Source organism: Phoenix dactylifera, chromosome 11, assembly GCF_009389715.1.
Source record: "Phoenix dactylifera cultivar Barhee BC4 chromosome 11, palm_55x_up_171113_PBpolish2nd_filt_p, whole genome shotgun sequence".
In the NCBI taxonomy this organism is placed as follows: Eukaryota; Viridiplantae; Streptophyta; class Magnoliopsida; order Arecales; family Arecaceae; genus Phoenix; species Phoenix dactylifera.
Window position 1 is genome coordinate 14,726,545 of NC_052402.1, and position 61,243 is coordinate 14,787,787.

The 61,243-nt window shown below is 39.2% G+C and overlaps 6 protein-coding genes and 1 long non-coding RNA gene across 9 annotated transcripts; 5 read left to right on the plus strand and 2 right to left on the minus strand.

The window, feature by feature from the left end:
• Window positions 1-454: 454 nt before the first annotated feature.
• Window positions 455-2,812, minus strand: LOC103716833 (threonine synthase, chloroplastic-like). Its single transcript, XM_008805013.4, has one exon. It carries the CDS (start codon window positions 2,443-2,445, stop codon window positions 811-813), a length of 1,635 nt encoding a protein of 544 aa, XP_008803235.1. The 5' UTR covers window positions 2,446-2,812; the 3' UTR covers window positions 455-810.
• A 1,895-nt stretch (window positions 2,813-4,707) lies between these two features.
• Window positions 4,708-12,711, plus strand: LOC103716843. Its single transcript, XM_039131720.1, has 9 exons — window positions 4,708-4,896; window positions 5,781-9,198; window positions 9,290-9,370; window positions 10,335-10,487; window positions 10,691-10,854; window positions 10,938-11,085; window positions 11,210-11,332; window positions 11,602-11,689; window positions 12,215-12,711. The coding sequence occupies exons 2-9, from the start codon at window positions 6,142-6,144 to the stop codon at window positions 12,388-12,390; spliced, it is 3,990 nt and encodes a 1,329-aa protein (XP_038987648.1). The 5' UTR covers window positions 4,708-4,896; window positions 5,781-6,141; the 3' UTR covers window positions 12,391-12,711.
• Window positions 12,712-21,914: 9,203 nt separating this feature from the next.
• Window positions 21,915-24,252, plus strand: LOC103716853. Its single transcript, XR_605610.4, has 2 exons — window positions 21,915-22,343; window positions 22,493-24,252. It is a non-coding gene; the product is annotated as an uncharacterized LOC103716853 (long non-coding RNA).
• A 1,170-nt stretch (window positions 24,253-25,422) lies between these two features.
• Window positions 25,423-33,165, minus strand: LOC103716860 (peroxisome biogenesis protein 3-1-like). Its single transcript, XM_008805040.3, has 7 exons — window positions 32,802-33,165; window positions 32,530-32,691; window positions 32,235-32,434; window positions 31,858-31,988; window positions 30,877-31,004; window positions 30,230-30,460; window positions 25,423-25,967 (listed from the first exon to the last, which is right to left on the minus strand). Exons 1-7 carry the CDS (start codon window positions 32,813-32,815, stop codon window positions 25,709-25,711), a joined length of 1,125 nt encoding a protein of 374 aa, XP_008803262.2. The 5' UTR covers window positions 32,816-33,165; the 3' UTR covers window positions 25,423-25,708.
• Window positions 33,166-36,213: 3,048 nt separating this feature from the next.
• LOC103716866 (guanine nucleotide-binding protein subunit beta-like protein A) lies at window positions 36,214-42,656 on the plus strand. The gene is made up of 2 exons (XM_008805049.4): window positions 36,214-37,182; window positions 42,358-42,656. Exons 1-2 carry the CDS (start codon window positions 36,313-36,315, stop codon window positions 42,457-42,459), a joined length of 972 nt encoding a protein of 323 aa, XP_008803271.1. The 5' UTR covers window positions 36,214-36,312; the 3' UTR covers window positions 42,460-42,656.
• Window positions 42,657-44,667: 2,011 nt separating this feature from the next.
• Window positions 44,668-50,155, plus strand: LOC120104025 (protein FAR1-RELATED SEQUENCE 5-like). 3 transcript variants are annotated; one of them, XR_005514011.1, is made up of 8 exons: window positions 44,668-44,877; window positions 45,955-48,267; window positions 48,352-48,500; window positions 48,595-48,807; window positions 48,917-48,980; window positions 49,058-49,220; window positions 49,410-49,779; window positions 49,883-50,155. XR_005514011.1 is itself a non-coding variant. In XM_039131721.1 (6 exons), exons 2-6 carry the CDS (start codon window positions 45,957-45,959, stop codon window positions 49,063-49,065), a joined length of 2,745 nt encoding a protein of 914 aa, XP_038987649.1. In that variant the 5' UTR covers window positions 44,668-44,877; window positions 45,955-45,956; the 3' UTR covers window positions 49,066-50,106. The 3 variants fall into 3 exon arrangements, 1 of the variants encoding a protein (XP_038987649.1); XR_005514009.1 differs by having other exon boundaries at window positions 49,410-50,106; XM_039131721.1 differs by having other exon boundaries at window positions 49,058-50,106.
• A 1,114-nt stretch (window positions 50,156-51,269) lies between these two features.
• On the plus strand, window positions 51,270-57,386 carry LOC103704857 (beta-glucuronosyltransferase GlcAT14A). The gene is made up of 4 exons (XM_008788332.4): window positions 51,270-51,998; window positions 56,025-56,100; window positions 56,199-56,314; window positions 56,409-57,386. Exons 1-4 carry the CDS (start codon window positions 51,500-51,502, stop codon window positions 56,921-56,923), a joined length of 1,206 nt encoding a protein of 401 aa, XP_008786554.1. The 5' UTR covers window positions 51,270-51,499; the 3' UTR covers window positions 56,924-57,386.
• Window positions 57,387-61,243: the final 3,857 nt, after the last annotated feature.

Below are 61,243 nucleotides of genomic sequence, written 5' to 3' on the forward strand. Positions count from 1 at the left end.
GTAATTCACCAGATTATAATCCTGATCTTTAAACTAAACTTATTAAAAACGAATTAAATTTAACACTTCTAAAAGATGCTTCTGACAAGTAACCTTGAATTACATATCACATGCTTTAACACTCCATATCGATGCTTCCCTAGAAAGCCACACTTCCATTATGCAAGATTAGATCTTCCACTTCTCTTTTTAGACTATGTGACAAAAGTCCAAGCACTATACATATTGCAGATGGATAATACATGATATCTTTGTAGTAACATCTAATCTGCATTTTAAAATACCACATTTGATGTTTAGTCCGAATTCTACTTCATTTTGAATCATTGCCGACAGTATTTGAAAATTTTCTCGTAACTGTATTCACTGTAACTAATGAATTGTTAATCTACAAGAGAAATAACCATAAGTTGGGGCAAACTCGTCGGTTTTCTAGAGAAGCAGCAGATGAAACTGGAAAAGGAAATAGAAATACTTTAATTCAAAATGCACGCTTCATTACATGGTTACTGATACAAAATTGATGCATAATGACTAAAACCAAGATTGATGCACATGAGGGAGATTGCAATATAGCATTTCACAAATCATAACCAAAGCCATAACATGCCAGAGAAGCAAGGAAGAAATGTATCACTAGAACAGATGGGCACGAGTATAAATAGTTCCTCTCCGCTTAATCCTACATCCGATGATGTAATTTCTCGTCCTACCAACTACAAAAGATGGGATGATCCGACAGAGTCAAATGCATAAATTTCACTTCTGACAGAAAGACAAAGAGGACTCATGGTGCAACTGACCCGATGATCAGGCTTTCAGCTTCACATCAAGCTTCTTCTTCAAGACATCCATCACTGCACCAAAATTTGCCTTCACGCTTACAGGTGGGTTCGCATACCTGCAGGCCATGTCGGCTATCTCTTTGGAGTGGTAGTCGATCTTGGATTGAGTGAATTTGAGCCCATGCGCAGTGCTCACGACCACTGTCCGGTCTGTTGCCTTGATGACCCTCCTATCCCTCAGCTTCGTGAGGGCAGCAAGGGCGACTCCCGTGTGGGGGCATGCAAACATGCCCGTGCGGTCGGCGAGCGACATCGCGTCCATCAGCTCCTCTTCAGTGGCCTCCTCGACAATTCCATCGGTGGCACGGACGGCAAAGACCGCGCGGTCGATGGACACAGGGTCTCCAATCTGGATGGCGGAGGCGAAGGTCGGGGCAGCAGTGACAGGCTTGAAGTCACCCCATCCGGCCTTGTAGTGGAGGTAGAGGGGATTGGCATTGGCGGCCTGGGCACACACAAGGCGGGGCATACGGTCGACAAGGCCGAGCTCGCGGCACATTTCGAAGCCTTTGTAGAAGGCGTAGATGTTGCCAAGGTTGCCACCGGGAACAATGACCCAGTCGGGGACCTCCCAGTCGAACTGCTGGAGGATCTCGATGGCGGCTGTCTTCTGGCCCTCGAGGCGGAGGGAATTGAGCGAGTTGGCGAGATAGATGGGGAGCTCGGCGGTGACCTCGCGGATGAGACGCATGCAGCCGTCGAAGTCGGTGTCGAGGGAGAGGACGGTGGCGCCGTTGGCGATGGGCTGGACGAGCTGGGCGAGGGAGATGCGGTCTGCGGGGAGGAAGACGATGGCGGGGATGCCGGCGGCGGCGCAGTAGGCGGAGAGGGCGGCGGAGGTGTCGCCGGTGGAGGCGCAGCCGACGCCGGCGATGGGGCGGTTGAGGGGGTGGCGGCGGAGGCGGTTGACCTGGCTAACGAGGACGGTCATGCCGAGGTCCTTGAAGGAGCCGGTGTGGGAGATGCCGCAGTGCTTGACCCAGAGATCGGGCATGCCGCCGAGGTGCTCACGGCCGAGGCGCTCGGCCCAGAAGAGGTTGGAGTTGCCTTCGAACAGGGAGACGATGTGGTCGGCGTCGATCTCCGGGAGGACCCACTCCTTCTTGCTCCAGACGCCGGATCCGTAAGGCCAGGTGGTGCGGCCGACGCGGGAGTCGAAGAGGGCGCGCCAGTAGGAGCCCGGGAACTTCTTGAGGGCCTCCATGTCGTGCCGGACGTCGAGGAGGCCGCCGGAACGGCTCCGGTAGACGATCTCGTCGAGGGAGTAGCGCTCGCCAAAGGGGCCGTCGTCGGCGGGAGCGCCGAAAGGGACGTACCAGGCGGAGAAGCCGTCGGCGGGGGCGGCTAGCTCGCGGCGCGCCGCCTCCTCGCGGATGTTCTCGTCCGCCGGGCGGCGGTTCTTCGACGGCTGGGCCTCCGCGTCCGGCGGGGCGGCGGAGCAGGATATCCGAAGGCGGCGGCGGCTGCTAGGGTTCCGGAGGAGAAGATGTTTGGAAGGCGGCGCCTTTAATGTCATGAGACGGGTAGCAGGAGATATGGAGTGGCGGCGGCGGTGAGATACAGCGAAGGATAAAGAGGAGGAAGCGGCCGCGGTGGCCATGGTGGACTGGAGAGAAAGGGAGGAGGAGGAGAATTAATCGGCGCGGCTGGGATTAGCGAAGAGACGAAGCCCAAGAACCAGCCGGTTTAGATTTATACAGTCCGGCTATAGCCGAACATGTATCGTGCGGCACGATTCTAATTTTTTTTGCCTTTTTGGTCGCAGAATACTGCTTTTAGATAAAACAGTTCAAATATATTGAGGGCAAATATATACGAGAAGGTCGTAAAATAGCCTATTGGTAGCCAGTGGTACAATAAAAAACCATATAAGATATTGTTTAGTGAAACAGTAGATCTGTTCATCTGATGGGTCAGGCTGATTCAGCCCAAGGTATATTAAAATTAGGCAGAGAGAAAGAAGGAGGAAAAAAAGATAGTGGAGGAGGACGAAGGAGAAGAACCGCGGGGAAAGAATGGAAGAGGAGCCCAACGGAAAAGGAGGAGGAGGAAAGATGAAGAGGAGGATGAAGGAGGACGGAGGATTGGACTTGAGCCGAGCTCGGGTTGGACAAATCAAGTCCGGTTTATTAAATATGCAGATTAATATTTCAGGCCCAGTTCGATGCACTGGGCTTAAAATCCGAAATGTTCATGAATAGGTCTAGTAAGTAGAATTATTCTCTTCTTTAAACATATGAGATACATGAAGATGAATCAACAGATGAGACACCCATCAAATATCAAGAACTAGAGGGTGAACACCTGTGTGAGATTGGTGCAGCTTGTTGCTTTAGATAAATCACTATCCGAGAATCATCTTCAAGCCATGTATGTCTTGCATGAAGATGGGCAGCTAAATATACTAGCAATGTAAGTTCAGCCATGGGAATGTTAGATAATACTAGTATGGTTGGTCTCTAGTAACAAATACTGCTCCTCCACATGTATAGTTTTCTAATATGCAACCATCAAAAATTATCTTAAGAGTTTCCTGGAGTCAGGTTTCCCAGGTGAAATTAATCAACAAAGGAGGAAGGATAGTATGAAACCCCTGTTTCCCATGGCTCTTGAAGATATATTGGGCGGCATGGATCTTAGCCCAGCCAACATTGGGATGGTGAAGGAGTGAAATAGCCCTTGAATATCCTCTCACTCCTAGCCCACCAAATCTGATAAGCAATATGGGCTTATAAGCTCCATATACCTAGGATGAAAAATAATCTTGAATTCCTTTCATGATGTTCCAAAAAGAAGTAGCTTGTAATAACACCTCGGAATTCAGAAAGCAACGAAAGCTAGTTGTCATTTGTTCGCACGCTCGAGCTTTACATATATATTATTATAAATTACAAATATTTATAAATTGTAGATCTAATGAGAGTAAATTTTTTATTGGCTCTACTGGATAAAGAGACGCATTATAGACATAGAAGTATCTCAGGACTGTTTGATTGATAGATTTAATTAAAATAAACTTTATTAATTTATATAAATGGTTATTTGGTTGCCTGGCATAAAATTAGTTCTGTCAAAATTGATAAGTCTTAAACAAATGTTTGATGGTTCTAATAATGTAAAAGATACAGGAATCGATTTTGCAATCGAACAGTAATTTGGAGGAAATTTATCGTATAGAATGCTAATAACTAATTCAACCAATCCAATTATAAATTAGACTAGACAGAGGTACAATTTACTAGCTAGTTTGATTCATCGATCTTATTTATGTTTGAAGACCATGCATAATTGTCGCTAAAAGATAAATATACTATCACTATAAAGAAAGGAAGTCTAGTTGTGATGCAATTGCGACCATCACTAATTATAAACTTTTAACATTGGTTGCACAAATTTGTCACTAATTTATCACTAATATATTTAGAAGCTGGACTATATGTGATAATCCGCACTAAAAACTTTAACAATGATTTTTGGGGAATTTAGTAACAAACTTTTCCATATCTAAAAGTACCTTTTCTTACAGTGCATATAAGAAAAATCTATGATTCAACCAATTTTGTCACAATGATTCAATGACTCGATCAATTTCTAAAGAGCTGGCTTTTTTTTCTGCACTAAAAATATTGTTGGATCCCAAAAGATTTTTTTTTATATAATTGAGTAATCCAAGAAGCCGCTGAAATCTCTCCGACTTGGTTTCCTCCGATCTCTACACTACGCTAAAAGCTGTTCCTCTTTCCAAGCTAATGAGCCGAATGGTGGTTTTCGTCATCTAAACCAGGGTTCCGAAAGACGGTTTTAACCTCACATCGAAATACTTTTATATTTCCCTGCGAGGGCATTATAATAAATCACAATTCCCACAAGAAGTATAAGTAAAATAAACCCTGAAATCCCTAATCCCTCCCGATCTTTCCCCGATCGCTTTTCTGCTCTCCTTCTTCCTCTCCGCGGTCATTCCAACCCTCATCCTCTTCCGGCGAGCGATGGCGTCATCGACGACGGATTAGGACGCCTGCCGGCCGAGCCCCTGCTCTCGGCCTCGGCGGTAATCTCTCTCTCTCTCTCTCTCTCTGTGTGTGACGCAATCAATTTTGGACGCCGTCTCCAATTACATCTCCGTCAACCTTTGGTTCACTCAACCCCGTTGCAAATGGGGCAGCGACCGGCTTAATTATTTTTTTAAGATTTCTTTTGGAAAAAAATTAGAAGAATGTTCATTCTTTACTAATTTAATCAGGGATCAGCTCTGTCTTAGAATGTTTGTTCTACTCGTTTGATTGAAAATTAGATTTGTTCTGATCAATTGTTTGATAATGAATTTGCTGTGGAAATTTCTAAACATATTTTAGATTGCTTGAATTTCATTGAATCTGCTTTACTTTCTGCTAATGTTTGATATTTTGGTACTTCGGCGTTCTACTTGATGAACCATTAATCATCAATAAATTCTGCATCTATGTTTTTTAGCATTATATCTAAGATTTCTATGATTATTTTAATTTGTTTTAATGTGATTTTTATGTAGCCATAACTGAATAAGGCTAACCGGATCCCCGGGCCAGCAAGTTGGAAAGTGTTTGCTAGAATGCGTTTGACAATGTTGATCTATAAACAATACATTGAAACATCATAAAAATTATGCATGTGATTTCAATATAGAGTTGCTATCATACCCTCCTCCACAACTACCGTTGTTATTCTGAATGTCTTGATTGCCAGTGGGAATAATGCTGAGATGTCTAACTTCGTCATGGACCTCTGTGTTAATACCAGTGTGGTTTTTAATATCTGTTGTTTTTACCATTTAACTGGAAAGATTGATCTGTTTACTCTTAACCATCTCTGATATGTACTAGATCTTTATCTATTCCGAATTTATCGAGCATATTATTTCATAGGAGGTTCATAAGCTTTTTCTCCTTTGTGCAGTGTGCTCTTAAATTCTGCTAAACTTGGCTGGCTGTGTTCTTGCTTCATCAATACTGCATCGCAAAGCTATTTGCCCTGTCCGATTTGCTCTATTCCGTTTATGGGATCTTTTTTGTTACATTTGCTCAACAACTGCTGAAACCACAACTCTGCAGGAGCTTATTTCCTGTTTTGTGGTCCCTGTGCAAGGAACAAATCCCAGGTTGCTCAGCAATATCAGAATGCCCTGTTAGTATGGGAAATCATTTTTCATGGTCTTGATTTGGGGACTCTTCCATTTTGAGATATAGGTAAAATGGAGAGAAACCAATAAGAGTTGGTGGACTGTTTGAAAGACTCCAAACAGTTGCACTGTGATTCAATGGAATCTGGAAAAGGAGGAGTTGGCCACGTGAGCCAATGGTTTATGCAGGGTTCATCAGGGTCTACTAACACCAATGCCAGGCCTCCAGAGTTTAGTATATCAGGTGGTGCTAGGCCTGTCCTAAATTACTCAATTCAGACAGGTGAAGAGTTTGCACTTGAATTTATGCGAGAACGGGTGATGTCCAAGAAGCCCTCTGTGCCAAATACATCTGGAGATCAAAATGTTGCCACTGGTTACATGGACTTGAGGGGCATGCTAGGGATTTCTCACACAGGTTCTGAAAGTGGATCAGATGTTTCGATGCTTGTGACCGGAGATAATCGACAGTCAAAACAGAAGGAGAAAACAAGCTCGTCCGAAACAGAAAAAAGAGGCCAGTATGCATCATCAAGGTCAGTGCCACGAGGCTCATCTGGTGAAGGGAGTAGTCGAGGAATTTCTCGGGGGTATACTTCTTCAGAGTCTTCTGATATGTCATCAAAAAAGAAGAAATTCCTCTGCAGCTTTGGTGGTAAGATTTTGCATCGACCAAGTGATGGAAAACTCAGGTATGTTGGAGGCGATACTCGCATTATTCGAATAAACAGGAACATTTCCTGGCAAGGACTCATTCAAAAGACAACAGCAATATATAGCCAACCTCACACAATTAAGTATCAACTACCAGGGGAGGACCTTGATGCTTTGGTGTCAGTTTCCTGTGATGAAGATCTGCAAAATATGATGGAGGAATGCAGTATCTTAGAAGGTGGTGAGGGATCACAGAAACCTAGGATGTTTCTATTTTCTTCAGGTGATTTTGATGACACACATTTTAGCCTGGGCAGTATGGAGGGGGACTCTGAAATCCAGTATGTTGTTGCTGTCAATGGTATGGATGTAGGAGCTGGAAAGAATTCAAGTGGACATGGCCTGGCAAGCACATCAGAAAATGACTTGGATCGATTGCTCAATTTTAGCATGGAAGCTGACACAGTTGGTGCAACCAGAGTTGCTACTGAACCTCTAGTGCCTGCCACAACTCTATCTATGCCAACACAGGCTAGTTTGTTTGGCGACTACGACACCCATTTGCATTCTTATCAGGACCATGGCATGCATTACGAGGAAGGTGACCATTATGCGTGCACTGACAGCCAGCCTTCCGACAGATTTCGCCATGCAGATTGCAGGATTTCAATCCCTATGTCAACGCCATCTGATTATGAATATAATTCTCAGTGCATGGACATTACAGGAACTTCTGGTCTAAGGCCAGTCCATGATTTTCCATCTCTCCATCAAGGCATGACAGAAGGGCTATACAGTGGCATCGGTTTACATGATCAAGCAGCATCAATTAAAGAGGCAAAGTTGACGGTCGACAATTTGTCTCAGAAAAATAATGAAGGTGAGAATCTCCAATCTCTGGAAAATAAATTTACCACAACCATGCAGCAACATGATGTTTCAGTTTCCAAGTATATGCAAGCCGAACTGCCCTATGTTGCTTCTGCACCAGAGCATTTAACATCTGGGCCACTTACAAAACATAATGGGAAGCACCTGGAGCCTGCACCAATTTCATCATCAGCTGATGCTGTGAGTGCTGGTCAGAGTTCTGAGGTCAATGAAGATGAGCACTGCTCATCTGGGGGAGCTTTTAATTCTGGATTTTCTGACTATGAGGCTGATATGACTGATCTAAGCTACAATGATCCACCTTCGCGTCCTTTCCGGGTCTATCAATCTGAGAAGATCCCTAGAGAGCAACCAGAGTTCCTGAATCGCTTATCAAAATCGGATGATTCAATTGGTTCTCAATTTCTAATACTTCACTCACGTCCTGGTGTGGCTCAAGAATCCATTGCTGAAGCTCTTGATCCTTCGCATGAAGGAAGTCTAGTTTCTCAGACTGAGGAGTCTTCCTTAGCTGCAAGACCACCACTAGAGGATAGTTTGATGCAATTTGAAAAATATAAAGAGCTGGCAGATACAATTACTCAAAAGAATCAATTTGAACCCATGACTGCTTCTGAAGGATCAGAAACTGAAAAAAATCCTCATCAATCTGTAGATGGTGATGAGCCCTTGACCAGTCGGGATTGGCATGATCCGGAGGTCCATGCCGTGTCTGACCAAAATGAAATCATGAGTAGTGAACAGAGTGATAAAACAGGGAGGAAAATTCAGAAATCCGGATTGCATCATGCGCCTATGGTCTCTGTTGATGATAAAATCACTGTCAATGACGATAAGATCTTGCATGAATCAAATACAGGCAGACTTGTAGAAAAAATTATGACTGTTGGTGAAAAGAATTTGGTCAAAAGCAATTTCAAAGAGCCACCTGTTGATGGTGCCGCCATTAAGCAGCAAGGAATTCCAGCTGTCATTTTGCCTGATATTCTCTGGGAGGATATAACAACGAAGAATGCATACTCAACTGATGCTACGGGGCATGCCTCACCTTTCCCCTGGACAGAGAGCAGCACTGAAGCTGTTTCTCAAGAGGAATCTTCTGTTGCTCGACCAGAGAAGAGAGATATTGTTATTGATGTCAATGATCGATTCCCTTCTGATCTGCTATCTGATATCTTTTCAAAGGCTAGGATTGCTGAGGATTCATCTAGTTTAGGTCGTCTCCACAAAGATGATACTGGTCTCAGCTTGAACATGCAAAACCATGAACCTCAGCGGTGGTCTTTCTTCAGAAATCTGGCCCCAGATGAGTTTGCACATAAAGACATTTCTCTTATGGTTCAAGACCACATTAGTTATCCATCTCTGCTTACAGAGGTTGAAGAGGGGGTTTCTAAGCCATATCAATTTGCACCTTTAGAGAATGAAGGAGTTGATTTAAGTCGCATGGAATCCCAAATTGATTTTGACGAAGAAATGCAACAAGAAGCATCTAGCACGATTATAGGGGATGCTAGTATCTTGAACCAAAGTTTTATATCATCAGAGATTTCTCAGCCTCATTTAATGGACAAGAGTGAAGGTTTGCAAGTTGAGAATCCTTTCTCAAAGTTGGGAGAGAACTTAAGAACAAATGCTTCAGAATATGAGGTATATATTTTTTTTTGCATTGCAGCCTAATTAGCTCATATGTTTTAACTAAATTGATAATGTATAAGGAAGATTCTTTTTTGTTTTTCAGGAATTGAAATTTCAGGGTGAGGAAGTCTCTGGGCCAGTTATAGATACTTGTATGGGCGATTTTGATCTCAGCAATCTGCAGGTTTGATGCTTGGACATATCTGTTAAACTAGAGCATTTTTATATTGCCGATGAGTTTGTAATCTAGTGTTCAGAGCATTTTATTAGGTATTTTACTCTTTTATTTTTTTAAAAAAAAGAGAGAGATTTGTCATGCCCTAGCTTGAAGAAGGCAGTTGTGCTGCTAGATGAGTATTACTTGTATGAGCATTAGATCTTAGCTAATAAAAAATGAATAGGCAGTTAGACATTTGCTCATCTAAATGAGTTGCCTTCATTTACGGAAACTGTCATCCTATCACACAAATTTTCCCCTTTTTTGTTAATATTTGGCCTCTCGGACAATGTTTGCTACTTTTGGTATTCCTCAAGCAACTTGGTTAGCCTCGAGCCTCTCCCAGACTGCATGTTGATGTCCTGTCCTGGCTATCCTTGTGTTGCTATGACCATTGTTAGCAACATAGTAGCTACAGTCATCAAATATCTGTGCTCAGAAGTGGAAACTTTCATAGTTAGCAGGTTAGAGAACCTCATTTGGAGAGGGTAGGAGAGAATAATCTTATATGGCATTTGGATGTTAGACTAAATGCAGAAAGAGTAGAAACAGATGACAAAAAAGCATAAGTTGGTTTCTTAAAAGAGAGAAACAAAAATGTTTTTGGAGGCAAATCACTAACAGAAGGATAATTTAACTTGGAAACAACAATATATCTGATGTAATAATATAGCATCACATTCTGTATGTGTGTTCATATGTATATGTATAGCGTATATACAAGGGGAGTTGGTTGTTATGCCTTGTAGGAAGAATGTAAAAACTAAAATATATACAATCTTTATATGCATGCAGTAGTACTTTGAAGCAGGATAAAATGCACTAATGTAAAACTTATTGAACAAACCCTGCTAATCACCTTATGAGCATTAATATTCTTGGATCTTATTTTTTATGCATTATGAATGTTCTTAAAAAGAGGCGTTGGCAGATCATAAAGAATGAGGATCTTGAAGAACTGAGAGAACTAGGTTCTGGGACATTTGGAACTGTGTATCATGGAAAATGGAGGGGCACTGATGTGGCCATAAAGCGAATAAAGAAGAGCTGCTTTACAGGTCGATCATCTGAGCAAGAGAGACTGGTGAGCTCTCCAATCATATTAGACTAATTAAATTTTTTCATTCTACTATTTCCTAACCTGGGTGTTTAGCCTCAGCAAGAGTTACCATATGGCCCAAATCCCTTCGTAGACAAACTTTTGCTCAACCAATTAACCACCTGACTCTTGAGTTAAGCATTATTGTTTTATTGATATTTTTGAATGATAAACAACACCATTCTCAGACCCTGGAGTTTTGGCGGGAAGCTGAAATTCTTTCGAAGCTTCACCATCCAAATGTGGTGGCCTTTTATGGGGTTGTGCAAGATGGACCGGGAGGTACCTTAGCAACTGTTACAGAATTCATGGTTAATGGTTCTCTTAGGCATGTTTTACTGCGGAAAGACAAGTAAGTATTCTTTACTAACCCCCTTCTGATGCTATTATGTTGCTCTAATTGAACTAACACTTATCTATAAATGGAACTGACAGGTATCTTGATCGTCGAAAACGGCTTATAATCGCAATGGATGCAGCTTTTGGGATGGAATACTTGCATTCTAAAAATATTGTACACTTTGATTTGAAGTGTGACAACTTGCTTGTCAACCTCAAAGACCAATCACGTCCCATTTGCAAGGTAAGTTACTGTTTTCCATTTTGATAATCAGTGATTTAGTTTGCATGAAAATATGTGCTGCATTCAGGATTTTCACCTGGGCGTCATCTCCGAATAAACTAATTACATAATGAACCTCATCTAGGTGGCTGATTTTGGCTTATCTAAAATTAAACGAAATACCTTGGTTTCTGGTGGTGTGAGAGGAACACTACCATGGATGGCTCCAGAATTACTAAATGGAAGAAGCAATAAGGTGTCAGAGAAGGTAAACTCTTGACTTACTGGAGTTCTTTGTATTTATATATTTAGTTTTTTGCTGGACAATAAAGAATGAGTAAGTGTGGTTCTCATGACCTGAAACCCTTCTCGGAATTGAAGATGAAGGTCAACCTTTATTCTTCCATTTTCTATCTGCTTCAATAAATTTGAAGACTTGGGATTGTAGGTTTAAAACTGCATCAACTTGTTTTTCAAAATAAAAGAATATTATGATTCCTAGGGTTAAACGTTCGCTCATACCAAAATACCATGCAGGTCGACGTGTTCTCCTTCGGGATTGTCATGTGGGAAATTCTTACAGGGGAGGAGCCTTATGCCAACATGCATTATGGGGCAATCATAGGTATAGTTGATATACTAAACAATTTTGTTTAAGTACTGTATGGTTCTTTTTAAAAAAAATATATACTGGTGATTTTGAAAGGTGTGCCTCACAATAGTGACCTCACTGATGTTAGATGTGCAAGTTGCTTTAATTAATCATTCTCCAGGATCCCAACATTAGTAGGTGATGATTATAGATGCCAGATGCTGAAAAAACCATAAATTGAAGCCATAGCCTGGATTCCAGTGGTCTTTGCTGCTGTTTCTATATGTTGCGAATTAGCATGGGAGACTTCATTTGCTAGTTTGAAGTAGTGTTTTTATCTTATTTCTGCTATTACACCATCAGGTTTCTCTGCCTGCCTTTCCTAGTAAAACCATTTTCCCTACTAGATCTCTCAAGCGGACAAGAACTGCATATATCTCCTATCTTACCTAGATGTTTCTTGAATGGCTGCTTTTAGCTATCCCTTATTTATGCTAAACCTTGTGTTGCGGAAACTAGATATTTTTGCATCTATGTTTACTTGTGAACCTAATGCAGGAGGTATTGTGAACAATACATTGAGGCCACCTGTGCCAGTCACCTGCGACTCAGAATGGAGAAGGCTTATGGAGCAGTGCTGGGCTCCTGATCCATTTCAACGGCCGTCCTTCACCCAAATTGCCAGTCGATTGCGTGCTATGTCCGTGGCCAGTCAAACAAAACCCGCAAAATGATGGTAAACCAGTACATCAATATATGGTGCCTGTGTTGTTGTTGTTGTTCTCTAGACTATATAAGCTCATAAATACTGGAAGATATGTGTGGGATATATTGTGTTTTGAGGAGAGACAGGGATTGGATCCCACTGTTGAGTGTGCGATTATTATTCTGAATTTGTGTGGATAAGGGATTTTCTTGGAAATAATTTTTTTGTATGGGCTATATGTTTTCGCCAGTTCATGATGTTGAATTGTATTCATATTTTATAGAGTAAAGAAACTCATGTAAGGGTAATGGGTTTATCATTACCGGATAAACCATCAATTATTTTGTCATGATTTCTGTGTATCTGCTTGAACTGCTTTGTGAATGGATCTGATCCTGACCAGAATCCAATCTGATTAACTGGATTTGATATACTTAGATTCCAAAGATTCTAAATAAACAAATTCAAACTCGAAAGAAAATCTTTCTGATTCTTGAAGAATGAGAGAAAAAAGGATTTATATCATTCCGTTCAATCTTTTAGGTCTCTACTTGCCTCCATGGTTGTGCTGCTATTCGGTTAATCCAATTCTGATTTTATCCGAACAACAAATGAATCTATTTACTAGCTTGACCGTTGCTGCATTTGTACCCAGACCAGGTTAGGTTGTATTAGTGTTCTTGAATTATTTATAGATTTAGATGCTTGAACTCATGCTCTTTGATTTGAACATTGTAAGGATATGCTAATTCAAGTCCAATGGGGTAGATCGCATGAATGTTTGTCTTCGAACCAAGCCAAAGTGCTATGCTGTGCCATTAGGATTGCCTATTGGTTGGTGCAACTTCATGAGCCGCATTTTTTTTAAAAGTTGATGGCATCTTGTACCAATGATTCAAGTTATTGGATGTGAAGCGCCCATCTTTAAACCATTTATCAAAAACTATATGATTTAGAAATTTCTAGCTTATATATCAAGTGGGCAAAAATTAGACTATTTAAATGATATAAAATAAGAAATATTTTTTAAAAACTTCATGCGTGGACTAGAGTTTTTAAATTATATGATTTATTATAGATAAGTAATTTATAGGTGGTAGGTCATGTTCTATAGCTCGAATTATTGATATGGGATCTTCATTATCCAATTAAAAAAAAAAAGGTGTAACTCTATAAGAGTTGCGTACTTATAGTAAGTGTAACTTGATCTTCTTTTTTATTTTTTGCACACCGGCTTCTCACACCATACGCATATAAGTGCAGCCAATAAAGTAAAAAAAAAAAGAAACTGGCGAATAGACATAGGAAACTCCTAGAGTGATGCGCCACGATGAAGGCCACCCGGTCGGCTATCGTGTTTGCCCCCAGATAAACATGAATGGCCCTGAAGGAGCCATAGTGCCCCGCCATCCTCCGGATATCATGAAGCAAAAACTGCCTGTTCGTCCCGGCGTGCCACCCTCGAATCTCCTTGATCATAGTAGCTGAGTCTCCCTCCAGGTGGATGTAATCCGCACCCAGAACATGCCTCGCGTAGGAGACGCCGTCCCATGCCACCCTCAGCTCTGCTCTAATGATTGAAGTATCATAGATCCGTCGCTCGCCAACCGCCACAAGCCTGAAGTGGTGGTCTCTGATAACAAAGTTCACTACCCTCCCCACTCACCTCTTTCAGCAGCACTGCCATCAAAATTCACTTTAAGAAAGCTAGGGAGTGGGGGCTCCAAGGAAACAAAGACGAGCCTGGTCGCTAACTCAGCTGAGTGGGAGACGCAAATATCCCTAGCCGTCAAGGGGAATAAGATGGTGTACTGTTAATGACCTTTGATGTATGAAGCAAGGTTTTAGCCGCCATCACTTTCGGATGGAGCCATCTATCCTCGAAGATCTAAGCGTGCCTATCCAGCCAAGTATGGTCGGCGAGGTAGGCATCGGACCCCCCACTCTACCGTGTCTGGCCTCCTTGTAGATGCTCTCAAACGAGCAAAAAAATCCTTCGACCTATACAAATATTATACATATACATATATATGTATATATACATATTTATATATGCATGTATGTATATATAGTATATACACATACGCTGCTTCTCGATGGGTCACATCTTGGACTTGCACGTGCCTCGCATGTGACCTTATTACATAAGCCATTACATTACTAAACAAAACCAAAAGAAAATTATTCCACTAAATATAATTTCTCCCTATTCTCACCAGAACAATTTAACTAAGCAATCCAACTATATGAATTGAGCCTGCAATCTGCAAAAGATCCAGACGACAAGGGGTAATAAATAAGCATTCGCGAGCCGTCCCTTTGCACTAAACCAGGAAATAATTGTGACCAAGTTACCTTCGACCCAGATGCTCGTTGCATTGAGCACCTGGAAGCCATCTTAATTCCTTCCCAAGCGCCCTGTAAAGTTCAGCCATTTGGCACGGAGCACTTAGCAAATTGAAATCCAGTGGCAACCAAGACCTTACAATTACGATCGCTAATGCTATAACTTGCACTTGCTCTGCCCAAATGGACTCCACCATCAAAGTTGACCTCCAAAAAGCCACCATGGGAGGCCAGACAAGTTATGCCAGTCTAGAGTTTGCTTGGAAGGGCTTGAGAATTATTCTGCAAATAGCTTGCCTTTGTCGACAAACAAGATTGATTCCTTCATATCTTGCTTGTTTTATTCGGCCTCTCTGAGGGCCCGAGAAGTAAGTATTAATATATTGGCTGCATCTTTCGGTCGCTTCTTGCATTTGGCCTCCCTAGGTCGGCTTTGTACTTATTTTTAGGCAAGTTGCTCGGCTTTGGAAGATTGAGACTGTGTCAGTAGATTGTCACACCAGTTTTTTTTTTTTTTTTTTTTTTGAGAACAATTGCCAGACTAATTGGACTTCCTCCAAACTCACCACTATTTTTTTTTTCCTGAGACAAACTCTATATATATTTGTTGGAATTATATCTACAAAATTATTGTTTAAATATAAAACTAGTGTGCTACTTGTTTTGTAAATCATTATACACCACGAAGGAAACTCGGAGGCATAACAAATTTATAGTTGTAAAAATAGTTTAGTCCAAAAAATTGTTATTTTTTTGTTAAGAATGCTGGGCTTGATAACAATCCATTTTATTTGCTAAGCTATATTGTATAATAATACTTTATATGAGGACGTGCGTGGGCATATGTTTAGTCCCACATCGGTTATTCGTTAGGTAGATCTTGGGTACTTATACAGGATCAAGGAACCCAAATAATAACTTTCAGCTAATCATTTTGGGTGAAGTCCTGAGTTGTGACATATTGTATCAAAGAGAATCCGACCCAAAACCTATGTAGACTATGGGACATTATGGCATGAATCCATTGAGACCAACCACGAACTAATAACGGTGTTTGTGATTAGATCTAAATGGATTTGAATGCTTAGCCTGACGTTCTCGTCAAAGCATGAATAAGGGAGTATATAAGGACTTGTGTGTTTATATAGAATCAAGGAACTCAAATAATACCTTTCAACTAGCCATTTTATAAAATAAATTTTAGCACACAAAGAGATTTATAAAGGTTCATCATAGTAATTGAAATTACATACAATGGTTTAAGGGCATAGCTGTCGTATTAATGTGTATAAATAATGGCGTAACTGGACAATAATTTTTTCATGTGCTCAAACATACTTTTTGTCCACCGCCAGAGCAATTTTTTGCCCCCTTTCCATCTAAAGCTGCATTGAGGCTTTTAATAAAAATACATGTCTTGGCCTTTAAGCAGATACATAGCTTGTCCAACTTTGTTTGTCTTCATGTTCTTCGAGTACCAAATCAGGTGGTATTGCCTTCATACGTTTGCAGCGAGTGTCTTTACTCATTCATTATCAAAAAAAAAATAAACAGACACATAGCTTTCAGCCAGTCAAGCGGTTGCAGTTCCATAGCCAGCCAAAGGGAGAAAAGTTCTACTCCAACATTTATAAAGTAGTTGATTCAAAGAGTACAGAAAAAATCAGTTAAGGGGAGCTTTCACAAACCTCGCCACCAACCCAACACTGTCCCCTCCAAATTCATTTCTGAAAGCGAATCCTGCAGTAAGCCTCTGGCGGAAAATTAGGCATATTGCATTGCCCAATTCAAACGCCATCGAGTTTTTTACCCTACTTCCCAATTCCGCTGCTGTGTCACCTTTTGCATCACAGCAAATAGACCAGTCTCATGGAAAATTAGATCCACAAAAAGCTCAGCTACCGACTGCTAAGGTTAGATAAGATAGTATACATAATAATGTTCCTATCATATCATAATGTCAAACAGAAAATATATATTATCACGCAAATTTATGGAATATATTATCATATAAAGATATTTCTTCTTGAGAAAATAGAGAGACTAGTTTTAAGGCGTACCATAAGCATGTCGAAGCATATATAAATACTACATAACCAAATCTATCTAGCAGATTATTCAAGAATGGCGTTTAGTTTGTGCTTCATGTTCTGAGATTAGCATGCAAATTAAGATAAAAAATAAAAATTTATTTAAATAATTAGACTGAAAATTTTATTAGATTTATGAGTTGAGTCAGTACAATAAATAAGTAAAATTATAGAATTGTAGACTGGGCTACCCCTAATCTATTAATATTCAAAAATAGTTTTAATTATCACAAAAATTTATGGAATATATTATCATATAGCGATATTCTTCTTAAGAAAATAGAGAGGCTAATTAAGTTATCTTGACGTGATGCTTGCGTGCCCTCCGTAGCTACTAAGCTCGGCCCGCCTTCAAATACTGGTTTTAAGGTGTACCATGAGCATGTCCAAATCTATCTAGCAGATAATTTGAGAATGTCGGCTAGTTTATGCTTTATGTTCTGAGATTAGCATGCAAGTTAAGATTAAAAAAATAAAAAAATATTTGAATAATTAGGCTAAAATTTTTATTAAATTTGTGAGTTGAGTCAGTACAATAAATAAGTAAAATTATAGAATTGTAGACTTGGCTACCCCTATATCCATAAATATTCAGAAATAGTTTTTATTATCACAAAAAATTATGAAATATATTATCATATAGCGATATTTCTTTTTAAGAAAATAGAGAGACTAATTAAGTTATCTTGACGTAATGCTTGCGTGCCCTCCGTAGCTACTAAGCTCGGCCCGCCTTCAAATACTGGTTTTAAGGTGTACTATGAACATGTCCAAATCTATCTAGCAGATAATTTAAGAATGCCGGCCAGTTTATGCTTTATGGTCTGAGATTAGCATGCAAGTTAAGATAAAAAAATAAAAAAAATATTTAAATAATTAGACTGAAAATTTTATTAAATTTATGAGTTGAACCGGTACAATAAATAAATAAAATTATAAAATTGTAGGCTGGACTTTTTGTATTTATAAATATTTAAAAATTGTTTTAAAGCCAGTCAATTCAAATTTTATAAAAAAATATTTATTTTAGAGTGGAAAAAATAACAGATATTTATGAATGCAGGGAATGCTGTAATTTTGGTCGTTGTACTTTGGGGGAAAAAAATTCCTCAGCTCACGGTAAAAAAAAATGAAGGTGGGCCCAGCAGATCAAGAGCAGACAAATACCGGCTGCTCTTCTTCGGAAAACCGTATCTAATCTAGATATCCTGATCCAATCCGACGGCTCGTAACGAGGACCACCAAATGGGCCGTCCGATCAAGCGTACTTGTTGTCGGTCCGTCCAAAGCCGACCGGTCCCACCTGATGGATCGCACGGTACCCGACGAGCTGGCCGAGCCCTTCGTTGACCACTCAACTGACGGTGAGAGGATCTAGCGTCGGATCCGTCCTAAGGATGCGTATCCGCGGACGTCACCGCGAAAGACGAAGAGACCGCGAGCAGACAGCCGCATAAACATTTCTGTAAGAATACCAACTCTTGCGACCATCGCAGGCGTCACGTATGAAGTTTGGACGGTAGATCTGATCCCGCATAATAATTTCTAAGCAGGCGTTTGGTGGAGAGAATTTTCCTCGAGATGCCAATTGGACGGCAATCGCTTTTAGAATTAAATGCGAATTAACAAATAAAAAATTGTTACTTTCTTTTTTTTCTTCTGTCTCCGTCCTGTCGCCATCATTTCCACTTATAACACGCTTCTAAATTTTTCCTCGCTTGAGACCCGACCTTCAAGAGGGCATCATTTTTTTATTTAAAAATTATGGTATTTTTGTGATCTATACTGTATCCAATACGAAGTAATTTTCTTTCTACGATCACTTATTTTTAAAAGAGTACTAGCAGATTGCTTATGAGATTTCTCTTAAGAGAAATGAAACCGACCCAGAGAGAAGACTTGGGCTACAAGAGCTTATCTAATTACTTACGAGTCAGTAAAGGGCCCCACAGATGACTCAATCGTGCCTAAAAAATATTAGAATTCAGATATTTGTTGGCAGTTTGAAAAAAATGTAAATTTAATATATTTCAAAATATTCATTACAGATTTAATCTAAAGAGTATGGATTATGAACATGAAGTTAAAGATAGCCATCTACTAGCAATTGTATTTTTTTGGTGCGAGGGGAAAGTAACGTCGAGAAGGAAGCTTCAATAAGTAAAGAATTGAGAGGGGAAAAATATTGAATTATGAAATCATAAATTTTTTAGTCAAGAAGATTATAAGACTAGATTAATTTTATGCTAGGAAGAGTATGATTAAATACTTGAGCACGAGACTTTATGATTAAAGTCTGAAGCATGAGACTTTAGAATACAAAAGTATAAAAAGGCAATAAAAAATAATATCTTTGAAAATAACATGATTATTGATATGAGATATGTGCAACGGAGAAGTATGGAATTCATATGAGAATTGCTTTTGTTGGAGCCTAGTGGTAAGATTGCAGCCAGTAGTAGCTTTAATAAAGATGCAGCATATTGAATATGCAAAAACAGACAATTTAGTAACATACCTTGGATGGAAACAATTTATAAATAACTTTGATGATAAATATGTAAAATATTTGATGATAATAATGCAATTCAGAGTTAGGATGTGAAAATATGCATAATGCTAGATTAGATTGGAGGATTGTTAGCATCTTCCTTTGGATTTAAAAAGTTGAGGAGCTATTTGTTTGCTCATCATCAGGTAGAGGACCTGCAATCATTTTAAACTCTTGCATTGAACAAAGTAACTTCCAAGGCAACTAAGAAGACTTATAGGAAGTTCTTTTGGGAATAAAAATCCAAAATCAGGTATTCATGTATATACGTATAGCCTCTATAGGTTTGTAGAATCTTATAGGCCAACTAAGACAAAGATGCCTTTATTTGAACACGGTAAATTCCTTTATTTGAGAATATCAAGTTCCACCACGAGTAATTTACGATGATGACATAGTATAAAATAGCTTGCAGCTCAGTAGGAAAGGAACTTTCCAAATGAGATGATGGTTGATGCGACATTAAGCAATCTTTCTCCCAGGAAAAGTATACATTATGCAATCTTTCTCCTAGGAAAAGTATACATTATGCAATCTCTTTCTTGAGATCAGTATCACGAGTCTTTCAAGGCACGACTCATAGTTTTTTTCTTGAAAAAACGACCACGGATTCTCTCGATCGTTGGCTCTTTCCTTGACACCCAAGCATTCGTCCTTGAATTATAGTTTCTTAGTCGAGCATACGACAATATCATAGGTGGAAAAAAATGGCCTAATGTGTCATCATTATGCCTGGGTATCCACCAGGAAAATAAATTACTTCTTGAAGAACCATCGCTAAGGACACCAAAAGCTCGACCGGAAATGTTTTCTTTCAATCACAGTCTAAATATATCGTGATTCTAACAAAAACGAAAAAGTCTAAGCACATTGTCTGACTACAAGTAAGTTGGTGACATCTTCACCAATAATGTATTACAATATTTTTAGTGTAAATAAGTTAAATTATCATAAAAACTAGGATCCAAAAAGAAAGGCAAGATGAGATACTTCTTGTAGCAGCTTTAGATATGTGAGTTCCTAGCGAGCATTAAATATTACAATTATTCTAAACTAAGAAACCTGCCCAACTATTACGTCAAAGAATAGTTATGCCTTGTGTAAGGGGGTAGTGTAAACCAACTGATGAACTCACAGAATAATCGTTTCAAAATAAACCCATAGGCTACTGTTATCAAGAAGAAGAAAAAAAACCCTAGTCTGCGTGTGAAAATACCATCTACTTCTGTCCACAGATATTTTATCTACTTTGTTTTCTTTTGGGCAGCTACAGTGATTGATAGACAGATGGAACAGAAGAGAGGGGCAGGTGGTGGGAAGCCACCAAGACATGTGAAGAGGTCAGAGAGGCATCTATTCAATCCGCTTCTGAAGGCTCTTCAAGATTTGAGCCAGTCATTAAATAAGGATAGAGGGCATGAACGAGCCCTTGCCGACCCCCCACCCTACCCTTCTCACCTTCCTCATAAAACCAAGCCTTCAACTCCTTCCAGCTCGCCGCTGCTGCACTCTGCCCAGCTGCGTCTCTTGATAGCTTCTGGGTATAGGTTTCGACGAGGTCTCGTGTGTTTAGAGCTCTCTTTCTCTTCGTCTCTCTCCCTCTCTATCTCTGTCTCTCCCGGTTGAAGAGTTGTAAGAATTTAAAAAAGCTGGCAACTTCTTGACATTTAGAATCTAGTCTATGGGGGTTAAAGTGTGGTTTTATGGAGTCTGGGGATTCTTGAGTAAGTGGTTTCCGTGGAATGGTGCAACAGTTGCTTTTTCTGGTTCTTTTTTTCGTCTATCAAGCTGTCTCTTCTTATACGATTTCGCTTGACATGGGTGGTGGTTTGAAGGGTTTGGGGGTGGAGCTCCTTCAAGTCCAAAGAAGGGCCTTGGAGGGGTAGATAGAGCTGCCGGTTTATGGATTCCACTGTCCTATTCCATGAATATCTTTCTGCAAATGTCTATTATATTATCGCTGGAATTTAAGATCAGAGATGGAGAGAGATTGATTATTTGGGATAGGCTTGTGGTTTGCATAACCCAGGAGCTGCATTAGCCCTGCCCGTTCCTTGTTTGGATTGAAGGGAGCTCTACACCTTCACCCTGTGCTCCCTTCCCTTCTCTTTTTCTCCCCCCCTCCTTCCTCTTTGTCGGACGAAGAAAGTTTGGGGTGGACGGAGGGGGACCAGGAGATGTCGATTTACCCCTTGAGGGACAACATATTAAGATTTATTTCCTTATTCTGTTATAAAGGAGTAGATCCGATATTATATTTTCATCGAAGTCTTTATATATTTGCTCGGTCGGTAGTTGGGGATCTCTTGCCTGCTATCCCTCACCACTAATGGTTACTGTTCTCGCTGTGATCCTATGTGCAGTGATTCATGGTGTCCATTTTTGGTTATTTGGTTATACGGGTGGTGGTTTTCATGCCTGTTAGATTTTTCTTGGTTGTTATCGCAGGACTTGTTTTTTCTGATGCAATGTAATTCTTTTATATATATATATATATATATATATATATATATATATATATATATATATATATATATATATATATATATATATATATATATATATATATATATATATATTTATATTTATATCCGAGTTTGCTATATTTTCTTGTCCTCCTTCAAGACTGAAGAATTATATGGTAGGCACGTCTTCTTTCCTCCTAAATCTGCTGCAAGATAGAAGAAGAACACCCCATGTATAAAATTGCGATAAGGTGCAAGGATGGTAAGCTCCAGGAAGAATCATTAGCGAAAACCCTTCAGTTATTTTATTATCTCATTTTTCTTCCACTTTTTCCTTCTTTGGCCTTATTAAGCCCCTTGTGCAGGTGGTATCGTCACCTAGTACTGAGAGGAATGCGAGTATGGTATGTATCACCGGCCCGGGCGTTCTCAAGTTTGTACCAGTAAAACTCGATCAGAATAAATTGGATTTTCTCCGCCTATCTTCTCATCTTTTATGCCGATTAGTTTTGTGCGTCCGTGATGGGATGTAAGCCTTTTGTTCCAGTGCTTTTATGTGTTTGTTTGGAATATATATTAAACAACCAAGTCCAGCTTCATGACGACTCCGAGTGTCTGAATTCTTGTTTTTCCTCTTGTTTGTGTGCTCTCAACGAATCTGATGCTCCGACGCGACAGCGCTATAAATTGGTTTTTAGGGACATTTCCAACTCTTGGTAAAACAGGATGAACGAGGAGGATTTAGAAGAATGTGGACTAGATTCTTGCCTTCCATCAAAAGCTATTATTAGAGCAGTAGTAGCTAGCTTTGCAGCCTTGTAGTGTGATGTCATGTCAAGGGAAGAGACGCTTGGCTGTAATCCTTGATTTGTTTGTTAACTTGGTACCAGGTAACCTGGGATTGAGAGCACCTTGATTAGGGTGGCCAGTACGTTGTTTAGCGTTAGAGATCCTCTCCTGAGGGCGCAAATGCAGTCATCTCCTTGGAATTAGTGGATATGAACGAAAGAATTAAAATAACAACCAAATGTCTTGTCTATTTACCAAGGTGGGGAGTGTGGTGGAAAGCAAACCGGATCGTATCTATTTTTTTAAATTGGTGTTTCATACTTTGTTAAAGAAAAATGAATGTGGATTATGGATAGATAACCATCATATCTGTATCATTCTATCTGTAATTTTATTTAGTATTTGTATTTTTTTTATTATCCGTTTTGTATTTATATCAGTTCAGCAATTGTAGATTTTTTTTTTGGGGTGTTTTTTCATCCCATTAATCTGTATGCGTTTAGTTGGGAGAAGATGTTGGACTCTAAACCTATTTATATAACTCTGCAAGTGCTATATACTGATATTTGATTCGGAGCTTCCAAGTGCCTCACTTTTCTCTAGGATGGTTATTTTGTACTAATTTGCAGTTTGATTCGTTACTAATTTAGAAGCATTTCCATGCCAGGGTGACCCATTCTGTAGGCCTTGTAACTAATTTCAGCACGAAATCTTTGGAGACGGGCTGGTATTAGAACTGATTATGGGCAGGGCCTCGGCCCAAATCTCTATTTATTTTATTATGTTTTGTTCTTATTAGACTTTGCTTTGTCTCCAATTCCCTAAGCCCGATTCTCGGCCCACAGCTCCCACAAATTGCATTGGTGCCTGCTTTCGTCTAATCTCTTGTGAACCGTCCCACCTATAGATGGTGTTATGTAGCATGACATAGATCGCAAATCCATGAACAATGTGAATTAAAAAAAAAAACTCTCCGATTCTTGGCATACACAGGCAGGCTGTAAGCTAAAATGTTTGTTTAAACTTTATAGGTATATCATGAGATTGATGGGGATATTCAAGCGAAGTATGTATATCATGAGATTAATGGAGCTATTGATTGGGTGGCTTTTTTTTTGTGTGCTAACTATTTGGAGGGTGGGTGAGATGAAGTTGTCTAATGCTTTTCGAGAAGGTGCTTTGTTTTTTGATTTTTTTGGCTGTATTTGTACATATTTGGCATGATATTTTTATTTTTAGAAAAAAAACTCTTAACTGCAATTTGTATTATAAATTTATTACTTTCAATACAATATTTATATAAAAATAATGTTTGATTTATTTAATTTTGTTTCTAAGAGTACACATTTAGAGTGTACAAACCTTTTAATCTTTCGTTTGGAGATAAAGAATTCCTTGAATTATGGAGACATGAAAAGGACATACCATGTGCTAAGGAGGAGTGTCCCCAAATACTTTGCACCTCGCTAATTATGGATCACATGGGACCACCATCGTCATCATCACTCCCATGGGAAGGCCGCACTGAGAAGACCAAAAGGTTCTCCGAGGGAGGCATCTTTTCTTTCTTTTCTTTCTTTGCTTTATTGTTTGTGCTTCTCGTGTCTGGCATAAAATCCACTATCCGACTAACGGTATAAAAAAAAAAAGATAAATAAGAATTATATCTGATGAGGGAATTCAAGTTCGGATCTGCAAAACGATAGATAATGACGACTTTCCTGTGAGCGAACTGTGCCTCGAACCGCAGCGTCTTTTCATGCACGTTGACCATGCATGGTGATCTTAAATTTCTGTGAGTAGTTCGATTATAATTTTCAAAAGGCTATTATTAAATGAATTTTTGATTATGGATATCGATGTCATCCGTGCTGGATGAAATATTTTCTTCTCTATCATTTGATTGGAAGGATTTGAACATTTTTTATGGTAGATTGCTTTTGATTAGGTCTGGACGGATTAGTCCTGTGCCACCTTGCCTGATCCGCCTGGTTCGGTTCTTGGGCAGGCTTGGCAGGACTCATCTGGTCGGGCTAAGACTCAAAATTGAGGCCTTGTACACTCTCATCCTGCACTTAATAAGAACTTTACTGGCTTGAATAAATGCATCATCACCTAACATTCATATAATATTTGAATAAAACAATGTATAGAATATTACTTTCAACTCAGCATACAAAGTAACCTTTAAGAGTCACAGGTCTAAAGAACTTTGAGGCAGTGGTGAAAGAGGGAAGAAGCCTTCGGCACGTCTATCATGAGTGTCGAGCTCAAAGCCGAGCATCATCTATACAAAGATTTGTGCTGGATACAAATTGTATCCTCCTCAAGGAGGACGAAAACTCAACCATGATGATCGAATGGGTACAGAATCGAAGACACGATGCTGGCAGTAGACCATTGCTCCACGATATCCGATGACTCTTGGGTGAGTGAGATTTTTATTGGGCCATAAAACAAATAATGCTACTAACTAGGTTGCCTCCTTTGCAGCTCACAACTCTGAATGTTTCATCTGAAAAGACTACGTGTCTGCACCTGATCCTTTATACTATATATTTTTTCTTTAATTTTGTTGGATGGATCTACGTTCGTCGAGTGAGCTGCTGTTGTACCAAAAAGGAAAGAAGCTGCTGTTGTACCAAAAAGGAAAGAAGAAGAAGAAGAAGGAGCCCGAGCAAGGACAAAACAGGAACCAAAATTGCATGAACCACAACAAAGTTGCATGTTAAGCATGGGCTGAGATCCTCTTCAAACAAAACCAGGATCATTTTGGAGGAGTCTTCCGCTTACTGGTGGGTGAACAATTTAGACACAGATTTCGGAATCTAGAATGCATTCATGCATGTAAACTAGAAAGCATTCAGAGACAGACTTAATAATGGTAGTGGTACAAGTAAAATCTAAGTAATGATGGAAGCCACAGCTAAAAGAATAAGGTATTACAAAGCTTAACATACACAAGCTTCTGATCAACCTCCCCGCTACCTTTATATTTCTCTTGGGGTATCCACCACCCCACGCTAAAAACCAAGCTCTGTAAATGATGTTCCAGTATTGTATGGATGGCAATGCATAAATTGGTCATATTTCTTCTGGAATAACTCAAGATTGTATGCACATGTTTGCATACAGAAGGGTGTAAAACAGTTCAACATCCGGCAAGCCTCGGATGGTCTGAACGAACTTGTTGCTGCTGGGTTCCTCGAGCAGTGGCAGGCATAGTTGTGTGACTCGCGGCAAGAGCTTAGCCAAGGGAACTCCTGAGGGTGGACTCATCCCTACAAGCTGCGTGCTGATATCGTCGACTAGCATGTCGACCACCTTCTTCAATGATATCTCCACAATATTTCCAAAATCAGGGCTACAAACAAATATTGCTGACATAAGAATTGACAGGGCTATTTTATTAAGATAAACATAAGTTCAAGAGTTTAATAAGCTAAAAACTTAAAGAGAACATAAAGAATTTTTACCAGATATGACCAATGCTTCACAATAGTCTGTTTCAGTCTGATAAATACTTAAAAAGAAGATTTATGACTCATAAGATCTATCCTTCTGACATTCAAGTTGTGTTTCCTTGTCCCTAGCAGAAACAGTGTACCCAGCATGGTGCTAGTCTATGACGCACATTTTGCCAATAACCATCATGTATAAACTCAAATGCACATAGTTAAGGTACTGATGTTTACTACTTGCAACCGACAGCTGGCCTTGTTTTTAAACTCAAAAGAAAAGTATATCCCATAGAGAAAAGCAGAGCTCTCTTCATTTCAGAACTCTCAAGTATTTTCTGAAATAAATTGTAGAACCCAGCAATGTGAAGGGAACAGAATATGTAGGATAGTCAGATACGTTCCACCTCCCTTCTACAAAGATTCCAATCCTCATAGGCCAGAAGCTATGCAGGGCATCTTTTGAAGTGCCACAAATTATTTCCATGAGAGGAAAGTGGCAGACCCAATATAGTGCTGCCAAAGGTAGCACTATGCCCACGTCAGCTGAATCTGGAGTTGCAACCTGCTCGCTCCTTAGAAGGCAGATAATTTGTCAGGCACCAAAAGTTTACATCTAACTGCTTTCAATAATTCCATAATGACGAGAAATATGGTTGGTGCTCTCTCCACCATAAGGTTAAGTTTTTTCCACAGGGTCAACAATGAGAACCAATAACAGTGATCCTGCATAATCTCCTACAAGACTCTAAGTCACAATAAGAGCTTTACACTATATGCGCACGGTCATGTATGGACTCTTCATTGTGACTTGTAAACACTAATCTGTACAAGACTAAAACTTCTTTTTGGACAAAATAATAGGCCATCATCATCAAACTTGAAGTACAGTGATTACGCAACTTCAGTACATTCATCTTGTATACAAGAAATTACAGGTGGAGGCCTACACATACATAATATATACACACACACACAAACACACACACACATATATATATATGTATATATGACAAAATTGCAGATGCTATGTAAGTTTTTCTATTTCCTATGCTGTGCATTAAGGCTTGTTGCTGGTGCAACAGTTGCTAGACAAGATGTCATCTTAGTGTTCATCTTTTAAGCATGTTGTGTACCAGGTCAGGAGAGCAACTCCAAACTAGAAGATTATCATGAGTGTCGCCAATACAAACAATGAATCCAGCATGGGAGGATGTATAGCACTCTCAACTCTATATTTTCATCACAACTTCAACAACATGAGTGAAAAGATAGATGAAGCAGGCAATTCACCATGTCCTGAGGAAAATTAGAACCTTGCATATGGTTCTCTCAACGAAAATCTTTGGGATCTCCACCAGATAGTAATGGCTTTGATAAAACTTATGCTAGCAAGAAGCAAGTATAATATATCAACTGGAATATATTTCCCATTTTTCAATTAAATAACTAAGATAAGCAGAACTTGTTCCATGTAAGTATTGGTGATTACCAGCCTGTATTGCACATCCAAGATCCACATGTACGTGATAGTTCACATAAATGTATTGAAAAACGTTGAGTGACTTTTCTACCAACTTGATTCAAAACAATTAGGCAAGTATAATATATAAGATGTGATGAGCTCTGAAATACATACATGATAAAGTAAAGATAATAAGAAAAAAAAATCTAATGATGAGGCATAAGAGAGAAGAGATGTGTAATCCACCACAGAAGTTATATAAATATTAAATCAAAATTAAAATATAAAATGATGTAAAGTTGTCATCCTACATTCATACACATGAAAGGACACAGAGATAAGTCTAATACAATTTTTCTAGTACTAAAAGGATTCCCACCTACTTTTGCAGTCCTTGACTTCTTTTGAATGGGAAAACTCCAAATCAACTTGAAGCCTGCAACTATTATTGCGTCTTTAAATAGATGTGACTTTGAACTCCAACTTAGGTCATACATTACTAATCTAGAGACCTGTAAGCACGGAACAAATTCTTGGTACTAATACCACTCTCGGTTTGATCTTAGGTCAGTATGGTATTGGGACAGACCAAAATGACCATTAACAACATGAATAAAGAGAAAAAAATTAAAAAGTAATTTTGTCCAAGGACACCAAGCCATCCCAAGTGTTAGGGATACAACCACCTTGGCTAGTACCAATCGAGACAACCGGGACATCCTGGCCCATGAGAGAATTGGCGTCCCAAATGCATCCTAGGTACTGTTCTCCAATTGGAACTTACAATACTGATGGGACATGCTGGATACACTGAGAGCCAAATCCTAGCTTCTAAGATTCAAAATCAACTTATAAAAAATCTAGATTTACAGAATTTAGAAAAAATACCTAAAATACATTTTTATTCCTGTAACACCTGAGCATGTCAATGAGGCCGTATTATTATACATTATTCTACGATTCAATAATGTATGCAGCAACACTCTGAACTACATATATTGTCACTGTCTCCTAAGCATCATATGACTAATATTGGTACATGAAAATACCAACCTGACTTCTAATTGTTTTCTCCATTGTATCTGTAGCAAGAGATTGTAATTTACAATGCTGATGCATCAATTACGCATGCTGGCATAGCCTTGGATGGTTATGCAAATCAACCCCAAGCTAGCTAGGAGGCCCTTACACTATACTGGTGTTGTTTCTGCTATTAAGGATGGATGGTCCACCCTAGTGTCAATGCCGATGCATCGATTACACATGCAATGTGGCATGGACTTGGATGTTTATGCAAATCAACCCCAAGCTAGCTAGAAGGCCCTTACACTATACTGGTGATGCTTCTACTATTAAGGATGGATGGTCCACACCTCACACCTCACACCATCCACCTAGTGTCAAAGATGGTTGTATTATGGTTCCATTGTAATGTTACGTGTGACAAAAGTTTTGAGAATGTACAAATTAAATGCCTCAGCTTACCCCTTGCATAAGCAATGGTAGGCTGAGGTTCGTATATATCAGGTTATATGTATCTTTATATGTAGAAGCAATTGGTAGAAACCAACAATTAGCCACGAACAGAAGTTTTTAGCACAAATGGAGGAATCATGCCACTTTTTTAGCACAAAGTATGAATTTTCACCAACTTCAACTAAGAATTGAAATTAAAGCCTCCAAAAACATGTTACCAGGTGCCCTCTCCAACATTCTATTCCACTACCAATTTCAAAAGTTTTTATTTAACTTCAATTAGCTTCTTAAGTCCTAGGATTACATTGAATGATTACCTTTATCTTTTGTAATGTTAGAACAATGATTCTGTTTATTTTTGAAAGACTTGCATGGTCCATGATCTGAGGCTCAGATAGTTTCGAATCACCATCACTCAAGCTCAAGGGAACGCTGCTAGGAAAAGGTTCATTTTCCTCACATGTTGCATGTACAGAAGGATCACATACATTCTAACAGGCTAGCGACACATGCAGTAGAAGTAGCCATAACCATACCTGGATCAATGACCAGCCCAAGTAAAAAAGGCTAATCCAAAATAAAATGGATAGGCTTGCTCCTTTCTGCTACTTTATGCAAAGCTAAAACGATGAGGCTTGAAGGAGATTTTAAAACCATTATTGACTGCACTAATGGGGAGAGGAAGGCATTATCATCTACAATCCCTTGCTGCCTGATATCTGGTTAATGGTGGAGAGTACAGCTTTTCTAAGCAACCCCAATCAAGTTGCTGATTGGTTAGCTGGCTATGGAGCTTCTCATGCTGTATTTTGTCAGTGTATCTACTGTTTTTTCATCATCGTTGTCTTCATTCCCTAATGTTGACTGTTCAGGATATGTCTACCTAGGAAATGTTCAACGAGGTTTGCATCCTTTTTATTTTTTGAAATTTTTTTATTTAAAAAAAGGGCTTCAGGCTAATGTTGCCTCAAACCATAGGATAAGGCTCATCCAGCAGGCTGTAACATCTTGAGGATCATAGGTAACGCTTAGATTAGGGTGAGAGATATGTATCACATAGAGAGGCTATTGAGGTGCATATCTTACATCATGTGTCACATTATAACAGGAGGTATGTTTGCAATAGGCTTTGGTTACTTCTACAGAAGAAAATCAGATGACAGACTACATCTGTTGTAACCCATATGAGAATCAGTTTTTGCTGTAGGAATGAAACACTGTGCATACCTTGATAGCACCGACCGTGTCTCTGACATTAGCTGCTCAAGTTTGCCGACATCCATAAGATTGAAGGAATCATTGGTAGATGTGACCATCAGTTGCCTGTATGCAATTGCATTCTCAGGTATCAAGTAACTCATCCAGCAATTAGGTCCACCGATGCTCATGAACAACTCCAGTATCTGTATTATTGTTTTACGCAGTTGGACCATGCTAAAAGGATCCCTGAGCTGCTTTCTGCACATTGTGATCAAAATCCACAAAACAAATGCATCAAATTTGTCATCAGCAAAGTAAAATACCAACTTTTTGTACAAATATAAATCAAGAAGAATATAGGAAATCAAGTATGCTACTAAACTATGCCATTCAACACAGTCAGATGCCAAAAACCAAATATACCAATCTAGTATTAGATACATGTATGAATATGGAAGCACGTGCAATGAAATTCCAAATTTTTGGGGCATTTGGGAAAAAAATATTTAGTTCTTTAAAATTGAGGAAAGAGAAGAACTCATAGGTAAGATGTTCTCTCTGTGTGTATAATAGCCTAAGTAAAAGCGGAAAAAAATATTGAGGGCAAGGTAATATTTAGATCACAAATTATGTATGCATTAGCAAAAAGGATGTCAACAGCATTAACTCCTTACTCTTTCAGAACTTCCATAGCAGCTTTCTGCATGTTCATAATCAATGTATCAATGCCATGGGCAGAAAGATAATCAGCAGTTGCTAGAAAGTCTTGCTGTCCGTGCCTGCTAAATGAGTCAGATTCATCCTGCAATTAAACAAAAAAAAGGAGACTCCAATATTCAAAAATTAACTAGATGTCTAAAGGATGCAAGAATAAAGATTTATGGCACTGGACCAACTGTAAAGACCTACCTGTGCGCAGATTTTTAGATTACTAATGCAAAATTCACTTAGAATTATGCTTAAATATACTTTTCTCATCGAGCATGTCATAATCAATAATTATTTATAGGACAACTATAATTGATAGCTGTAAATTTTCCACAAGATATTTTGAATCAACTGTAGCCCACCATCTGTCAGTAATTAACTAGAGCAAGGTACATACAACTGCAAAGAAGCTCCACCCTAGTGTCTTGCCAATGTCTCAAGGCCACCACAAAAGACCCATAAGTAATGCAAAAAAAGCTAAAGTGCATAAAAAGGATGCCTTTGAAGAACAGGAATCGCCATTTCATGAAGCCTTAAGAGCCCTCAAACTAACTTGATGAGGCCTTCAATTTTAGAGCAATAAAAAGGATAAGAAAAAAATAATTTTAAGAACTTTTTTTTTTTTTTTTTTGGGTGGGTGAAGTACATAAGATCATACCTCTCCCAATTAAGGATTGAAAGCACCATAGATTGAAAAGGATTTTTATATGGTGAGGCCGTGAGATTTAATGCAACTCGCACATGATAATGACTAACAACTATGACAACAACAACAACAAAATAAACTTAGGGGTCTATCCTTACTACATGTGCGAGCATGAGTGAATACATATGTGAAGAATGCATGCACATGTATAGAGACATGCATGTATAAGAATAGGAGTATGACACAAGCATATTAAAAGCAGCACAAGCAACTAGTTTGCAAAAGGTGAGAAGATATTTACCAGAAGCTGAGAGCCTTCCGAACCACGAGAAACTTCTAGGTAGAGATGCCTCCCTAAGATGTTGACCTGAACCCTAACATATAGGCAAAGCATTGTCACTGACCACAAGGACGAAGCTGTTCTCGTGAAACCTGTAAAGGCAAAACTCATGACAAACAAAGTCAGCAAGAAAGATCATGCTTTACAAACAACAAAAGCACCAGCATCCTATTTTATCACCAAAAATGCCACCAAAGATACAAATAAAACAAATAAATCAAATCCCAGCTCTAATGCTGCATGTCGATGCACGAAAAATTAACCTTCACTGTAGTTCAAAAAAAACATAAAGGGAACTAGAATCTAAAGTAAATTCAAGTACAGCAATGATGACATACTCAGAACTTTGAGCCTTTCCCAGAGCTCGAGCTTCTCTTTGGATGTAATGGCGTTGGATTGTGCCTTCCCTTGCATTAGCTTCTCAGTCAAATGCGAAAGGTCCAATTCCTCCAATATCCGAGACCGCAGATAGTGCATAGCATACGGCAGCGTCGTCGTATCTGAAATTCTTTGTATGCTCTCAAAATGCTTCTGCAATCTACCAATAAACAAGCGAAGAAAAATTGCATTTTGAGATAAGGATACCAAAATAACAATTAAAATATGGAATTTTTGGTACAGAAGAAGCCATACTGGGCCCTAATGAGTTCATTAACTTGTCTCTCGCCTTCCAGCTGCTTCTCCAAATCAGAAATTCTTCTTCTATGAGCATCGTAGAGCTTATAAATAACATACCCACTCCCAAATACTCCAAGAGCAGCAAATACCTTCCTCCTATGCCTACTCCAAAAACCCCTGCTTCAAAGATCCATAAAATATGTTAAAACAACAACAGAAAAGCTGACCCAGTGGCTAATCGAAACCCCATAGATAAAGATCTGTGAAGAAGGGCAAAGAGGAACCACCTAAAAGAAAGCATCGCTTGTTATCAAAAAATCAAGAAAACCATAGCTAAATCCAAACTTCCAGTAAACATGGTTGAGAACCAATCAAAAAAATGGATCCATGGAGCACAAAGCTTTGGAATTGAATCGAAATCTCCCGATGCCAAAGAAAAGATTTAGAGAGGATTAGTTGATAGAACAAGTTTGGAATGAAGGGAGGAGAGGAAGAGGGATTCTCTCCTCGATTCGAAGCTTTGGGCGGCTTCAGATGACGAGGAGACAGATAGAGAATTGGGGTTCGAGAATGATAAGCTTGGGAAACAGGGGACTTTCCTTTCGCGTTCCAAAACGCCGACCCCTTGATCCGAAAAAGAGGGCTCTAACCGAGGGGCGACCAACGGGGCGACGCGATAGAAGCTGTGGGCCCGGTTTCCGAATTCCGACCGAAACGAAAAGAAGCGACTTTCCGTGGGTTCACGCTCGCACCGCCGGTTCCCGGCAGCACTTTTTAACTGTAGCCTGAACCGGAGATATTCAAATATCTTTGACCAAGACCATGCCCGAACGGAATCCGGTTCGGTTGGGCCAGTCTTTGCCAACGCTGGTAGAGTAGGCTAGTAGCTGCATGTGCTGGTTGTTGCCTCTATGGGAGGGAAAAAAAAAAAATCGGTCATTCGGTCTGCAAATGATTTGTTTTAAATAAATTTAGATTTAACATAAATAATTTTGGATCGTCAACTTATCTAAATTTATTTATTAAATAAGTTAGTTTCAAATTTAAATTTTTAACTTGTTTAGCTCATTTTAATCTATTTAATAATTGAGTTAGGTTATGATCCGACATGTTTAACCTATTTAAAACTTGTTTAAACCGTTTGAAACTTGTTTGACCGGTTCCTGACCTGTTTAACCCGATTCGCTTAGCATGTTTAACCTGTTTAAATCTATTTAATCTGGTAAAAGTCTGTTTAACCTATTTAATAAATAGATTATATTGGTCAGATCAGATTACTTGTTTAATAAAAAATTTGGATTCAGATTTAAAATTTTTATCTGATTAATGAATAGGTAGATTTAGATCGATGAATTTTTGACCCGACTTGCATTCAACTCGACTTGTATCTAATCTGATGTGATCCGATTGCCACCCTTAGGAATAAGACTATACAATAAAATATTTTTTTTATTGGTTCATCTAATAAACCTAATCTTAAGAATTGAGTAATGCTAGAATATGGCACATGCATTGTCTATGTTGGATTTGATGAACAGTGTATATAAATCATTCTAAGGGTGCTTGCACATGAGAATGGGCCAAAGTGCTGCATGCTTGTCAATGATTAGCTCACTTTTGGTATGATAGATTTTCTTATTTTTCTTCTAACATGAAACTCGCAAATGAAAAGTTAATATTTATTAAAATATGAATTTGGTTGTATCCAAGGTGGGTAAGGGTGATGAATATTGAAAGATGTATATAAACTCTTGCCAGCTACATGATAGCATCCAAACCATACCTAAATATTGACCAGCAACCTCACAAGCTATGTTACAATTGCTCCTCCAAATGTGGTTGCTTGCTGTCTTGATGTTATATATATATATATATATATATATATATTGCTAGCTGTTATGAGAAGTCTCGTGTCATAGAGAGTAGTGAGTAGTTTTTTGAATAATATACGAGTACAGTGGAAACATAAGTTTTCATGCAAAAAATTGTTTGATGCTATTATTCTATTTTTTATTTTTTTTAAACCTGACCTTTATTTATAAAGAGTAGAGGTGAAAACTCCTTATTTTTACATATTATGTGGCATCATTTTCACCTCTTTCTAGTTTTAAATATATAAGTCAGGCCGTAGCGTGTCAGGTTTTTGGTAAGGTTACTTAGTCTTATCCGAAAGCGGCACGATTCCGCTGCGATATACCTCATTGTAGTTAAAATAAAATATATTTTTATATTTTTTTAAAAATATAAATATATTTAGTATGGTCAAAATATTTTTAAAAAATGAACATAGAGATGGTGGTGGAGATAGTAATAATTGTGGTGGAGACAATAAAGACGGTTGTGGTGCTAACGGCAAGTTTGGTGGCCATATAGCAGAGATGATGATGATAATAACTGTGGTGTGTTAGAGGCGATAGCGATAATGATAGTAAGGGCATCAACGATGTGATGGAGGCAGCAACAGCAACAATAGCTATGTGGTAGAGGTGGCGACAATGGTGGTAGGAGTGAAAGTTCGACGATATGGTGGGGGTGGTAATGATGCCTAATGTTAACAAGAGTGGTAGTGATGCCCGATATTAACGAGAGTGATAGTGGTGACAACAATAGTAGTAATGTTACTGGTGGTGGTGGAAGTGACGGAAGTGTTAGAGGTAGTATTAATATGATGGTAAAAAAAAATGAGTTTTGTTATTAATAAAAATACTAAAATAAGAATTTGTTACTTTCATGTTTTTATAGAAATAATGAATGATTTTTAAAAAAATAGAAAATAAAAATAACAATACCACCACTATCAATACCATCTTTATGATCATCATTACCACATTTGCCACTACCACGATTATCATCTTCATCTCTGTCATTGCTATCGTGACCAACACACTCACCATATTGCCGTCTTAATCACACCACCATAATCATCACCATGCCAACCAAATGGTTTCATACCCCCACCACTATTATTGCCATTGCTACCATTATCCATGCCTTCACCATATAAGCAACACTTTTGTCACCATCATCACCGCCACTACATTCATCACACTACAATTGCAATCATTATCACCTCCGCTAGTTGGTGGCCCCACCATCACCACGGTTGCCCCCATCATATTGTTATCATCTTCTTCGTACCAATGCTGCTTCTACCACCAACACCATCGATGCTTTCACTATCTTCATCACTACTATCATTACCTTTTCTGTCATTACCATACGTATATTTTTAAAAATAATTAATTATATCAAATATATTTTCTATTTTATTTTTTTTTAAAAATAAAAAAAGAAAGTGATTCCAACTTACACTAAGTTAACCTTTTATAGTATACTTTATCAAGCTCCAACTTATTTATGCTATGCTAGAGTTTACGAAACCCTGAATAAATCCCCCACAAGTGCAGGCTTCAACCTTTACAACATCTCATTTCAATTTAACTCTACAATACAAGATAAAATCCAAATATAAACCTGTCGAATTAAAAATATCGCACAATTTTAACTCGAGTCGCAAGCGATCCAAGTCTCACCAGATACAGGTTGCGTGGGCTGCGAGCCCAGCTCAGCAATTTGGGCCAGTTCCTAAGGCGAGAAAAGCCTTCTTGCAGCCCATCAGGACCTCGCTCCAATCGCAAGCCACAAAACCCTAGCCTTTCCCACTCCTTCCCCTATATAAGCCGTCTTCATCCACTTCCTATTGTTCTCCAGAAACCCTTGCAGTCGGAGGGCCGCCGCGGCGCGCGAACGAGCGAACCACCACCGCCACCACCACCACCTCCTCCTCCACCTTCGGCGATGGCGGACACTTTGGTCCTCCGCGGCACGTTGCGCGGCCACTCAGACATGGTGACGGCGATCGCCGCACCGATCGACAACTCCGATATGATAGTCTCCTCGTCCCGGGACAAGTCCATCCTCGTGTGGAACCTCACCAAGGACGCCCCCCTTTCCGCCGAGGGCGCCGCTGCCTCCTCCTACGGCGTCCCCCGCCGTCGTCTCACCGGCCATTCCCACTTCGTCGAGGACGTGGTCCTCTCCTCCGACGGCCAGTTCGCCCTCTCCGGCGCCTGGGATGGTGAGCTCCGCCTCTGGGACCTTAACACCGGCATCACGACTCGCCGCTTCGTCGGCCACACTAAGGACGTCCTCTCCGTCGCCTTTTCCATTGACAACCGCCAGATAGTCTCCGCCTCCCGCGATCGTACCATCAGGCTCTGGAACACTCTCGGCGAGTGCAAGTACACCATACAGGACGCCGACGCCCACACGAATTGGGTCAGCTGCGTTCGCTTCAGCCCCAATGCCTACCAGCCAACCATCGTCTCCGCCTCCTGGGACCGCACCGTCAAGGTCTGGAACCTCACCAACTGCAAGCTCCGCTGCACCCTCACCGGCCACGGCGGCTACGTCAACGCCGTTGCCGTCAGCCCCGACGGGTCCCTCTGCGCCAGCGGCGGGAAGGACGGGGTCACCCTGCTCTGGGATCTCGCCGAGGGGAAGCGGCTTTACTCGCTGGATGCCGGGGCCATCATCCATTCTCTGTGCTTCAGCCCCAACAGGTACTGGCTCTGCGCCGCCACGCAGGACAGCGTCAAGATCTGGGACCTCGAGAGCAAGTCCATCGTGCAGGATCTCAAGCCCGAGACGCCCATCAGCAAGAACCAGGTATATGGATTGATGAACGTTTGCTCTCTTGTTTTTTGCCTCTCATTTTAGATCTGTTCTTCTTTCCAAGGCGAATGGGTGTTTTTGGTTCTTCTATGACAAGTTTTGGGATTCATAGGTCAAAGAAAGATCAGATCCCTCCCTCTGCATTTTTTATTAGCATGATATGATATTACCTGGGAGTTTTGGTTGTGTTGGATCTACTGATGTAATTATTTGGATCTATTTTGCGGGTATGATATTGCTCGATCATCTTTTAGTTAGGATTTTAGATTCTAAGGAACGATAAAGATTCCCCCCTCTTCCGTTTCTATGAGTACTATATTGTTTATTAGATGTGGATGCAATGAGTTTGTCTGGATCTGGTGTTAGGGTTGCATGGTTAATGTATTAATGTTGGGCACAGATATGTGCACAAATAATGCATGTAGGGATGAGTGGTCTATGGTCGATCACTCATATGCCAGCAGTATTGGGTTGAACCAAGCACTTTAGAGGGGTGGATGGTTACTTTTTATTCTTTTTTGTTTCACATATTTAACATTGTGCAGCTGATATGCCTTTGATTGCATCAGATCATGTGGGGCAGTTAGCTCTATCGAGTTTGTGTTATACATAGCAGGGATAACGTCCTTTTGGTTGTGTTTGTTTTGTGCCTTTTTGATTTTTTGTGTTGACTCGTTTGGAATTTTAGAATGCCGTGGTTTCTTGGTGCTAGATCAAAATGAGTTTTAAAATCAATATCATGTTTGTTCCACTAATTTAGATATAGAAAGTAGGATTTGTGGACCTTGAATTTTCAGTGGCTCTACTGGTCACTAGCAGCTTGCTGTTCTTTGTGCTTGTTAAGTTACTCCACTTTTTTTCCATCTAATTATGCTTATATGACAACATTATTGATTGGATTATGATTTTAATGGTCGATAATCTCTAGAAAATATTTGAAACTGAACATTTTAAGATAATTTGTGGAATGTTTAAGTTTATTCCTGGTACTTTGTATTTATTTAAGGCCTTCTAGATCATTGTTTTGGTTTATATGCTTGTGCGATGATTTGCATTGCCTTTTAATTGTGACGATTCTAATGCATTTTTGGATGCTTTATATGTCAAAGTATGATGCCTAGTATTATAGGGTAAGTTGGATTGGAGATCTAGTTGTACTCTTGCTAAATTCTGCTTCTAGCTAGTTTTTGGGAGCTCGATAGTGTGGCCATTATCAAGTAGCATTTAATGGGTGTTTGCGCCTTACTGTACTCTAAACATGCGCTGTTGACTTTTATTGGTTATGATATATAAAGTTGTCTGAAGTTTGTGTTGGTCTATTGGTGCTTTTACCAAAAGAGTTTGCTAGATTTCTGAATGCCATTCAGATTCTCAAATTCCTTTCAAGTGAATTATTAGTTATCAGGATCGCAAGGCATACTGGTGTTTGTGTTGTATTTATTTTGGGCACGGTGACAATGTGCATGCATTCACATGTATAAATATATGGCTGTTATTGAAATTCAAAATTCATTTTTTGTTGTTTATTTGTAGAAGTACGCCTTCGTAGTACTATTAAGCATATGATCTTTTTTTATGCTTCTTTGATCATTGTTGTATTTCACTGTCTGATAGTTTATAATGGTGAGCACAGAAAGAGCACAAAATTGAAAATATGAAAACAATACATCGGAGAAAAGTTGTTTGAAAATTATTTGGACAGTTGAGCCAAATTTGATTACATGGATTGTGGCTTTAGCTGAGGGATAAAAGAATTTAAAACAAATTTTTTTTGCTGTTTCTATTTATTTCCATGCACTGGATAGAGTAATAGATGATGGTGTCTCCAAGAGTACTACAACTGTGGATGAAGTTAAGATGCACTTAGATTATCAAAAACTTTAGAGCTAAACGAACATTTTAAATGGTTGTTAGGTTGGCTAGAGTTTAGGGCCATAAGAAGGGATCATGAGCATTTTATGAGATCAAGGATGCCTTTTGTTTTGTCATAGAACTAGGCAGACTTGATAACTATAGTAAAGAAAGCTTTGTGACAACAAAAGTCGAGAAGGGAAAGTCTCTCTCTCTCTCTCTCTCTATCCCCGTTCCCTTCCCTCTCCTTTCTCTGTATGTGTGTGTTTGTCCGTCTCTCAGTCAATCGTAAATGACATAACATGTGCAATAATATAGAGCTAGCAAGGGTTTGGTGTGTAAGGGATTTCATATATAGGTCGAAGTATTGGATAAGAGACAAGGTGGAGTCCAGAGATGAAATAAAGTTGGATGCTGGCGCAGATAGAAGCATCTGCAGGAGCTTTTTTATTTGGAGGGCTTGACCTTGAACAATAGGAATGGTGAAGTTAAATTAGAAAAATCAATACCCTAGAAATGGGGTTAAACTTATTGTTCATGACCATGCTCTTGATTATTTAGATAAAAAAGAAATGCTTTTCTTTTAATCACAATGGCTTCACAAACTAATTTAATTCTGAAGTAGTATCAGCTTACAACAAAGTTCTTTAATAATTCTACATTTTGAGCCACTTGTCACTGATATATGATCATTGTCTAAGAAAATTTATAGTCAACCTTATTATAGGCATGTGCATGTTGACCAGTTGCTTTGTATAAGCAAGATTGCTATAAACTAATTTTTCAGCAAGGTTTTGCCATTTGACGTTTCAACATTTTGTTCCTTTTTTTGCATCATCATCACAATCAATGAAAAACCATTATGAATAGTGTCCTTTATCAGAATTACCAGGCAAAATAACTTTTTTTTTTGTTTTTCAAATTCATTCATCTTTACACTCCCAACCCCCTTCTACTTATTTCTCTTATTTCCATTTGTAACATTTATGCGATATTTGCTATTTTCCTCTTGCCAAAATATGGAATGCTTGGATTGATCATCTCAATTTAGAATCTTAATATGATGAATTATGGTTGAAGTTACCATTCAACATCAAAACAGCCTTTGTGTAATGGTAAGCTTGCTCTGTTGCGACCTTAGTGTCATGGCTCGAAACAAGAAAATAGTCTCTGGGGTAAAGCCGTATATATTTGACCTTCCCTAGACCCTATAATAGCAGGAGCCTCGTACACTGGGTTGCCCTTTTATGGTTGAAGCTACCATTAGTTTTAGGTGGTGGGTATTATTGCATTATCTTTTTCGATGACTTGTAGAATATTGTTGAAGGACAACTATTAGTTGCTGTGATATATTGTTCATTGAAGTCCATTTTGGCTCATAAAATGATGGGTGAACTGTCAAGGATTAAAGAGAGGTTGAATGGACCTTGAGGGAGATGCTTGAATTGTAGTTCCTTGGTGGGAGAGTATGGGGCAGAAACAAGTATTGTAGATTATGTAAAGTTGCCTGCTTACCACTTTGCAGAAAAGGATAGGCAGAGGGCAAATGATTGGCGATCTGAGTTTAAAGCTTTAGTCATGAAAATTAGAGCTTTGACATGTAAACATAGGGTTTGACATGCTTATCCTTCATGAGGACGAGGTCATATCAAATGAGTATGATATTTATTGGAGGTCGACACTTTTATTTAATAAAGTGCAAAAACATGAATGCAAACAAGTTTTAAATGTTGTAGTCTTCTCACTTTCATAAAAACTGAGGCCGTTAGCATATTACTCAAGACTCAAAAGAAGCTTAGACAAATACAAGCATTATGCTAGCTTATTTCTGAGGCAAGCTGCAAGAAATCACGATCATAGCAAGCAGATTTATAATCTTATAGAGCTAAGAAATTATGTTTTATAACTGATAAGAAACCTCAAAGATCTTAACCATGTAGGTTAATGAAAAGCTTTTAGATAATTAAGTTATGGTCGCATCTTTGTTATTAATGAGAAAGCCTTTTGTTAATGGATTTCTATTTTCTAGGTGGATTGCCTTCTTGCCAGACTTTTACAGTCACTTTTGGAGTCTCTTTTGCACCAATATGGGGAAAGAAAAGAAAAGAAAGCGACTGACATCTCCAGACTCCAAACATGCAACAACTTATATTTTCAGGCAAATAATTTAAAAAAAGAAAAGAAAAAGTACCTGGCTTGCCACATCTTCCTCTTTTTCATAGCACGTGGCCAGTTCTAGTATTATTTGAAGAGTCAAGCATAATGCAGTTAAAAACTTAAAACCCATTGAAACCTTAAACATAGTTGATTCTGACACAATTCAAGTATGAAGATAACTATATTAAATGATCAAGTCTCAATAATGCACGAAATTTGTACCATACTCCCAAGTCCCAAATTTTGTTGACAAGGATAAAAGGCTTGAAACAGATTTCCAGGTAATCATGCTATACTTTCAGAAAAATAACAGAAAAAACTCAAGTCCCAATCTTCAGAGTTTTTATGATAGCATAAATACAACAGAAACACTTGACAGATGGAGCTAGCTATAAGTTTCTTCTTTTTTCCAAACAAGCTCCGAAAATCATTACCACCAATGCTATCATTGTAGTTTGTAATGAGCATTTTTGTTCGAAACCTGGGCACTTTGGTTATTGAGAGCCTCCTGGCACTATCTACAGTAAATAGAAATTAATGCAGTGGATGTTTTATGCTTGCTGAACAAAGTGCATGTCCTGCTATATAGTTTTGTAAGTTGCTGCCTGCTAAGAATTTGGGGCATGTGAGATCCAAATCTGACACGTCTATTGTGCAAACTTTTTGCTAAGACAATTGTTGTTTTGCAAGTGCTCTCTTATAATGTACATTTGGTCTCTCTGTACGTATTCTTGCCTATAGTAGTAGTGCTAGATTCTTCTGATCTAAAATCATACTGTACCATGTGTTTGCATTCCTGATGATGCTTTTCAATGTTTTGCAATTTATCTATAACTGAAGTTATTCTCGTGTTTAGGCATGCTGACTGGGTCTGAGACTTTCTGCATGATTTCAATTTTTTCTTTTTATGGCGGGGATTGGGAACCATTTACCTCTGAAATCGTTAAAAGTTGGATATGCTTTTAATTCTCAACTCAGGCATCCTGTTAATTTTTGTAGTTCAGCACAATTAACTTGGTTTGCACTACTTCAATCTCCTGTTCGGTGTTTGTAATGCAAAAAAAAAAACTCATTAATTAGTTGTTATTGGTGTTATAACATCTATTACCTCTGTGCAAGAATGTTGCCTAACTTTTTCCCCCTCACTGGCTGCAATTGCAGATGCTGTACTGTACAAGTTTGAGTTGGAGCGCTGATGGAAGCACCTTGTTTACTGGTTACACTGATGGTACCATCAGAGTCTGGGAAATCACTCGTTATTAGAGATGGGCACCTAGGTGGAAGTCTCTTTTTTTGCAACATCTTTTAATTTTTCCAGATGAACATGTGGTATCAATTTCATATTTATTGTTGCATTTTACCAGATACATGTTTGGAGATTAAATATTTTCTTATTGGATTTAAAGGTTATTCCATAGCTTTTCTAAAGTAACCTCTGAATGGACGGATATTCTCATCTTTGATGCTGTATGAGTGCTGTTTTGATCCCTTTTAAATCTTCGATAATGAATGCTTTCTACATGGGAAAATAGTTCCTTCACCTGTTGTATAGATCATAGCGTGGAATTTGCTTTTCTCTGGGTTGTTCGAATATTTTTTTTCTCTCTTGAATAAAACAAATGTCAGGTATATCGGGGCACGAATTCTATATCTGAACTTGAACTAGTTGGAAAGGAGGGTTGTATCTTGCTATTTTGTTGTTGATAAATTGATTAAAAAAATCCTCAATTAGGTTACACTTTGCTGGCAAATAAAAAAAAATTCTAAGAGGACACTCAAAAGATATGCACGAATAGCCTTACTTGAGTGGAGGATGATGTGAGATACTCTTTATAAGATGCTTTTTTGATACTAAGAGCTTCATAGCTTGCAAAGGTTGAGACTTTATATAAATATTTTATTATTAATAGTGTTCTGTTGAGAAATAACAAAAATAGATTAATCGAACTAGGAATCTATTTCTACATAAATAAGCAAGCAATCGAAGAGGAGAAAAACCTTCTTGTAGAAAGTTTTTCCCCTCTTTTCTGCTGGAAAAGGAAAAAGAAGTAGTTTTGTCGCTCTTCCTTTTTCTTAAACTTGCCACATTACCCTGCCGGGGGTTAATAAGGCTTAATCCTTCCTTTCCCTAGTAATATGGGTTAGTGTTAAGGAGCCCTTGTATTAATCTGCCTCAACTAACTTTTTATTATCAGGGTACTTCAACTCTCGTGGATGGCTACGAAGGCAAGTATACTGACGCATTTGTCTATTCATTGAGCTGAAAAATGAAAAAAAAAGCCGAACATGTTATTCAATGGTATAATAGCCAATGATCAAAAACTTCTTGAATTAAAACCATCTATTAATTCCTTTTAAAATAAATCAAAGTGCATAACTGATACTGAGTCGCATTTTTTATTATCTGGTTAACTTACAAACCATTGGTTGTAGTGATGTTGAAGGCTCAGATCCTTATCTAAGCTTTTTTTAATCTCATTGGCATGCTACATTGAGAGGAGCAAAATGCACATAACTTGGAGCTTAATGTCAAACCCACCTTCGTTGTATGTCTTATGCCTTATCACCTCTTCAAAATCTTGCTTTGTATTCTCTAAAATTTAATAGGAGATTCTTAAATACCTTCCATTTGAGAATCAAACCAAACATCTCTTTAGTTAGAAATTTTATCATATTAAAATAATTCCGGAAAAATATGTTTTTGTTTTTCTGAAATACAATAATCACTTGTGTCTCATAATTATTACCACATTAAATACAACAGACATGATGTTATACATTGAATGAGTATTGGTTAAAAGCTTCCACATAAGTTTCTATGGGATATTTTGGATATTTTAATCATTCCCACAATAAAAGAGAGGTGTCTATGGATCGAAACAAACACTGATTAGTACGAAGACTCAAAAACAAAAATGTCACTAATAATAAGCTAGACTGCCATAAACCCTATCTGGATTTTGAAGAGGTTTGGATGTCATTAGGTAAGATTATAAAGGTGCAATTCTAGCCATGCTTGTGAGATTTACGCTGATTGTGCACGCGATGCATGAAATTCCCCATCTTATGATAGATTGCATGGATCAATTGGCTGCCAAAATTTTGCAAAGTTTATGTAAGGCGTATGCCATATGACTAGTCCAAGCATACTATGTTTAACTATATCATGAAGTTATTCCAATGAGCCTAAAGCACTCTCTCTCTCTGAGTTGGGAGACAAGAAAAGGAGCACCTCCATAATATGAAGTTAAACGGGGTTTCATGTGAAAAAAAAAATCTACGAAAAACCACTCATTGGGTTCATCGTCATCGCCATCTCGGGCCGGCCGTGAATCCCACTCGCGGCAACTCAAATTGCCGGTTAAAAGTAACCAAACACAAATTAGCGGCCGAGATATTTTCTAGGTATAATGAACGGCAGATCTAGGAGATCGCATGTATCTATTTACGCGTGAGTCCGGACAGGACCTTGACTCGATGTCAGTGCCCTCACGCGAATTCTATACGGACTCTCGCGTAGGAGTTCCTTCCGTTCTCCCCCCTCCCCCTCCCGCTCGCCGGTAACCCGCCCAATCCTAGCCCTAATCCACTCACCATCAATCCGCCGGCGATCAAGAACAATAGGAGATCCAAAAAGTCCATTCTCTCTCTCTCTCTTCTCTCCTCCCCATTTCGATCCAGGTATCGTTTTTTCCCTATTTTTTTGGGTCATTTTTTCACTTTAGGGTTTTATTTGAATCTTGGTTAATTCTTGCATCGAAGATTAGCATCAGTTCCTGCGATTCTCCTCTGAGAAATTCGATCTTTTTTTTTTGGTTTTTTTTTTTTTTTTTTTTTTTGGTGGGTTGGGGGGGGGGGGGGGGGGGGGGGGGGGGGGGTGTTGTGGGTGGGTGGGTGGAGTGGCGGGGCGGTTGTGCGGGGGAGTTCTGGATTCTTAGACGCTATTTCAAAAAGACCCCCTTTTTAATGGGTTTTTGTGGTTTTTTATTTTTTTTATATCAGCATCTTTTAGGATGCTTTTATAATTTTTTTGAATAGTTATCTCATTATAGCTTTGGATCATCCACTCTTTAACTTCTTCTTAGCTATAGATAGGGATAGCTATTCTGTTTTTCTTATCCTGTTTGCTAGTAACATGATTATACAGAGTAATTTGTAACTTTCAGAACTTTTTAAAGATTGTAAAAATATACATATGGAGTTGGGGAGAACACTGACCTGAAATTTCCTATCAATTCTGTTGTTTAGTTTGCAAAGATGGGCTTTGAATGCTTGTTGTTCAAATATCTTGTGGTTACAAGTAAAAGAAAGCACCAAAGTAATATGAAAGAGTTTAGTTGGTTTTCTTAGAAGTAACTGGATTTGGAAATGGGATGCAATAGTTTTATTAAACACTAAAATCAGTAGCTTCCATTTGCTTGTGTATTATCTGAATAGACCATTATAACTGATGGAGTGTCTATTCTGTTGTTCATTCTAATCGATGATTTCATCTCGATAAGTTGTGGTGTTTTTTCTTTAGGATTGAGTCTTTGATCGATTATCAATTCATCTTAAACTGATACAGTCCTGCATCATCACCGTATATACTCGGTTGCTTAAGTGTTAATTCAACCTTCTTTCTTTGACTGCTCGGATCACTTCATTTGCTTGCTACAGATTTAATAGTTAATTTGCTATAATTTTTTTTCTTTTTTATTTTTTTAATTAGCAAGTGTGACTTTCAGCTGGTGGCTAACTTTTTCGTTTTCATGTTAGAAATGGACTCATTTGGTTCTTCTTCAGATAATGAATCTTTAGAAACTGTTGAAGATTCTTTAAGTGATAAAGAAAAAGATGCTGCTGAGATAGATAAGATGTCAAAGAGGCCTCCTTCTGAAGAAAATGTTGTGCCAAAGGTATCCCAAGCTTCAAAGGAAGGTGATGCTGGTTGTAGTGCATTAGTTGTAAAAGATACCAATAATGTTGATAAATCAAAGGCCTATGGGAACTTGCAGTTGGAGCCAGAAGTTGGTATGGTGTTCCATTCAGAAGATCAAGCTTATCTATTTTATAATAAATATGCTCATCGAAAGGGTTTTAGCGTCCGAAAGGGACATCTTGGTCGAAGAAAAGATGGGACCATACGGAATAGAGTTTTCTTGTGCAGCAATGAAGGCTCTCGTCAGAAGCATTGTACATATATGACAAAGAAACCACGTGAAGCTGCGAGAACAAATTGCATGGCTCGTATTGAGTATAAAGTGAGTCGTGATAATGCATGGATTGTGAGTAAAATCATCTACGAACACAACCATCCCCTCGTACGCCCACATAAAGCACACTTGTTAAGATCTCACAGGAGGTTATTGTTGGCTCAGCGTGATGGAATGCAAAATGTTGCAGAAAAACCTGCTCGAGCTTTGGAATTTCCAGTGGAAGAGTCTCATGATGCTGAAACTGTTGGGTTTCTTTTGAAGGATCAAAGCAGCTATCTGCACACCAACAGGATGAGAGAACTTGACACGGGAGATGCACAGGTTCTTTTAGAATTTTTGAAAGCCAAACAGTTAGAGGATCCTTCCTTTTTTTATGCCATACAACTTGATGATAGAGAACAAGTGACCAACTTCTTTTGGGCAGATGCACGCTCAATACTTGATTACTCCTATTTTGGTGATGTGGTGTTATTTGACACAACTTATCGGACAAACAAGAGTGAGATACCATTTGCACCATTCATTGGCATAAACCATCATAAGCAAATTGTGGTATTTGGTGCTGCTTTGTTATTGGATGAAACGACAGAATCATTTGTGTGGTTATTTAAAACCTTCATGGTAGCAATGTCTGGACGAAAACCAAAGACGATATTTACAGATCATTGTCCTGCATTGTCAAGGGCAATAAGTTTGACATTACCTGAGACATGTCACCGTCTTTGTTTGTGGCATATATTGCAAAATTTAGCGATTCATATTTCCCATGTACATAGCAGTGAGCCCAACTTTCAGAAGGATTTCAGAAATTGCATATACGAAGGTGGCTCTGAAGAGGATTTTCATACTCGATGGGTTGATTTGGTTAATAAGTATGACCTTGCAGGAAATTCACGGTTAGAAGATTTGTATGCAGTACGAGAGAAATGGGCTTTGGTTTACCATAAAAATTCATTTTGTGCTTCCATGTCAACAATGAAATGGAGTGAGAGCATGAAGAATCACTTCAAAAAGCATTTCAACAGGAAGTTGCCACTTTCCAAATTTTTAGAGCAGTATCAAAAGTCATTGATTCGGTTTCGTGAGAAGGAACTCTATGAAGATTACAAATCGAGGCAAACTAAACCAGTTTTGCTGGTTGACATGCCTATGTTAAATGAAGCAGCAGAATCATATACAAGGATGGTATATAATGAATTTGAAGATGAGATCAAGAGTCAGCTTTCTTGTCTTTGTGAACAAGTTGGTTTTGAAGGGACAATAGATGTTTATAAAGTTTCCCTTCCTGAAAATCATGGTTATGCATTCGTTGAATATAACTCATGCAATTTCATGGTCACTTGTAGCTGTAGAAAGTTTGAGACTACTGGCATCTTATGCATGCATGCATTAAAGGTTCTTCTCTTTAGGAACATTCTTAGCCTCCCATCTCGGTATATACTCAAGAGGTGGACAAAATATGCGAATGTTGAGGTCTTGTCTGATAGACATCGACCAATTGCTGATACTGATGGTCAAGAAACTTTGACATTGCAATATACCCGGGTTTGCCATAAAGCAATTACTATTGCAGTAAAAAGTGCATTTTCTGAGGATGCCTTGCAAATATTTGAAAATGAACTTCATAAACTGATGTTGGAAGTTGAAAATGTGTTACATATTGCTCCACTGAGTAGACAAACAGATGATGAAGATGCGACTGTCATTGATGATATGCAGCAGAATGCACTACAAGGAAGTAAGAGAACACGGGGCCGTAAACGTCGCCTTAAGGGAGAACTGGAGCAGAAACAGAAGAAGATAACTCAACCCACTAACAGTTCAGTTGACATGGACACCCAGAACCAGCCATCACAGAATAAGGGGAAGACAAGTATGTTCCATGAATCAAAAATTGTCCAAGTTATGTTTTCTATAATTTCTTTTTCATGCATCTCTATTTTCGTTGGAAAAACAGGACAAGCTGGTGATGTGCTGTGTCCGGCGATGGTTATTGAGTCCTCAAATGTTCCTTCTTATCCTCGGGATGGTGCCGCATCATACTGTAATACAATGGCACTGCAACCCTCAGGATCTTTTGCTCAAGAGGTGGTCATGCCTGCTCAGGTTTTGTCCGCTGACTTGGACTAAATGGTCATAGTGAATCATGTTGAAAAGCTCTCTAATGCACTTATTATGTGTTATCCTTAATCTACTCCAGGAATCATTTACACCCTCACAAGGTATATTCGACCATACAATGGCATCCCAAGGAGTAACTAATCCTAATATAGCATGGTGCACTCCTAGGGGTTCCGTTAGTGCCCCTGTGCCGATCATGCAGGGACAACCCAATAATTTTGTTAGTTGGATGGTTCAACCTCGTGGTGTGCCAAATGTTTCCCTGTCCCAGCATCATATTGATCAACCAATGGTATGAGACTTGCGGACAAATAGAATTTTGTGTTTCTTATAGACAAATAGAATATTGACTATCTTTTTTCTTGTTTTAGTTAAAAAGTCTCCTTTTATCTTTTGTGCAGCATTCTGCTCTTCCAAGTCAACATCAGCCACTGCCCCGCAAGCTTAACCTTGACATCAACAAAGGTAGACAAACAACATTATTTATTTATATCGACCCCATATCTTCCTAGATAAGCTAACAAAGTACCATTAACCATCAGGTAACTGACTGGGACTACATTCACAAAACATGTCCGATGATTCTTCTTGGATCTGAATTGCTTATTAAAGGAACTGGATGTTGATTGTTCTTCTTTTGGGGGAGCGCCGTTCATGGAAATACCACAGCTATATAATCTGTTGTGGGGCATTGTCTATACTAAGGTTCTCTTTTCACGTTGCTTATTTCCCAAACTTAAATCTATTCTTGTATTGTCATTGTCCTAACCATTTCTGTCAACAGACAAAATTTCGGTCTAAATGATAGTTGCTTCATTAATGAAGCAGATAAAGGTTGTGTTTAGTTGCACATAGAATGTAAAATGTCCTGACCAACTTATTTCGCATCATTAGGTATGTTGATGCTGGAAATTCTGTATTCTGCCAAGAGGGACCACGACCGGGTTTCTCCATCTTTAATATTGATAAGCTGTCAATGGAAATTCTGAACAAGCGATACAGATGAAGAACTACTGGTTTTTACTAATATGATCTTTTCATCAAGTTGGTGTCTCAGAGAAAATAGGGCAGGCTAGCCATGCAGGGTCTGAAAGTGGAGAGGCTGGAAAGAAATCGCGGTGTTTCCAATATATGTTGCTGCAGGGGATTGACTCGAAGTTGCTGCCGTTTGATTCCTCTTCACCTGGAATTTTGCTGCAGAACGTGTTTTCAGCTGTGGTTCCCGGATGTGGTTCGAGTGCTATGAAGTTTATGAGTTTTGTTTGTACTCAGTTCAAATCACCTGTAGACGTCGCATGTGTGTTCTTTTGGTAGTTTTATGTGTGGTTCGGTAGCAGTTGTTGAAATGAGCTGTTTTGTATTATCAGGTTCGCATTGTGGTGAACGTTTTTTTGGGTGTTTGAATTGGGGTTGTGGCTGCTTTCTTGAAGTCCTGGGTACTTCCGAGGAGGCCTCTCTTGCTTGTGCCTTTTAGATGGTTATTATTCTGCTGTCAGTTTGTACTTTTAAGAATTTTAGTCTGTTTAATATTTGTGATTTTGTTGAGGAGTTTGTAAAGCTGTTTTTGAGTGTTCCATTTTGTGATAGGGACTTATGAGATGCTATCCACTCCACCGCATTATTTAAAATTAATTTTTATATATGAAATAAGTGTAATGCAAGCAACAAACTAACTATGGCATATTTGGTATATATTTGGTTTGTGATCGAAATTAATTTGCATCTATTTCGTGAGCAAGAATTTCTTGGATCTCAGCAGAAAGAAAAAAAAACTACTATGTATGGAGTTTGTAGAATAATAATAGGGACATGCATTCTCATTTTCTTCTGAAATCGTAAATAGGATGCGATTCTTTCCAACTAAAAGGCTGAAACGAAAGTGACTTGTTCCTATTTTTATTTCAGAGTCCAACTTTTTCTTACCAAACATGCCCTTCAATTTAACGATGTTGAACGAAACTTGCTTGTTTCTTATATGAACGGATCAAGTTTGGTTAGAGATTTTTGAATCTCCATTGCAACATAAATAGGAATTACATTTTCAAATCTTCAGTGCAACGAGCTTGCTAGAGTCTTGGCTTGAACTATTCGCATAATATATATATATTTTTTGATGAATTGGCTGCTCATATTGTCTTAGCATGAGTACATCCAGCGACATCAGCATCAAATAAACATCGTATAATATTTGTTGAAAATCCAATAAAACAAGGAGAGAGGGACATGTAAGTTCTGCCTGATATATTTAAAAGAGATTTAAATTAAGGATACATTTGATCGAGTCTTATATATGACGTTTATAATGTGTATTTACAACCCTCCTATCTAACTACTTGACATATCAAACCATACGGCTGTTATCACTTGGCCTCCAGATCACGCCTCTTCATGGTCAAATCCTCTTTGATTAATCATCAACCACCGAATCCATGACGTGAGCACCATAATCTGTACCTCATACCGTACATCCGTACAGGGAGCCTTGAAGTGATACCCACTACCCATGACTCTATGCGGAACTCCCGCAGAAAAATCTCCGCAGCATCCGCATTAGCCGTCACCAGAACACGGAAACGGACGGATCTGATCTAAAGTTTTCTACACCTGGCAGCATCCGAAACGCACCGTATAAAATATTTCTAAAAGTCGTTCGCATAGGATATACACCGCGCTGCCGGCGAGCAAACCTCACACGTCACCGTTTGGAGAAAATTAAAATAATCGATGGCTTTAAACTAATGAATTAAACGGGCACCCAACTCAGACACTGATCACCCACCTCCCGGCGACGACGACGCCAAGGAAGAACACGACGAGACCGAAGCTTTTAAAAAAAGATCCTAAAAGCCCTAACCCTAGAATGACCGCCACGAAATCTTGGAGAACCCTGGCCGCAGCCCCGTTCTCCGGCGGTCGCAGTGCGCGCAAACCCTCGCTCCAGCGTGCGTCCTAGCGCTCATCGCATTCCATGCCGGGAGAATCTCATGGCGGCCGAGCGATGGATCTTCCCCCTGTGCGCTGCGGCCTTCGTCTCCCTCCTCGTTTTCTTCTACGCCGCCATCGGTCTCAGCGCCTCCTCCGTCCTCTTCTCCCGGCCCCCCGCCCTCACCTACGTCCGCTGCGGCGCCGGACACCCGCCGTCCTTCGCCTACTACATCTCCGGCGGCCGCGGCGACCGCGACCGGGTCATCCGTTTGCTGCTCGCCGTCTACCACCCCAGGAACCGGTACTTGCTCCATCTCTCTACTGATGCCTCCGGATCGGAGCGGACTGAGCTCGCTGTGAAGGCCCGGCTGGCGATCCCGGCGATTCGGGCGTTCGGGAATGTGGATGTGATCGGGAAGCCCGACGCGACGACGTACATGGGGTCGTCGGAGCTCGCGGCGACCCTCCATGCCGCCTCGGTGCTGCTGAAGTTGGATGGGGGCTGGGATTGGTTCGTGACACTCAGCGCCGTGGATTATCCTTTGATGACACAGGACGGTAAGTGATCTTGATTGAGAAAAATGACTTCTTTGCAATATTGGTAGCTCTGCTGGGTGTTTTTAAAGGAGGGAAATAAGCGAATTTTGTTGGAAGTTATCTGAACTTAGTAAAGTGGCTGGGTATGCATTGGCTTTTCAAAAGAAAGAATTGATTTCGGTTGAAAATTGGTGTCTGTGTTCTTTAAAGAATAAAATTTGCTGGAAGTTATTAAGTTCGAGTGGTGGAGAGTGGCTGAGGGGAGATGATTTAACTGAGTTTAGAAGAGATGGCTTTTTTGCTTTCGTTTATTACACTTGAATGCAGAAAACGCATGTAACTGATCTGTTATTTTTTGGTGATTTGGACCAAATGATAATAACGAAAGCCAGGTTGATGCAATGATGAAGATGTAAAACTTCCACTGACATTTGATTATTCATCTCGAACACATCCATCCTCATTTAAATCATCTGATGGATCTTCCTAGTGTTCTTCATGTTTTAGGATATCTCTTGAGGAATCTAAATTTGTGATGCCATGATTGTACAAGGTGATCAGTGTTACATGAAGCAATTAGCCAATTACATTGATTAGATATGAAAAACAAAGATATCTCATGATTAATCTCTCCAAATGTATGTTTCAGATCAATACTGTTGTTTCCTCTGTTCAATCGATTGAACTTTATAGATTATCATGTGCCTACTCTGTGTTTCCTGGGAATTTCAGACTGTTCTCATAGAAAAGCAACTAAGCTGTTACTCAGGTATGTACTGTTGTTTGATTGATATTATCTACACATGCTCCTCCTACTATCATTTCATTAGATTGCTCGCACAAAGTGCAATGCATGATACATCTTTTTATGAACTTCTACTTTGATCTGTTACTATATTATGCCCTCCATGTTCTTGAATCTTAACCCGCAAACTCCTGCCATCAAATACTTATCTCTGCATCCTTGTATGACCATCATTCTACACCTCCCAATGAAATCATCATAGTTCTATATGTCATTCCTAAAACTTATCTTTCTTTTCTTCTCTTAACCTCCTTTATAGTTCTTAAAGAAGAAGGTCAACCTCTTTCTTAAAGTTGATTTCGTGAGTATCTTGTAATAACTACTTAAGACCAGAATTAGCCTTGATGTAGCACTTCTTTCTCCGGTTTATTAGCTTGTCAAATAGAACACTCACCTTGCTAACGCCTTATCATCTGATTAATTTTCTATCATTGGGACCCACATCTTAAATTTGAAAGCCTTGTCATTACATGAGGAGTTCAGTGAACTCTGAATATCATCACAACATGCTTTGGTGGCTTTTTTTGACGAGTTAGAATTGGACTTCAGATCCATGGAACTATGAAAGCAGAGTTCACTTGAAGTTCATCCGAAAAGCTAGATGAGGATACCAAGAGGCTGATAATTTTCTTTTCTTATGATTTTATAAAAGTTAGACATACTTCTAGCTCATATTGCAGGACATTCTTCTTTCAGTAGAACTATAAGCATATCCATCCTATTTATACGCTTTTAGTAGATTTCACTGTGAAGTCCCTCCCAATATATTAGATGAGGATACCAAGAAGCTGGTAAGCTTTTTTCAATAATTTGATAAAAGCATGCTCTTGCTTACACTTTCGTCTTGACAAGTGATCCCAAGACATTCTTCTAGGTTCATCAAGGACACAAGCCAGACCAGGACCCTGTAAGAAGCTATCATATTTTCCTCAAAAAGGATACATATCCTTCGAGGTTGATTATGGTTGTGCATCAAAGGTTGGTTTTGTTTGAAGGATCAAACACCACCCTTTGTTATATAGGAGAAGGTTATTCGTGCCCTGGTCATATTGGATTATGCAGAAAACAATTTTGGTGCGCTTGTTTCAGTCATTAAGGGGTCTGAACTGCAATTCATCTGAAATTGTGCAGTTCAGGGCATTTTTTTGATGTAAGTGACCCCAAAGTAGGGATATCCAGTTTGCAGTTCAGCAAAAATGTCAAACTTGACTTCGGCCTGGGTGACTCCAACATCAAGTTCTCTACATGGTGAGTTGGTAATTAATGTTGCTTTAATCTCCTCCCACCCATTCCCGCATACAACAAGTAACTGATAATTGTTACCGATGCTTTACTTTAATGCTCAATGCTCTTTTTCTCTGCACCTACTTCAAAAACAAATAATAGAATTAGTTGAACTCAAGTTAATATGGCAAAACAATCATCTGCACAGAGCTTAAGTTCCTAGAAGATAGGTGTACTTAAGTGGAAACAAAAACATCCTAATTCTACCCCGCACTCGACGGGCAAGGCAAATTTATTCATGCACCTGATGCATATCCTGAACTGTTGAAAAGAAAAAAAAAAAAAGATTTTGAAGGAAGATGATGCTTCTAGCATGAGCAGTTGCAACATGTTGTAAGTTCAAAGCTTTTACATTCTTGTCAATTCCTTTCATTTATTTATATAAGAAAATTTTCTGGATGTTTTATATACTGTGGGCTACTTCATCTAGTTTGCAATTATTTTTCCAGTAATAAATGAATTAGATGTGGTTGCTTTGTGGTTGATGGTAGTGATTATTAAGATTTGTGATATCTTCTAAGCTCTTCATATAGAGCATCGAGTTTTGGCTTGGCAGTTTTATGTTGACATTATTATCAGGGATGTTGCAGATCTCATGCTACCTTTTCATAAGTTTTACCCCCCCTCTCCAGATTACTTCTTAAGAAGCACCAAGTTTATGGAATTGAATGATTTTTATTTTAGTTATAGTAAAATTTACTTGTGACCTTTCTGTAACAATAAGTTCCGATCTTCCTGACATGCTATGTGGAAGTCTGGTTTTGTTGGGAAGGTAGTGAAATGAACCTGGCCAGCCTCTGCATACAGTTGAGAATTAGGTTAAACTTCTGAAGTCATTTTGTGTATCAATGCATTTTGTGATCTTTTTGTACAGTCTAATAAGAAATTACCCCCTTTTTTATTCATGATTTAGTTATTGGAAGGAAAACTGGATTCTTTTGAAAATATCTTCTCTGCATCCATCACTACCATATTCTTACCCAACTTCCTAGCCATTCTGTCTATTTTGATAATGCCCTGATGGTCCATCTTCTATTATACAATCTGATTTTGAATGAGGTTGGAAGCTTTTTACTTGGTCCCCGCTATCTTGCTTCCATGTGGATTCTGAGGCCTCCTTCAATTTCTCGCATGCTTATGGTTTGGTTTAGAATTGCATAATAGAGCATTGAATTGGAAGTACGGTGGAAGATGGCCCTTCAAATGAAGTTGCATACTATGGAAAGTTGAGACAGGATGATCTGGTTAAAGTAAGATTTTTACACATGGCACCTGAGAAGAATGAATTGCTGGATTGTCGCAACCATCCATGATCAGCAGAGTGTCAATGTGATCTTAGGTTGTTAGCATGTGCTTGATTTCACCTTTTTGGGCAGATCAACTCATAATATGCTTGCATGGCCCTAAATATGCAATATAAGTGGCACAGCTAAATCATCAACAGCTTCAGTGCACCTTAATGAGCTAAATGTACAAGGGGACTGTTAAAGGCTTTTGTAAGTAAGATGGATCATGTGTGAAGTGGAATGAACAGTTAGTTATTAAATATCATGAGTCGAGAGGAAAGAAGGTGATTAATAAAAGGATTACACCTCTCACAAGTGCCATGCATAATACACAGAAGAACATATGCATAAATACATAATAGAACACCCATTTCTTTACGTTTACATGAGAGACGAATGATGTTGGAAGCCATAAAAAGTAACATCAGTCGGTAAGGCTAGTTTTAGGACAAGTTTATGTGCTTTGTACAGTTAACATGAGCAGAAATCACTTTTCCTAGTATCATCTTCATGCTCTCATTAACTTTAACCTAGAAATACCAATTAATAGTTTGAAATGTGAATTTATCATCATTTGTTCTAGAGATGATCCCTGCATGCTTTGTCTACAATCCAAGCCTATAATTGGAGGCTGTCCTAAGAAAAGATGTTGTTTGTCTCTCTTTGTGGCAGACTTAATCCATGTCTTCTCTTCTGCTCCAAGGGATCTAAACTTCATAGAGCACACCAGTGATCTTGGATGGAAAGAGTAGGCACATCTTATTCAATTTCATTTTGGCATGACCGTTAAGATTAAATTAGTACAATTCCTCTCTGATCTAAATTTTCAAACTTACACTGTTGCAGGTATCACAGGGTCCAGCCCATTGTGGTAGATTCAGGAATCTACTTGGCAAGGAGGACCACAATTTTTTCTGCTTCAGAGGGGCGGCCAACACCAGATGCTTTCACATTCTTTACAGGCACCTTTTCTCCACTCACTTACCGTATTTGATTAATTTTAAATTGCTTCAACTTTCGTCTGAACTTGTCAATTATCATACTCGACTTCAACAGGTTCCCCATGGGTCATTCTTAGCCGACCCTTTATGGAGTATTGTGTTTTGGGTTGGGAAAATCTGCCTCGAACCCTGCTTATGTATTTCACGAATGTAGTATTATCCCAAGAAGGCTATTTTCATTCAGTTGCATGCAACTCCCCTCAGTTCAAAAACACAACGGTGAACAATGACATGAGGTTTATGCGGTGGGACTCTCCTCCAGGAATGCAGCCTCACTTTCTCAACATGACTGCTTTTGAGGAGATCTCAGTGAGTGAATTGCCTTTTGCCAGGCAGTTCCATAAGGATGACCCTGTTCTTGATAAGATTGATGAGAAGATACTCGGCCGTTTGCACCATCAAGCTGTCCCTGGGGCCTGGTGCTCTGCCAAGGGGAGTTCGTGGATGGACCCATGCTCTAAATGGAGTAATGTCAACATTGTGAAACCTGGGCCACGGGCAAAGAAGTTTGCGGAGTTGATGAAGAAGCTTGTGGACGAGTGGAAGTCACAGTTGAACTCATGCAAGTAAGGATTCTGAAATCCTAGATGCATGGGGAGATTGAATAGAGCATCATGATGGCATCATTGGCAGCATATCTCTTCAGCTAGTGCAACCTTCAGCACTTATTTTTCCATCCATTATTTTGTTGGGTTTCTTGTAACTTCTGTAACAGTGCATACAGGGGTGAAGGGGATATGTAATTCTTTCTAGATTCTGAGGCAGGTGTAGCTTCAGAGTTCTCCATGTAGATTACTTGACCTGCTGTTGGCTGTCATCTTATAGAAGCCATCAAGCCCTTGGAGCGAATAGTGCGTAGCCTCTTCTTTTGTGGTGAGTGCGTCTCTTCTGAGCATTTTGTTAAGACATTGGTCCGATCTGTTTGAAATTTTTCATTGTAATAGTTTCAGAACAAAATGTCGTCCGGGGCAAGATGGATTCTGATGTTCTTCAGATGGTTAAAGTGAAATTATAGTTTGTGCAGGTTCCTCCATTTCCTTACATCAGAATCACTTTAAGATCAGACTGCATATCAGAGTTCAATGTTTAATTGAACATCTTCTTTTCTGACTCCTACTAAGCATGCCTTTGAACGAGTTCGTTTCCCCATGGGTATCCAGGATATGCACAATGAACCTTTCAAAGGTTGAATTAATCTATTGAGTAGTTTCGTGGTGAAACACCACATTTGATCCCATGAAAAAATGAATTACAAAGTATAGAGGACAATAGAACAAATTAAGATGTTTCAGATTCCCGAGGTTGGAAAAGTAATCCTCTATCTTGCTCGGTGTTTGGTTACTTCAGCTGCTCAGGCTGAGCTTAGCCTCATAGACCCAGAAATCAAGGAATGGATAAAAATTTCGAACCGAAGAAACTCCTTATGAGCTTTGCCTTTACCTTACCGGCATTGAATTAGGTTTTATCCGATCTGTTTAATTGGTCATCTTCGGAAACGGCAGAAAAGGCCCCATCCTTTGATCGAAGAATCCCTTTCACTAGTTCTCACTGCCCCGAGAAATTACGGTGGGATCATCCCTGTTGTTGCTGCTCATCTCCAGAATCGACATAAAAAAGATCAGAATTTCCTTAAAAAGAGTAGAATGGTTCCATTTTATGCTGTTATTTTATTGTGCGCTCTTGGGATAGAAATATGTCCTCTTTTTTTTTTTTTTTTCTGTTTCATCTCCATCCACTAACAAAGACAGAAAGAGATGATGTTATTTCCTGTGATAAATTCACAAAGTTCATTTCTTGGCTCACCAGCCCTGGTCTTCTGGTTAGCTTTATCAATCCTTTTCACAGCTTCCGTGATGGAATATCTCATGAGAGTTCGATTCCTATCGGCAGGCAAATGCATCAACACAATGTCAGTCAATTTGAATGTCGTGGATTGAGCTTTCGGATTGGTTTTCAGAAATCCATTCACAATCTGTCAAAGAACCCGATTTTTTGTTGAGCCCGCATGCGCCAAGGAAACTCCAACTTCAGATAGCAGGCAAATCTCAGAAGATGTTCAAAAGATTTGTAGGATACTCTCCAACCAGTCTAATTTTAGCATACCATCTTCTCTACCGGAAGCTGGTAAGTATCAGTTTTGCGAATCCTTCTGCTAAGAAGCTAAGTAATGCAAGGATGCTGGCACTTTGTATTCTTTCGCTGGGCTGAGAAGCAGCAAGGTTTCGAATATGTCATTGAGAGCTTACGCCATCTAATCGAAGCACCAGGCAAGATCCAACAGTTTAGATTAATCTGGAGCTTGGTGAAGTCTATGAAGCAGAGGGGACTGTTAAACCAAAAATACCTTTGGTTTGAGTCCAGAATTATCGGACTATAACTGATTGATTTGCTATGAGCAAATCCAAGCATGTTAAAAAGGCCCCAGGAGATCTTTGATGAGATGAAGAGGAGGGGAATGTTCGACCCGAGCTCAAGACCTACACCATTCTTTTGGAAGGTGGGGGCCATGAATGGTTCTTGAAGATGTTGTACGTCAGTTTATCAAGACATGATCGATGAAGGCTTCGAACCGGAAGCTTCTTTCTTTCATGGTTTGAATCGGATGTTTCTTTCTTTCATGGTACCATCAAGACAGGAGCCGTGATGTCACCTTCGCACACAAAAATCTTGTCTTTCTTTCCGTATCAAAAGAAAGCTTCTGCTCTTTCTTGGAAAAGTGACGATTTAGTATCAAAATTCAGAAGATGTGATGAGACTATACATATCTTCGAGAAGATATCTTCAATTCTTTCTGCAGGTCCAGAAGATGTGATGAGTCCACAAGATGGGTACTCGTCAATTATTTTTTTATTCTTTTATTTTTTATTTTTTTGGTACATCGGTGACTCACACACAACTGGTGTGGATGCAGCCCATAAAGTCAGAAAGAAAGAAGAGAATACAAAGGAGCCAGAATTGAGACATCAGTGTCCTAAACAAAATTTTTAGAATGATGGGCTGCATAGGACGTCACCCAATCTGTCACACTATTCTTTCGGCGGGTCCAGATGTGATCAGGCGATACATATCTTCCATGAAACGGAGGCAAAGAATAATTGCAAGCCAAGTCCTCGCATCTACTGTACTTTGATCGATGGCTTGGGTTTCGTGGGAATATTTGGATGAAGCTTGGAAGTAGCCTGAGCTATCTAAAGCTAGTGGTGGTTTGTCCCCGAAATACCCATTTATAAATTGTAGTGGGTTCTTTCTTACTGTTGGGTCATGCGATTTGAGGATGCTTTGAGAGTGGTGGATGAAATGAAGAGACGTGGGATTTGGTCCGAACTCACGTCCGTACGACATAATTCCGCATCATCTTATTAAAGCAGGCAAGATAGAAGCATTGGCAAAGAGGTTGGTTTGGAGTCCTAGCTACTATGATGGTTAGTAGGTTATATGCCAGCTCACTTCAAAACTACTCTTAGATATTTACAAACATATGTTTAACTCAGTTTGTAATTTTATAATTTTGCTGGTTGTATTGACGCAACTTATGAATCCTATAAATTTTTTTTAGCCCATGAGCTAAGTGGTTTAAAGTTCGTCTTCCTTTTTTTCGAGTGCAGGGTTTAAAGTTGGTCTTCAAAGTTGAAAAATGTTGGAAAAAGAATTCAGTTGGTAGTCAGAACTCCTTTTAGTGCCGGAGGAGACCAGAATCGGGCTCCTTTCTTTCTTTCTTTCGTTTTTTCAAATCAGGAATTTTGATGCATCATCCGTGTTTAGAAGTCTAATTTCCATATAGCCCTTTCCTTTACAATAAAGACGAAGAACTCCTAATATTTGGTTAATGGGACAAGATATTCTCGTTCTTCAGCTAAGGGTTAAATCCGTTGGCCTCACACGTTAGAATGTCCAATGTTGCCTTTTAAGCTGTAAACCCTGCCTGAGTGTCTGATTACTTTTGTTCTCTTCCCAGTCTCCAGAGTTTGTGGTGATTCTCATGGGCATTATGCCGGCAACGTGGGACTGCCATCTCTCTACTACTTGTAGCAGCAACACCCAAACTGGTTGCGGCCCAGTTTAATCGCCTGTAAATTTCTTACTTCGTATTTGAAAACTTTCAGGTTTCATAGTCTGGGAGCAGCACTTGAAGTTGATGAATGACTGACAATGGGTGATAGATCCTTTTGATGCATTTTGGTTGGGTGCAGGGCAAGCATCCGATTGAGCACAGGGAAAGCAACGGACCAAAAAAAAAAGAAACGACGAAATAAAGGAAGAGATATCCAGAGTTAATAGTTTTCTTCTGGATTCAAAAACAGCTGAGCCATGGTGGAACAGGTTACAATTGCTTATATGTTATGGTTTATGTGGAAGGTAGAGGAATGAAAGGTTGTTTCAGGCATGCATCACAACACTCTTTTATATGGTTCGACAGGTTCTCTGTTTTCTTCATGATATCAGGTCTGCTGATGAAAAATGATCTGCGTCTCATGATAGTTCAGCTGCAGGTTTTGTCGTCAGGGATCGCACTGGTACGTTGATATATGGCCAGGGGAAGCAATTATTCACATCGTCTGTTTTATATGAAGCGTGTGGGTTCTATCGGGTTTCCAAGAGTGTCGAACTTTTCAGGCTTTTGTACCTCTCGCATGCAAAGCGAGCGCTTTACCATTTAAGCTACATCCTCAAAATTCAGAATCTTTTTAAAAGTTTTTTCCGAATTGGACTGGAAAAGTAGAAGACGGTCAAAACCAAGATAAGTTTTTCTAGATTTGGACTAGAAGAATAGAAGATGGTCAAAAGTAAGATTCACTGAATCGATACTGAAATTTATACCAATTTGCTACGGGCTTGATACAAGATGAACTGAACAGTTCGCACTAGTTCGATGGATTATGATTCAAACCT

Excerpts from the sequence above, each read along its gene's own strand:
- LOC103716833 (XM_008805013.4), bottom strand. The coding sequence starts at position 2,445 with ATGGCCACCGCGGCCGCTTCCTCCTCTTTATCCTTCGCTGTATCTCAC.
- LOC103716843 (XM_039131720.1), top strand. The coding sequence starts at position 6,142 with ATGGAATCTGGAAAAGGAGGAGTTGGCCACGTGAGCCAATGGTTTATG. Across the intron at positions 9,371-10,334 it reads TTGATCTCAGCAATCTGCAG|ATCATAAAGAATGAGGATCT; the intron begins GTTTGATGCTTG and ends AGGCGTTGGCAG. Across the intron at positions 10,488-10,690 it reads CATCTGAGCAAGAGAGACTG|ACCCTGGAGTTTTGGCGGGA; the intron begins GTGAGCTCTCCA and ends CACCATTCTCAG.
- LOC103716860 (XM_008805040.3), bottom strand. Across the intron at positions 30,461-30,876 it reads GCTATGGAAGTTCTGAAAGA|AAAGCAGCTCAGGGATCCTT; the intron begins GTAAGGAGTTAA and ends CACAATGTGCAG. Across the intron at positions 25,968-30,229 it reads ACACGGTCGGTGCTATCAAG|CCCTGATTTTGGAAATATTG; the intron begins GTATGCACAGTG and ends ATTTGTTTGTAG.
- LOC103716866 (XM_008805049.4), top strand. The coding sequence starts at position 36,313 with ATGGCGGACACTTTGGTCCTCCGCGGCACGTTGCGCGGCCACTCAGAC. Across the intron at positions 37,183-42,357 it reads CGCCCATCAGCAAGAACCAG|ATGCTGTACTGTACAAGTTT; the intron begins GTATATGGATTG and ends CTGCAATTGCAG.
- LOC120104025 (XM_039131721.1), top strand. The coding sequence starts at position 45,957 with ATGGACTCATTTGGTTCTTCTTCAGATAATGAATCTTTAGAAACTGTT. Across the intron at positions 48,268-48,351 it reads ACAGAATAAGGGGAAGACAA|GACAAGCTGGTGATGTGCTG; the intron begins GTATGTTCCATG and ends TTGGAAAAACAG. Across the intron at positions 48,501-48,594 it reads AGGTGGTCATGCCTGCTCAG|GAATCATTTACACCCTCACA; the intron begins GTTTTGTCCGCT and ends AATCTACTCCAG.
- LOC103704857 (XM_008788332.4), top strand. The coding sequence starts at position 51,500 with ATGGCGGCCGAGCGATGGATCTTCCCCCTGTGCGCTGCGGCCTTCGTC. Across the intron at positions 56,101-56,198 it reads AGTGATCTTGGATGGAAAGA|GTATCACAGGGTCCAGCCCA; the intron begins GTAGGCACATCT and ends ACACTGTTGCAG. Across the intron at positions 56,315-56,408 it reads TGCTTTCACATTCTTTACAG|GTTCCCCATGGGTCATTCTT; the intron begins GCACCTTTTCTC and ends CGACTTCAACAG.